We start from the raw sequence: 70,018 nt of genomic DNA, 5'->3' as shown, positions 1-70,018 counted from the left end.
TATTAATGCAAAATGTTGAGAAACACATTGACATAAGCGCTCGCGCGCTATTCGACACATAGAGCTGCAAGCTTTCTCCACAGCTACTTTCTGTAACGGACTTAGTTTAGTTCTTTGAGAGCTAATTTATGCCCAAACTGTAGTTCTCTACAAGCGTACAAGTATTATAAAGTACACTCAACGAAGGAGTAGAAAATTAGTATTTATTTACTGCAAACAATATAAAATATAATATAATATATTACATAAGGGTATCATGACACATCATAGCATTACCCCAAATATTCAGTACGCACACATAGCAAGAATAATAATATAACATCTCCTTACTCTAGGCATAAAAACCGAAAAACAATCACCAACACCCTACTCAGACAAGGTCAGCTTTCTGACTAGACGGACCACAGGAAACCTTATTGTCCCTTCCCCCCTCCCTTGAAAAACCCCGTGCTAAAAACAATATACAACTCAACTAATAAAATAAACAAACACACACACACAATTTCACTTTTTACACACCCCTCTCTTGACAATATACAATTGGGGCATTTAAATAGCCCCTCAAAGAACTAACCTAAGTCCGTTACACTTTCCTCTTGAATCGGTGTGACACCATGATTAAACGTTGACGGCATGTTTTTGCGCTCCTCTTTTCGGCTTTCGTGTTAAGGATGACTTAAGTAAACATGTTTCGTCTTGTCTAATTGTCACAGTCTTAGTTGACATTGCATGATCTAAAGTTCACGTCATGTTAAGAGTTTAAAAGACACGTGGAATTCCTGATGTAGAAAACAGGAAGTAGAAGGAATAAAGTTGACTTTGAGTTCAGTCAAGTCAGTAAGGTTTTGCTCCCGGTCCAGGAAGGTTGGACGTTGCTTCCTGGACTGGTGTATATATATGTATATAGGATGAAAGTCGATGGACTAATGATTGTTGATTAATAATATTTGAGAGTTGATTTCATTACGTGCTTATTGAATATTAAGGTATTATTCGTATTTCAATGGATATCTATAGTTGAAGCTCCAGTGTCACTAGTAGTAATTGTTCTTATTGTTACCCGCTGAGATGCGGACGTGATTGATACATTTGATACCGCTGCTATGCGGATAGGATTGTTTATTATTTCTTGACTCACAAATGTCAATCGACGTTCAGTCGCCTCTTTCCGTAGACGGCGAATGCCTGTGCTGGAAAATATTTCTCTATTGGTAGCATTATCTCGGTATGTTATTCAAATGATCCTTCTCAGCCGTCACTGCTCAGTCTTTTTTCAAGGTGGCGTTGGGACAATGATTGTTTTGAGTAGGTGGATTTCATCTCCAAGCTAATTGATTTGTTTGTTCAAATTGGCCGTGCTTTTTGAAAGATGGCTCCTGCTTTCCTATCCGTGATAACACTGCCTAAATTCGGGTGTAACAAATCAATAATTTAGCTTACAGTTTTATTGTTCAATTTTAAGAAACAAAAAAAAACCACAATAGTTGTTTGTTTTTAGGGAGAGATTTCGTTTTCCTTGGGTGACACCGACCCTAGTGACGCCACTGAATCTAGCCATGCATGTTAATCAATAATATAAACTTTAGCCTACTAAGTAGTTGGTTATCCTGGCTGATACCACACTCTAATTTTTAGTACCCATTAGAGTTTGGTGGACTTAGAGGTATCATAAATATTCTGAATCTCAAAGCCCTTGTCTTTACCAGGTTCAAAAGTCATGTGTTGTAACCTTCAGCCATTAAATCACCTAATTAAAGATGTAGTGAAAGAAGTGTATACTAAAAAAAAATGTATATGGGTTAAATACATTTTGTCGCATAATAACCTCAAAATGAATTTTTAAAATTTTTATTTTTTTTTCGACCACATTTTTCACCTGCGGTCACATCATTATTTTTCTTTTTTTATGAAAATTAAACATATTGAAAATTTTTGCAGCCTATTACCTATGATATACTATCAATAAACTACATGTGAAAAATTATTAGTCTAAATTATACAGAACTAAAGATTTTGAGATTCTTGTGGACAACATGCACCTAAAAATACATTTTGAGAAAAACGCATTTAAAGTTTTTAAAATGATATAAAATATTTATTGCAACCATAAAAATGAAAAAAAAAGGGAATATTTACATAATATAACATAATAGATAATAAAAAAAACTATTCATTAAAATGGCCTGATTGATAGATTGGACCTTCTAGAACCTCTGCCCGGTGCTCATGCTCAATTCTTTGCTTTTTCAATTTTTTTCTCCTGGACACTAATGTGATTGATCTTTTTCTAACAAGCTGTAGTTTGACATTTTGCTTTTTCTCACTAGAAGAAATGTTCTTTAGTGTCCAGGGAACGCCTAATATGTCAAAAACTGATTTAATGCCATTATTGAAGGCTAAAACAGCAAGGTATGTCGCCGTCCTTAGTTTTTAATGTTGCGAATTCTGTTTTGGGGCAATTTGCCAAATTAGGGAATGAAAAGATTCATTGGCGTTTTGTGTTCCCATTCTTGAACGTTTTTAACAGATCTGTGTCTGTTATAGGAAATAACAGTTTTCCTATTTCTGATGTGATGGTCTGATTATGTTTTTTGTATGGCTGTTTTAGTGCCTCTGATCTCTTAAAGTGTGACACCAAGATGTAGTGCCATCAGGACACAACCTGTGGTTATGATCTAGGTCTGAGCTCATCATATGAAAAAATGAGCCCATAACAGCCAGCTTCATTTTTTTGAATGTCAGGAGCATTTTGGCGCAGAACTTTGGAATAGTTATTTGTAATTTTTTCAATTTTTGGCTTTGTAAGCCTATAATTTAGTTCTTTTTTGTTAGACATTTTTAAATTGTTCAAAGTATTAAACATTCTTTTTGAGATGTGGTTAATGCAGTCCTCTTTTAAGATTTCTACATCATATCATGAGCTGGTAATGGCAGATGAATGTGATTTACTATCACCATCACACAGCATCATGCCATAAACAAGTTTTCTGATGCCACAGAGTGAGAACAAATTTTGGATGCTGCTGCGGCCTCCATTGCATTTGCTGAGCCACTGAAGTTTTTTTGACACATATGCTTAGAGGCATCAAAATTTAGTTCTGCAGAGTTTGACTCACAAACACAGCAATAATTTGATAGGACTTCGGTGTCGATGACGAGTCCAGTATCAAAATCAATAACTGCCAATTCCTGAATGAGATGAGTGGCCCCTTTTATGCCAAGTCCCATCAAAAGAAACTGTAATAACAGGACAGCCTGTTGAACTTATTCTATCATCTGTAGTCAGAGGTTGTGAAATGTTTCTTCCATGCACAACAGCAGATGCCCTAATCATACATTCTTCACCAGCTTCAATTATAGCAGTGTTGACTATGTTAGCTAGATTGTTATAAGTATTTCTGTGCATGCAGGGCATACTCATAAGTCCACAAAACCTATCAAATTTAGAATGCGAGATTCCAGATTCTTTTAATGCAGCGACAGCGCGGACATTAATATCCAGATGAACATTATTACTTTTTTTTGAGGTCCAGTCAGGCCACAAATATGTTTCACAATTTAGGCATTTGATTTTAATCAAATGAGCCATGCCTTTTGATTGTGTGATGCACATGGTTAATTTTTTGTCGAAGCAATGTGGACAGCACAACAAGGAGACCATTGTGGTCAATTCCATTGAATTCATCATGACGTATATGAAATCTTCAGGCAGCCTCTTATTGGTGTTATCAGCGTTAGTAATTGCAGTTAGAATTATTTTTCGTTCAGCTGCACTTGCAGGCTGCGTTGTTGCTGCTTCAGATCCAGCTGTATCCAAAACAGAGCTGCAAACAAATAAAAAAAAATTAGAGGTTCTTTAAAAAAAAATTCAATAGTATGAAAGTACACGTCACATCTATTTATGTACAACATAAAGATTATTTTAAAATTTATAATGCATTTTAGGAATCATATATTGTATTCATCAAAAGTAAAAAATGTAAAGTGACATGTTACATGTAGATCTATATATCATGGTTAATACAACTTTTGTGAAAATGAATTCCAGACATTTATGTTTTCCAGACTTACTAACAGTAAAAAGGATGGCTACCTGAGCATGCCATATGTGCTCTGGACTGCTGTATTCGTGATCTTGGGTTCAAACCCTGCCAATAACTAACCCCTGTCGTACTGTGGGAGGTTTGGACTAGGGTGTAATAATAATTTTCAATTATTAAGGAACATACGGTACAAGGGGGAAAAAAAGTCACTAATCTTGTAGCACTTGGGAAATTTAATAGGCCCTATATAGTTCAATAGGCCTAACTTAGTTGTAAAATCTTATTCTTAATCTCATAACTAGTCCAACAGTTTTATAATTTTTATATAGATATTTAGTGGCGTAAACATTAGACACTAGTTAAAAAGTAAAGACTTATTTAGACTAGCCTAGGTTAGAGGGCCTACCTCTAGTAGGCCTATAATTCTATTGGAGGAGATAATTTTAAATAAAGATCTAGAGATAGATTAACTGTATTGAACTTGAAATTTAATTTGTAGTAGTGGCTTACTTATGTCTAATTCACAATAGGCCTATGCCTATGTGAATACTGACTTGTTTTTTTTAACGGGGTAAAAATTGATAATATTGATCTAAATCTATTTCATAACCATACTAGATTATAATTATAGATCTATATGCTAAGTATGCTAGATCTAAATCTAGACTTAGATCAAGACTAAATCTAGTAGTAGATCTAGTATTCTAAGTCTTTTTAGTTTTTGAGTTTAGACTCAAGATCTATATTCTACATTGAATATATTTGGGGAAAAAAAAAAAGGGGGGGGTGGGGGGTAATCGTGCATAGATCGAGACTAAATCTAGTTGCAGACCTAGTAATCTAAGTCATTCTTGTGCTCTAGTCTTTTATCTTTTAGTTTAGACTAAGATCTAGATCTATATTCTATGTTGACTAGATATAATATAACTTGTTTTCTTTATTTAAATGGGGAGGGGGGGGGGAAATCGTGCATAGATCGAGACTAAATTAGGTACTAAATCTAGTAGTAGACCTAGATCTAGTAATCTAATTTGCGCATAGATGAAGACTAAATCTAATTCTAGACCTAGTAATGGAAGTCATTCTAAAGGCCTAGTCTTTTAGTTTAGACTCAAGTGCGCATAGACAGCTGCCAAATAATTAACCTAAAAAACTAGAGGCCTTCGATGGGAAGTTTTACCGATCTTATAGGCATATTCTATGTTGACTAGATATATTATAATATAATTTGTTTTCTTTATTTAATGTGGGGGGGGGGGGGGGAATCACACATAGATCGAGGCTAACATTAGGCTAGTAGAAAACCTTGATCTATTAAGAAGTGGCGCATAGATCAAGACTAAATCTAGTAATCTAGTCTAGTAGAATTTAGAATTTAGTAGATCTAGTAGACCTAGAACAGATATAGATCTAGTAATAAAAGTCGCGCATAGTCATAGATCGAGACTAAATCTAGTAGTAGACCTAGATCTAGTAAACTATCTAAGTCGCAAATAGATCGAGACTTTTAAATCTAGTAGTAGACCTAGATCTAGTAAGTCATTCTTGTTGCCAAATATTTTTGGTTTAGACTCAAGATCTAGATCTAGACTCTCTATATATTCTATATTGACGTCATTGACGAGATATATTTGTTTTCTTTATTTAAAAAAAGGGGGGGGGGGGAGTTTCGCCCATGCATAAATAAATCTAGGCCAAAAACTTCCCGACCTTTGGTAGCCTAACTGAAATTTGATCGACCATCTAGATAATATAGAATAACATCTTCTAATCATCTTTTTTGAAGTAACAACTGTATTATATAAGATAAGATAACAGCAGTCATAATAAACTAGTTACTAGTCTAGGACTAGATCTATTACTAAATCTGATTTAAGTCTACAGTACACCGTCTAGAAATTGGCTGGCATTTCACCGACATGCCGTGGATTGCGCATGCTTTCACAATAGTCAATAGATAGATCTAGTAGGCCTATTAATGGAAGCCTCTATGCCCAACTAGATCTAGCAGCCTAGCGTTTTACCGGTTACGGCGCCTGAGGGCTGAATGACATCGGATTATTTTTTTTTCAAATTCCAGACATTTAACAAAATTGCATCGAAAAGTAGCAATTTTCCAGACTTTTTTAAGACTGAAATCTGAATTTTGAAATTCCAGACCGCGTACGAACCTTGATATATGTATTAGATCTTAAAAAAAAAAAGACCAAGTTGAAGTCCTACAACTACATGATAATCTAGATTTAGAATCTATCTAGATTCTAGATCTAATCTAGATGTCTAGATCTAGTCAATCTAGAATATCTAGTCATTCTAGTTCTAATGTGATCTATGTCTCTAATCTATACTAGATCTAAAAAAGGATAGATCTCTATGTTTGCAATCACTTTCATGATATTTATTTAATGTCTAGATCTATATATAGATGTGATTCATTGATATGATAAACACGTTGCGTTTGTCGAATTCAAAGATTGATGAAGCAAAGTGATTATCATTATCTCATTATGATTATTTTATGTGTAAGCACACGCTGGTCTAGTAAATAAAAAACTCTAGATTTAGACTTATCTTTGTAATTATGCATTTGTCTTTGAAGCATGTCTTCCTCTGGGCTTACAGTAACGTTTTTTCTTTCCAAACATATAACCTTTTGTTGGCATTTCTGAGTTTGAATAATGAATCGAGGCTTTCAAATGTTTACAGAAGAAGGACCGGTTCACGTCATGTGCGCATGCGTGTAAATTTTGTTGTCATAGTTACCAATGTAGCTTTGATAGTGCGCATGCGTAAATATGGCTTAGTGAGTGTGTATATGAGGATATAGGGAAAAAAAAGAGGTAGTGACGTATTTTGAAAGTTTATATTTATAGAATGAGAAACCATGCACATAATCGGAACTAGAAAAGTAGACCTTTGTATCGATACCATCTGTTAGGGATAAGAGCGTACATTAGCTTATCAACTTTAGCTTACAAAATGTTGATTTTTAACCAAAACATCAAAATTTTGCTTATACATCTACTTTTAAAATACAAAATTGATGTATAAAGCGCAGTTTTTTTAGTATTCTGATAGGGAATTCGTTTTCTAGACATTTTAAACTATTAAAATCAATTAATTTTAAAATATCGATATTTTTGACCTAGATCGATGTTTTCTCACTGTGCATCCCCCTTAAATACGCAGAAGTCCGATTTTAAAGATCCATCCCCAAAAAAAAAGCACAAGCCGATTTCAAATAGCCACTACAAATAACAAACAGGTCGATTCAAAACAGAAACTACGAATAATGTTCATATATGAAAAATGCACAAGTCTATTCAATCAGCCACCCCCAAAAGAGTAGAAGTTGATTCTAAATAACCACAAAAAAAAAAAAAACCAACATAGGTCCGATTCAAAACAGTCATTACAAAAATGTCGATTCCGAAAAAGCAATCACAAAAAAAAAAAAAAATGGATTACAAACAACAATTAATTTAAGAAATTTCTTGATTCGAAGACAAGCCTTATTAAGTCCTTAATTAAGATCATTCGGGAAATACCAAAAATAAAATACAAAAGCTTTAAAGCAAGCCTGCAGATTATCACTATAGGTTGTTCCAAGATTTCGAATCTGTCAACAACTGTTCTTACTAAGCATCTAGGAGGTAAAAAGAACCTGTGCAAGAAATTTCTTTTTAATAGGTGCGACAATGTAAGAGATTTCTTGGTTTTCGAAGACAAGCTTTATAATTTCCTTATTAAGTTGATTGGGAAATATCAAAAATAAAATACATAGCTTTCATAGCAAGCCTACGGTTTTTCGCAAATGGTGGTCCTAACGTTTTGATTCTTTCGAAACCCGTTCTTAGTAAGCATCTAGGAGTTAAAAGAAACCTGTGTACGAAATTTCACGTAAATAGAAGCGACAGTTTAAGAGATATCTTGATTTTCGAAGACAAGTCTTATAATCCCCTAATATTTATTTATAGTTGATTTGGGAAATACCAATAATAAAATACAAAGCTTTGATAGCAAGCCTGTGGTTTTTCGCAAATTGTGGTCCCAACGTTTTTATTCTATCGAAACCCGTTCTTAGTAAGCATCTAGGAGGTAAAAGAAACCTGTGTAAGAAATTTCACGTAAATAGAAGCGACAGTTTAAGAGATATCTTGATTTTCAAAGACAAGTCTTATAATCTCCTAATATTTATTTATAGTTGATTTGGGAAATACCAATAATAAAATACAAAGCTTTGATAGCAAGCCTGTTGTTTTTCGCAAATTGTGGTCCCAACGTTTTTATTCTATCGAAACCCGTTCTTAATAAGCATCTAGGAGGTAAAAGGAACATGTGTACTAAATCTCACTTGAATAGAAGCGACAGTTTAAGAGATATCTTGATTTTCGGAGACAAGCCTTATAATTTCCTTATTAAGTTGTTTTGGAAATACCAATAATAAAATACAAAGCTTTGATAGCAAGCCTGTGGTTTTTCGCAAATTGTGGTCCCAACGTTTTTATTCTATCGAAACCCGTTCTTAGTAAGCATCTAGGAGGTAAAAGGAACCTGTGTACTAAATCTCACTTGAATAGAAGCGACAGTTTAAGAGATATCTTGATTTTCGTAGACAAGCCTTATAATTTCCTTATTAAGTTGTTTTGGAAATACCAATAATAAAATACAAAGCTTTGATAGCAAGCCTGTGGTTTTTCGCAAAATGTGGTCCCAACGTTTTTATTCTATCGAAACCCGTTCTTAGTAAGCATCTAGGAGGTAAAAGGAACCTGTGTACGAAATTTCAAATAAATAGAAGCGACAGTTTAAGAGATATCTTGATTTTCGGAGACAAGTCTTATAATCTCCTAATATTTATTTATTGTTGATTTGGGAAATACCAATAATAAAATACAAAGCTTTGATAGCAAGCCTGTGTTTTTTCGCAAATTGTGGTCCCAACGTTTTGATTCTATCGAAACCCGTTCTTAGTAAGCATCTAGGAGGTAAAAGAAACCTGTGTACGAAATTTCACGTAAATAGAAGCGACAGTTTAAGAGATATCTTGATTTTCGGAGACAAGCCTTATAATTTCCTTATTAAGTTGTTTTGGAAATACCAATAATAAAATACAAAGCTTTGATAGCAAGCCTGTGGTTTTTCGCAAATTGTGGTCCCAACGTTTTTATTCTATCGAAACCCGTTCTTAGTAAGCATCTAGGAGGTAAAAGAAACCTGTGTACGAAATTTCAAATAAATAGAAGCGACAGTTTAAGAGATATCTTGATTTTCAAAGACAAGTCTTATAATCTCCTAATATTTATTTATAGTTGATTTGGGAAATACCAATAATAAAATACAAAGCTTTGATAGCAAGCCTGTGGTTTTTCGCAAATTGTGGTCCCAACGTTTTTATTCTATCGAAACCCGTTCTTAGTAAGCATCTAGGAGGTAAAAGGAACCTGTGTACTAAATCTCACTTGAATAGAAGCGACAGTTTAAGAGATATCTTGATTTTCGGAGACAAGCCTTATAATTTCCTTATTAAGTTGATTTGGGAAATACCAATAATAAGATACAAAGCTTTGATAACAAGCCTGTGGTTTTTCGCAAATTGTGGTCCCAACGTTTTTATTCTATCAAAACCCGTTCTTAGTAAGCATCTAGGAGGTAAAAGAAACCTGTGTACTAAATTTCACTTGAATAGAAGCGACAGTTTAAGAGATATCTTGATTTTCGGAGACAAGCCTTATAATTTCCTTATTAAGTTGTTTTGGAAATACCAATAATAAAATACAAAGCTTTGATAGCAAGCCTGTGGTTTTTCGCAAATTGTGGTCCCAACGTTTTTATTCTATCGAAACCCGTTCTTAGTAAGCATCTAGGAGGTAAAAGGAACCTGTGTACTAGATTTCACTTGAATAGAAGCGACAGTTTAAGAGATATCTTGATTTTCAAAGACAAGTCTTATAATCTCCTAATATTTATTTATAGCTGATTTGGGAAATACCAATAATAAAATACAAAGCTTTGATAGCAAGCCTGTGTTTTTTCGCAAATTGTGGTCCCAACGTTTTGATTCTATCGAAACCCGTTCTTAGTAAGCATCTAGGAGGTAAAAGGAACCTGTGTACTAAATCTCACTTGAATAGAAGCGACAGTTTAAGAGATATCTTGATTTTCAGAGACAAGCCTTATAATTTCCTTATTAAGTTGATTTGGGAAATACCAATAATAAAATACAAAGCTTTGATAACAAGCCTGTGGTTTTTCGCAAATTGTGGTCCCAACGTTTTTATTCTATCAAAACCCGTTCTTAGTAAGCATCTAGGAGGTAAAAGAAACCTGTGTACTAAATTTCACTTGAATAGAAGCGACAGTTTAAGAGATATCTTGATTTTCGGAGACAAGCCTTATAATTTCCTTATTAAGTTGTTTTGGAAATACCAATAATAAAATACAAAGCTTTGATAGCAAGCCTGTGGTTTTTCGCAAATTGTGGTCCCAACGTTTTGATTCTATCGAAACCCGTTCTTAGTAAGCATCTAGGAGGTAAAAGGAACCTGTGTACTAGATTTCACTTGAATAGAAGCGACAGTTTAAGAGATATCTTGATTTTCGGAGACAAGCCTTATAATTTCCTTATTTTAAGTTGATTTGGGAAATACCAATAATAAAATACAAAGCTTTGATAGCAAGCCTGTTGTTTTTCGCAAATTGTGGTCCCAACGTTTTTATTCTATCGAAACCCGTTCTTAATAAGCATCTAGGAGGTAAAAAGGAACCTGTGTACTAGATTTCACTTGAATAGAAGCGACAGTTTAAGAGATATATTGATTTTCGGAGACAAGCCTTATAATTTCCTTATTAAGTTGATTTGGGAAATACCAATAATAAAATACAAAGCTTTGATAGCAAGCCTGTGTTTTTTCGCAAATTGTGGTCCCAACGTTTTGATTCTATCGAAACCCGTTCTTAGTAAGCATCTAGGAGGTAAAAGGAACCTGTGTACGAAATTTCACTTGAATAGAAGCGACAGTTTAAGAGAGATCTTGATTTTCGAAGACAAGTCTTATAATCTCCTAATATTTATTTATAGATCTAGTATCCTATTATTTCCGACATTTGGATATTTCCGGTATTTGGTTTCGCCCTTACCAATATAAACAACCATATTCATATTGGTTTACGTTCGATTGACGACTGCTGATAAAGTTTTCTGTACACTACGTGTGGACTTATTATTCAACTTCTAAATCTATATGTAGGCAAAAAACTTAAAAATAAATAGACCTTGTAGATTTGTAAATCTAGATCTAGAACTTATAAGACCAAGACTTAGCCGGCAAGCTAGGCTGAGAGTGAGAGAGGCCTTATTCCGGGCTATTAAATTAATGTGGCAATTCGATGATCAACTAAACAAATTATCATTTTTTTAGTCCTTGCCATAACTGATGTCTCTCAATCAAAACTTAGAAATAATTAGAAAAGTAAAGCCTATCAAAGCTTGCAATACACATGTGATCTAATTCTAGACTAGATCTATAGATTTATCTAGATTATCAACAGTTCGCTTTCAGTGGATCTGATTTCACTACTACTAGATCTATAAGTATAACTACTACAAGTTGTAGTACAAGATCTGATCTAGATCTATAGGAAAGGCCCATCAGCGAAATGGCATACAAAGCGAACACCTCCCGGTATTTTTTATCCATTCTTATTTATTTCAAAAGTAACTGCAGAACTAATAAAATGGTGTTACAAAGACATTTTTTTACATTTCCAACATATTCACTTTTGTTTTCCCTCAATAAAATAAAGCGTAGCTAAAGGTCAAAGTTGACATGTATGGAAATTTAATTCTCAAAACATTTCTAGATAAACGAGAATAGGTCCGAACTTAAGGCGATTTGCATATTATGCTTCTAAATTGACGAGGAAATAGTTAGCTAGAATAGCTAAGGCTATTCATTCCGTAGAAAAAAAAATATTATGGGGTGTTCGCTCAAAATGACCTTTTTAACTGAAAACCTATTCAGCGAAACCCCTATTATAAGCTTAAAAAGCCATTAATAATAATTTAGTTACTGATTTAATCTGTTTTTCTTTTTGTCTTATCTATTGTTATTGTTTGTAAACTGAAATATTAAAATAATAGGCCTATTTTTAACCTTAACCCAACGTCTTCGATTTCGAAGATTAAGGATGAGTGCATCACTACGTGTTTCACATGACTACGCCCAGTTGCGACCAGCATATTTTCCTGCATTTTCTTTCCGTCTAAAATGTTTGACTCGCAGCTCTCCAACAGTCTCTCAAAGGTCATATGCTGGCAGCTACTTTCCTCTATGCCAGTGAGGGTGAAATGACGCTTCAGTTGATCTTAACAGCGCTTATACTGGATACGGGGGGGGGGGGACCTCTGTTTTGCCCTCCTCCTTTTTTTTTTAACTGTCTGGTTAACCTCTTGTTACTAATTAATGAGATAATTATGTGTATAAATGTTTAAAAGAAGTGCAGAATTCATTTTCACAGGGTTACCCCACCATTCTGAGATTAGGTTTTCAGATCTCCAACAGTTTTCCAGGAGAAAATATTCGATTTCAGGATAGGAAAAAACGCGAACTATATATTTAGTAATAAATATAAGAGTTACCATATAATATACATTTATAAAATTACAAGATCTCTCCTGAGCCTTTCGTCTCCATGCCCGAAAACCAAGCTGTTGTAGATCTGTCTCCATACATCATCAATCCATCGCATTCAGGATCTGCCTTTGGGTCAATCAGCTTGTGTGTGTGGGGGGGATCGAGTTGATGGCGCTTAAGTGCACTGAACATAATTTCTTAAAAAAAAAATAGTTGAGTAACGAGAGTTTATGAAATGGAGAGTAGTACGACGTGGAGTAGCCTATAGGAAGGTGGCGTGATAGAATTTTGTAGTTTCTTTATTTCTTTTAAGAAAAAAAATTGATCGCAAGTTTCGTAGGCTATATAGACATCAGTTCCAAGCAGAGAAAGGAGATGTGGAGCACGAGAAAGTGAAAACAAATTTAGGCTTTATGCCACAAGGAGGACAATAGTTATAATGCTTCATGGAAGAAGTTAGATGATAGAACTAATTGAAGCATAATTTCCTATATTTTAACATGCTATTTCGCTATTTTTTACGGCCTTTCGCTCATTATGACTCCCGCGAAAATTGTGTTAGCTGATTATGTCCGACCCATACTGCAAGTTGACTTGAATTATAAATTTAATAGCTGATATGGAAAAAAGAGTCAAATTTAGTTTTATAGCCCAATAGCTGAGGAGTCCGCAGATGTTTTCATTATAAAATTCTAAACTAAAAACTGGCACAAAAGCGTTCGCTATTGGTCCTATCCCATAGATATGTATAGATCTAGATCTAATTTTCTTCTACAAGATGACTAGTCTAGATTCTAGGTCTAGATCTAATTACCACTTTGATATTCACTTTGTAAATAAGACATCAACTACTCAGGTCAAACATTTGTTATTGTTGAAATAGATCTATATAGATCTATAAATAAATGTTAGCACTATTGTAGAAAAAAACAAACATAGAGTCTGTATAGATTTAGATCTAAATCTAAGTGATTTTTTTATCTATTTTTTTTTAAGAAATTATGTTCAGTGCACAGTAGAACCATCAACTCGTTCCCCCCCACACAGGCTGGGCCTGTTCTAATTCTATATACAATAGATACTTAATCTCTGGATATATAATATAAATAAAAAATAAATCACATTTTATTTTTTGTATCGGCAGTCTAGAATATAGAGTTAGATCTAATTTTTGATTTCTAATAAAAATGATGGTAAAAGAAATTATTTCGATACGACTTGAGTCTATTGACATTGCATTTATAAAGCTAGAATTTTTCAGAATCTATAAATAGTAAAACTTTCATTTTCTAAGACTTAAACTCTGTCCAACACAACATTCATCACATTTTATTTTTTTCAGATGAAGATGCATAGCGGGCTTCATTATATTGCTTTTGGAACAGAGCCACATACAGATTAATAAAACCAGCTCTTTTGAGTAACAGGAATGACTTGAAAACTACATATTAAAACAACAAGCAGCAAAGAAGAAAATTTAAGGCAAGTTGTTTTTCTAAATATTTTGATTTATTATTTAAAATGAACTTCATTGTTTCTTTTGTTGTATGCATAATACAGAACAGGCAAATTATGAAAATAATCTTGACTAGAATCTTTCAATCTAGATTAGATTTAGATTTAACTTTTTAGAACCGATTTCCATAGGGGATGGGAATGGGCAGGGTTTAAACCCGGAACCATCGGTAAGTCTGAACAGTCCATCACACAAAATGCATGACCAGGCAGATATCTTGATTTGAATTACTAAGATACTTTATAAAAAACAACAACTAGTTCTTGGCGTCCATTGTTATTCAAACAGTTACATAGTTACAAAAATTGATCTTGAAATAAAATGTTTTTTTTTTTAAATAAACAAGTTAACTTTAAAGACCTTATGATCTATAAGGCAGATGATGTAAAGGTCACCTGTTTCTGTGGACCACGGTTAACGAGGATGTCTTGGCCAGCACAATGAACAACCACCTTACTTTTCCCCAACTAATGTCAAATACCAATTAAACCTGGTTGGACTCAGAGGTATCCCAAAATTCAAAATACCAGTCTTTAACGAGATTTGAACCTGGTACTGCAGGTTTCACTAAGGGCCTCTTTTGAATGAATAGATCTACAATTTTCATACTAATAGATAAGATAATAATAATTAATATACAAACAATACTTCAATTCATTTCTTTTATTTCCACAAATAAATGAATGCATATTATGATTTGAATAAATATATCTATATATTAAATTATATAAATATTTCTCATTGGATAGCTTGGATATAATACAGGTACAAAAAAAAATACACTGTCTCACATTTACACATATTTATATATAATTTAACTACTATAATTATGAATGTACACAAATTATTTTTTTTAACACACATTATTTCAAATATTCTAGGTAAACCAGCCTATTCTTCTTTTTTCTTCTTCATCGTTCTCATTGTTATGTTGGAGTGTTCATATGACTAGACCAATACATGAGATGAACTGCGCAGTGGTTTCCAAATCAGGGAGCTCTCCATATAGTTTTCTTTCTATTGGGGTGATTTGGGGCCAATGTCTTATACGGGCCTCTTGGTAGAGAGAGCAGTTTTGGAGAACGTGGTCGGCATTTTCTGGTGATACTCCACATGGGCAGATTTCACTGGTTCCAATTTTGAGCTTCCGGAACATGTGTTGTCGCATTCTGTTGTGTCCGGTCCTGAGTCGAAAGATTAGACGTTGGTCTTGTCGGGATAGCTTATAGTAAGCATCATCTTTCTTGTGATTTGGATGGGAGCTCGTCCATTTCTCATTTATTTTATCTACAATTAATTTCTTCATTTCTTCTGGATAGAGTGCAGAGTTTACTTGTGAGTTTGTTCTCCCACTCTTGGCGAGTGTGTCAGCCTTCTCATTTCCTGCTAGTTGTATGTGAGCTGGTATCCATTGAATAACATTTTTTTTGCTGTTGTGGTTGAGCTTTGTGAGTGCTGTTCAACCAGCCTATGTATTAGCTGATATGTTTAAAATTCATCCCACAACTGCATCTAAGACAGGGGTGGGCAAATGTGGCCCAGCGGAATGTTTTATGCGGCCTGCTGACACCTACAGCAGACATGCCTATAGTCCCGCATTATGCTGAAATGGCCCGCAAAATCATCAAAAAAAGCTCACATGTTCCGCCGTTCCGCATTCACGATTTTTTGTTCCACCAAGTCTGAATTCCGACACTAAAAAAAAATTGCCATTTTATTATTATTTATTAATAGTGCGAATTGAAAATACTGAGTGCAAAATAAAATATATATAGGTCTGTGTTTATTGTTTACATTTCATCTACTTCCGGACCCGGTGTGTCCTAAATTTACGAAGAAATGGTTGAAGACTAGATCTACATCTAGTTCTAGACATAGATCTCTAGATCTACTGATCTAGTAGTCTAGGTCTAGATATTAGAATTAGATCTATTCTTAGAATCTAGTAAGTGCTAATTAGCCAAATATTCCATTCAAATCCCTTTCTTTTCACGACAATGGCTCTACTACAGTACTCTAGGACTCTACTAGAATTTACTAGATCTAGATGATGGCTAGATCTATCTATCATCATCTAGACCTAGACAATCTAGGAATCTAGTCTTAGTCTAGACTAGGCTACTAGATAGGTCTAGGTCACTAGACTTCTAGATCTAGAATCTAGACTAGATTTAGATTAGAATGAATAGATTTCAATAGGTCTAGATCTAATCTAGTCTAGATAAAAAAACTAGATTGTTTTTTAGATTTTAGATGATTTGATAGATTATCATACTTTCATAGATCATGCTAAATAAGGCTATTAGATCTACTTTTCTTATTACATAGTCTAAATTAGTTTCTAGATCTAGAAGTAGGGCTAGCACTAGATAACTAGATCTAGAAGTAGGCTCTAGATCTATCTAGAAATAGACTTAGAAGGTGATAGATCTCTAGATTCTAGATTTCTATGTATCATTATGTAAATTTAGTTCTTAATAAGTCTATTATAGACTATAGATTTAGACATAAATATTTAGATCTCTAATATAATTATTATAATCTGTGTTCTTAGACATAGAGGACTTATTAGATATAGATCTAGACTAGTACTAGTAGACTCTTAAATTATTTTAGATCTAGAACTATATACAAGATCTAGTGTGACTAGAGTAGAGCCCTAGAATTAGAAAAGGATAGATAATCAAGTAGATCTATAATAATCTAGACTAGATTTCACTAGATCTAGTCAATAGATTTAAACCTAGTAGTAACAAATAAAAATTATTTGTTTTTTTAGTTTTTGTTCTTTAGGAGGGTTTTTGGGCCAAAGTCTTGTTCGGGTCTCTTGATTTAGAATGCACCATTGAAGGACATGGTCAGCATTCTCTGGTGATGGGCAAGTTTCTCTAGTCCCGACATTTAACTTCCAGAACATATATTGTCTCATTCAGTGAACAAGCCTTTTCCTTTGTGGAGACTAAACAAGCATTACTACTGGTCGATTTTGACTGACTGTAATTTGACAGCAGTCACAAGGATAGAAACTAGTAAGCTAGTTCCACAGTTCCGGAACATCATGCACGAGTGTAAAAAGTAAAATACTGCACATTAAGTACAACTGTATATTTGTCAGGATATTTTAATGTAAAATGACAACAGCAATTTGAAAAAAAAAATCGTAAAATTGGTTTAAATAATTGCTAACTCTTGTTGTAATTCCTTAACGTGAAGTGTGGGGAAAAAAAAGAAACGTGAATATAATACAGTGTAAATATGAATTAAAAGACATTCTACACAGTTAGCTTAGAGTGTCTCTATAAGTTGTATATAAATATGTGGCCCGCCATTCCCAATTTTTAAAATAATGCGGCCCTTGATACAAAAAGGTTGCCCACCCCTGATCTAAGATATTCATGTACTGTTTTGGATGTTATGTATGTCGACATACCCGATTTGATTTTCTGGCCCAATAAGGAGAGTCTCAGGCCCAAAAAATTTATTTGTACTTATGACAGGAAGATGACAGTAATAAATGACTGTTTTGAAATTTTCATTGAGAGACCTAGCAGCATTAAAGCACAGGCACAAACCTATTCTTCCTATTAGCACAACACAGTAAAATATCTGATTGGAACTCATTACTTTCAATAAATGAATTAAAAGTATTTATACTAAGCTTTATAGTTTCTTTGGATTTAATAGCCTTTAAATTTTTATTTTTAGAAGTGTTGTTCACAAGAGAATCAAATTTAACTTTTTGTTTTTTAATGAGGGGATATCAATCTCAGAAACCTTAGTTGGCAACACTTTTTTAAGCTCTGATGGATTTATCCAGTAAGATAACAAGCCTGTAACTGTCTTACTCTCTTTTAGCCTGGTGTTGGCTTCCAGCATAAATAAAGTGTCTGCCACATTTCTTCTTCTTCTTCATCGTTCTCATTGTTATGTTGGAGTGTTCATATGACTAGACCAGTACATGAGATGAACTGCGCAGTGGTTTCCAAATCAGGGAGCTCTCCATATAGTTTTCTTTCTATTGGGGTGATTTGGGGCCAATGTCTTATGCAGGCCTCTTGGTAGAGAGAGCAGTTTTGGAGGACGTGGTCGCCATTTTCTGGTGATACTCCACATGGGCAGATTTCACTGGTTCCAATTTTGAGCTTCCGGAACATGTGTTGTCGCATTCTGTTGTGTCCGGTCCTGAGTCAAAAGATTAGACGTTGGTCTTGTCGGGATAGCTTATAGTAAGCGTCATCTTTCTTGTGATTTGGATGGAAGTTCGTCCATTTCTCATTTATTTTATCTACAATTAATTTCTTCATTTCTTCTGGATAGAGTGCAGAGTTTACTTGTGAGTTTGTTCTTCCACTCTTGGCGAGTGTGTCAGCCTTCTCATTTCCTACTAGTTGTATGTGAGCTGGTATCCATTGGATAACAGTTTTTTTGCTGTTGTTGTTGAGCTTTGTAAGTGCTGTTCTGAGGTTTTTAATATGAAGGGAATCAGAGTTTTGCAAGCTTTGGAGGGTTGTTTTCACGTCTGTTAGAAAGACAATCTGACTGTGAGGGGAACTTGGATGATTTGCTAACATGGTAGCAGCTAGTGCTAGTGCTTCCCTTTCTGCTCTGTGACTGTCAGAGAACTCTCCAGTTGCAATGGATTTTTCTAGTTTTCCTCCATCTGGCCATTCGATAAGTATTCCAGCTCCTCCATTTGTGGTGGCTTTATGGGATGAGCCATCCGTGTAAACTCTGATCCACTGATTGCTAGGGTAATTGGTATGTAGAAAACAGTTCACTATTTCCTTGAGCTCTGTTGGTCTGTAATCAGATTTTCTTTTTATGTTTTCAATATGGTCCCTTGTAGTAGGAAGAGGGCTTTCGTCCCAGGGTAGAGATTCATTATAGTGTATTGAGGATTCCAGAGTAATTTTTTCAAGTTGGTGTTTCTTTTTTAGGTTTTGAGATTCCTGTATGAAATTGGTCCTTTTGAGACGTTTTTTTGTGCCAGTTTTGTGGATTTTTGTTCTGAGTGGGTGCCTCTCCAAGGTTTCCAATTTAGTGAATTGGGAAAGGATTTTTATTTCTCTTCTTTCATCCAGAGAGATCAGGGCAGCGGTTTCCTCCATAGCTCTTATGGGTGTTGTTTTTATTGCTCCTGTCATTATCCTTTGACCAATATTTTGAACCTTGTCTATTTTTCTTAGGTTGGTTTGGGCTGCTGAGCCCCATGCTTTGGCACCATATTCTAGTACAGGTCTTACATAACTGGTATAGGTCTTTTTCAGGATGTTGTGATTAGCTCCCCAATCTGTGCCAGCTAATTTTTTCAAGAGGGATAGTCTCTGGATGCCTTTTCTCTGTGTTTTATCTATTTGGTTTTTCCAGGTTAGTCTCGGGTTATAGGTGACTCCAAGATAAGTAGGGCTGTCATTTTTATCTAAAGCTTCCAAATCTAATGTTAATTTTATTGTTTGTTGTTTTGTTGACAGTGAGAATATGGTATATGTGGTCTTTTTTGTGTTGATGGACATGCCCCAGTCTTTGGACCAATTATTGAGTTTATCAAGAGCATCTTGTAATCGAAATTTCGATGTTCCTACATATTCTTCTGTGCTAATTATGGCAAGGTCATCTGCATACATGCTGCTTTTAACTTTTCTAGGTAGGGTTTGATTTAGATCGTTTATGAATATTAGGAAAAGTGTTGGGGATAGGACTCCTCCTTGGGGGACGCCATTTTTTATACCCACTGTGTGGCTTCTTTGTCCTTGCATGCAAACTAAGGCTTTTCTATTATTTAGGTATTCCTTTATCCAGTTGTACATTCTTTGGGATATGTGATGCTGGATTAGCTTGAGCAAGAGACCTTGTTCTCAGACTTTGTCAAATGCTTTTTCTAAGTCAACCCACACATTTGTTGTTGGTTTCTATTCTCGAAAGCCGTCTTCTATTTCTTGTGTGATGAAGGCAATTTGATCTTCTGTTGATCTGCCTTTTCTAAAGCCAGCCTGGGCTTCAGTGAGTAGGTTATTTGACAAGGAGCCATGTCTGCCACATGAGTGCAGGACTCACCAAGTCCAACTATACAAGAACAGTGGGCTGATAGAATAATACCATCTTCTTCTTATATAATACAGACGTTACTTCAAAAAAGAAGATGATTACGTCCTACGCGTCATGCATATTAACCAATGACTTAAATTCTGCCAAGTCCCTGGTTTTCCTGGCTAGCTCAGGTAACCCATTCCATGCTCTAATAGTACTAGGGAAGAAGGAGTATTTGTACAAATTTGTCCTAGCATATGGGACGAGGAATGTGCCTTTATCTTTGTGTCTTTCAGAGTATTTTATTAAATTTTGTTTTTGTATTTGAAGATTATGGTTCAGTGTTTTATGTATGATTGCTACTTTACTTTTGAGCCTTCTGTCCTGAAGGCTTTCTAAATTTAGTGATTTTACTAAAGGTGTTACTCTAGTGAATATTCGTTTGTTATGAATCTCACTGCTCTATTTTGTGTCTGTTCCAGTTTCTTAATGTTTTCTTGAGTTGAGGGGTCCCAAACGGAGGATGCATATTCTATTATTGGCCTAACCAAGGTTAAATAACATTTTAGTTTTATGTTCTTATTTGATTTATAGAAATTTCTTTTAATAAATCCTAATGCTTTGTTTGATTTTTTTGTAGTTTCATCAATATGTGGATTCCATGATAGTTTTTCATTTATTATAACACCTAGGTATTTTGCGTATTTAGCCTGTGTTACTGGTTTGCCATGAATAAGATAAGGGGAATTAATTTGTTTTAGTTTTTTTGTTACTCTTAACAACTGACATTTTTCTGGGTGGAAAGACATGCTCCAATTTGATTCCCATTTCTGTAATTCATCTAATTCTCTTTGTAAAATATCTGTGTCTTGTGTTGTTTTTATTGTTCTATATATTATGCAATCGTCTGCAAATAATCTGACTTTTGTTCCTGAAGTAATGCAATTTGGTAAATCATTTATGTAAATTAAAAATAGTAGTGGACCCAAGACTGTTCCTTGAGGTACACCTGAGTTTACTGTTATCGGTGTTGATTTAGAGCCATTTATTATTACAGTTTGTTCTCTCCCTATCAGAAAATCTTTAATCCACTGATGCAGTGGACCATTAATGCCGAAATATTTTAATTTTTTAAGCAAACTATGGTGGTGAACTTTGTCAAAAGCCTTAGAAAAATCTAGTAAGATAGCATCTATTTGTTCACTATTATCTTGACTTATTACTATCCAGGGCTGCAGTACATGCTAACCACTGAGAGTGAAGACCTATTAAAAAGAAAAAAAAATTATTTAAAATACCTGTACATATCAAGACATTGGTCTCATATACATGTAAATACCTTTGAATATCAAGATATTAACTATAATATAACAATATTTATTACTTACCTTTGCTAGTGGTTTAAAAGCCATAACATCTTGAACCCAACCATCTAGGAACTGGTTGTAAGCTGCTAAACTCTTGTAAGCCTGTAGACATTTTCAAAAGTAAAAATAGCAATAACATTTTAATAATAGATGTAGAACTCTTGTAATATAAAGAATTGGTTGGACTTCGAAGCATCCTAAAAATATAGAAATTCAAAACCCTAGTTTACACCAAAAATTCAATTGAGACTAGTGAAGTGCTTCAGCCGCAACAGCCAAAAGGTTTGGGCTAAGGTGTAATTAGCTTCAAATCTTAAAGAGCATTTGAAAGTTGTAAAAGAAACACAGATCTAGGACCATTAGATTTATCAACAAGTTACTAGTCTTGATGAACCTAGTCCTAAAAAAAACTTTAAAAAGTCTTCAGCCCTAGACTTAGATCTAAACTGGATAGTAAAGTTTTCTTTGGTTTAGATGCTAGATCTGATCTATATAATACTAGTATCTAATAATAAGTAACTATTATCTGTAACTATAGTCCAAATATATCTTGTGCAGAGATGTGTTTAATGAGCGCCTAAAGGCAGCACTGAAAACCTCCCAGATACCCCATCCCCTCCGGTCCACCAATGAGATTGGACCATAGCGCTCTGAGCATGCTATAACTATAAGCATGAAAGTAGTGCTACATAAAAGCTAAATTTATTTATCTTATCAAGTGACCTAGAAGTGAAGACTAGATCTAGCTATATCTATTAGATAAAAATTAAGTTTCATATGCTTAAAATATGCAGCAACAGAGAGATGTAGATTTTAGATGTTATCTAGATTTTCTAGATCTATTCTATAGAGTCTAGATGAGATCTAGAATGATCTACTAAGCCTAAGCATTATATAGGCTAGACTCTAGATCTAGTCACACTCTAATCTGAGACATCATCCAGATTTTGTATATAATATATCTATGATCTATGTAGCCATAGATCTACATCTAGAATACTAGACCTTGAAGGCTTGAGTAGAGAGTAGATCTCTATCACAATCTATGTAGGCCTACATTATATGTTACAACAATGTTGATCTAGCTCTAGACCAGTGTTTCTCAAACTTTTTTGTCTGCCAGCACAGTAAACAAACTACAAAAATTTCGCGGCACACCACAAAGAGCAACAGATGTTTTATAATAAAAAGGAAAAAAGATTTTGCCTGTTTTTAAGTATTATGTTTAATGTGAATGTTGTGCCTGTTTTTGAGAGCAAATGCGATCTAATCGAGGCTCCAAAGTCGACAAACAAACTCGCATTTCATCGTCTATTGTAAGAAGTCTCTCTCTTTTCATAGATTTGATTTCAGTCAGTGCTGAAAATCCAAACTCACAAAACCATAAAGATGTAAATGGAAGAATTATTTTGATTGCTTTTAAATTGATTACAGGATATAACTTGTTGATTGAAATCCAAAACACATCCAGGCTTTCTCTGAAAACTTGACTTAAGAATTGCATCGTTTTTTAAATCATTGAGCTGCTCTTCTTCTTTAGTTGTAAAATTTGTAGCTTCATTGTTTCCAAATGGAGAGCTGACCCATTTATATTCATTACTTCAAACTGTTGAGAAGTAATGCTGCAATGCTGACTGCAGGTGTTTCAAAGTGTCCAGAATTTCGGGGGTGATTTCTTTATTTGAAGCACATTCATTGTAAGTACGAAAGCAGTCCTTTCGTGATTTTACTTTGCCACAAAGACAATCAATTTTAACCAAATGATTTTAGTTTTGAGGATGCAATGATGATGGTTTCCGATGGTCCTTGAAGACTTCAATTCAATGAATTTAATTTGTCAAATAAATCAGAGAGAAATGTCACCTTAACCCACCAAATCTCGTCATGAATAGAAAATCCAAAGTCTTTTTTTTTTTTTTTTTCAGCCTCCAAGAATGAAATCAGCTCAGCCTTGAGAGCCAACAAACGTTGGTGTGATACAGGAGAAATTAGTAGTCTGAATCCATTGCTTCACAAAGCTCTGAGGAAAGTCAGAATGCAAGCGGTCGAGATTTGAGGAAGTTTACAACTTCAATCACTTGATCCAGAACAGACATCAAATATTTGAAGGCAAGAGCTTCTCTGTGGATCATGCAGTGAACAACTAATACATTTGGATTTTCTTGACGCACAAGAGTGAAGAATCCCTTTCTATTTCCCTGCATGGTAGGACAGCCATCGGTGCAAATGCTGACACAGTTTGTCTTCACTGTACTTTGAATAGCAAAATGTTTTCGTTCACCACTTAAAAATCTTCGCCTTTGGTCGTAGTTGGTAAGTCTTTTCAAAATAAGAATTTGTTGACACATTTTTCATCCTTTATGAACTGAATAAAAGCTAACAACTGGGCTTTGCACTAATGTCAGTGGATTCATCCACTTGAAGGGACCTGATGTTTTCGAAGTATTCCTTCGGTTGCGCTTTTACAGCTGGATGTTTTGTTTCTAAGTGTCTCTTCAATTTGCTTGGAACAAGCGCCTCATTCAACAGAGCTGAATTGCAGATCAGACAGAATGACAATGGAGAATCTTCAGGTCCTGAAGATATGAAACCATATCCGATGTAATCTTCTTTGTACCTTTGTTTGGTTCCATGCTTTTCATTGAACGCTTTCGCAGTTTCATTCTTACCAACGTATTTCTCCATGGATAACAATGACTAAGGCTTAGTAATAATTTGTTATTATTAGCATACACCTACAAAATTTACAAACACATCGCTTATTATAATCGTTACCAATTCAAGAACTGCTGAGCGTCTGCTAAGGCGGCCTACATTTGAGTCATTATAATAATATATGTACACAGTTTGAGAAACACTGCCCTCGACAATAATAAATATTGACTATTCAATCTGATTCTACATTTATGTCAAACAATATTATGAATATAGTAGTCTAGATATGCTAACTTAAATAGTTAGAATATAGATCTAGAATCTAGTCTAGATTAGTTATTAGTAGATCTAGATCTAATCTAGGTCTAACAATAAAATTGATTCGGAATACCTTGAACTCATCCTTTGTGATTGTGTAAGCACTTTCAGTAGAACAAGATTATAAGTGAAGAGATCTGGATAAGCACGCTGGACTGTCGTTCGGACTTATCGATGGTCAGGGGTTCAAACCCTGCCCGCTCCCATCCCCCGCCGTCCTGCGGGAGGTTTGGACTAGGAAGTAATTATCTTCAACTCTGAAGGAACATCCGAAATAAGTAAAACATTTTACAAAAAATTTTTTTTTTTTTTATCATGAGGCCCATACAAAATACTGGCCCCCCAACAGTCCTTTAGAATAAAGATTGTATGGAAAGCTGCCTGATCTGAAAAGAATGGAGTTCATCTTCGATAAATATATATATATCTGAACCCTACAATTTATAATGAGAACACAGAGAAAAAAAAAACGCAAACAGTATGTAATATTTAAGTTAAACTTTTGTCACACGTCTCATATTTGTTTATATTGACTTTAATATTCACATTTATTCAAGTAAAATAGCTGTATATTTTATACATTTATCCTTAAAATGTGGTGCACTATTGGCCACTAGTTCAAATGTTTGATGTGTTTAAGGCTATATAAGGTTATAACTATTCCTTTGGCTCACATTGAATTAAAATCATACATTGTAATAATTTGTGTGTCTACATCCTCTTATTGTTTATTTGTGTTTTCAGGTGGTGATTTTATTGTTTACCATGGAGTTGTCTACTTTTCAAATTTTACTGACCAAGTTTGTACAGTGACTGATCCATCTGCAGTTTCCGAACCAGTAACTGATATCTCAAAAAAATATTGCTATACTGATGGTGTCTGTCACCTCAGGTAATCTTTCTCTTTTTCTTTTAAATATGTAAAGAAAATTATATGTATGTATTTTTTTATTTAGAAATGGATACTTTTTTTCTTTTAAATATGTAAAGAAAATTATATGTATGTATTTTTTTATTTAGAAATGGATACTTTTTGTCTAAGGTGGATACTGTTTGTCTAAGGTTGATGTGTTTGACCATGGTGGATAAAACAGAGCATGATCTTTGCAGAAGATGTAGAACATTTTTCCACCATAGAATCCATACATTGAAATGAAAATGTTCAGATTTTATCCATGATCACCTGTCTGAAGATTAGGAACTAGATATAGGTCTTGAAGTATTACACTTAATGATCTATTTAAACAAATAAAAAGAACTCTACTGTTTAACCACAAATATTAATACAATTCGGAAAGACCTTCACATAATCCTTGTTAATTTTTTATTACCTTTTCAATATGTTTAATTTGTTGATTTTTTCTTGAAAAATGTGTAGTTTTGGATACTGGATAGACAACACTTATACCCACACTCTCATTATAAAGTAATTAGTTTCTACTTTTGGACATTATGACAAATAATATAATCCATTGGCTTTGTGGAGGTATCAAAATGCTCTATAAAAAGGAACTTGATTCAAGAAACACAAGGAAGGGAAAAGAGAAATCTATTATACATAAGTAAGAAGTAATGGGATGGAGTATGCACAGTGGATATTAATTTTTAAAAAAGTATTACAAAAAGTAAAGTTTACCTTTCAGACCTTGCGATCTATGGAGCAAATGATGTCAAGGGAATGTTTCTATGGCCAGTGGTTAATGAGCAGGTCCTCATGTGTCCAGCACAATAACTAACCACCTTAATTTTCCCCACCTAAAGTCAGTTACCCATTAGAGTTGGGGGACTGAGGGGCACCCTAAAAATTCAAAATCCCAATCTTCATTGAGGTTCAAACCCTGGACCCCATTGTTTTCCTATGAGGTACACAAATCATTTAGCCGACAAAAAATCAAAATATTGATATAGAAGCAAAATGAAAAATGACTGAGCTTTTGGCCCATGACTTGAAATGCTAATATCTATGTATACTTCTTTATGTTGGCAGAGGATCAACATGATTTGTTCATTGAAAGACACTTGAAGGTGTAAGTTGTAAAAGGTTTTGAAAGACTTGCCAAAGCAAGGCATTCTTGACAGGGATAAACATTGGGAGCAGCTCTAGCTGACTCAGCTCAGAGGATGACATCACAGATAATTGACATCTTTCTGTTAACAATGCATGGATTATCTTATCTTCTTCATTCTAGGGGAATTATGCATTGAGTGAAGACATCTTGCTGTAGAAGAGAAGAACAATTCAGATAGTTCACATGATTTACAATATGGCTTTGATTGTCTTATGTTAATGGCTGGTAAAGAACTGAAACATGTAGGCTGGAGATCACTTGATAGAAATCAAGGTAGGACTGCACTTTTGCACAGAGTAAAGTTGAAGCATGTAGTTACCAAGTGTAAAATAATATTCAAATTGCTATTAGCTAAACTAGTGAAACCTGTAATTTAACATACATTGACATTCTTTTCTTATTTGAAGTCTACTGTTAAATTTCAATTATAACATTAACCCTATCAAGTAATTTACAGGTCATGTTTCTGTCTATCAAGCTATTTACTTCTCATATTTCTATGTATTCTTCCATAAATTTCTATGAATGAATTCACCCTTGAGTGGTATATTTTTGTCTGTATTTGCAAATACATATTTGTGTTGCTTTTTGTATTTCTGACTTGCAACTTCTGAATTGAATCTCCTTTCTTTACACAGAAATCTCTGATCTACATTGTATGAGAAAATCATGAAGTGGTTGTTGTCATTGATCCAGAAACTAAGTTGCAATCTGTCTTGATAAATATATCATACAGATTTGATGGTGGCCTATTCAACCCGAGGCGGCTTAAAGCAAAAACAAAAACAAATGCAGCAGTAATCAGAGACTTGCTATTTGCTGACCACTGTGCCCTAAATGCCTGCTCTGAAAACAATCTGCAGATCATCGTCAGTGACTTCTCAAGAGCATGCTCAGACTTTGGCCTTACCATCAATACGAACAAGACTGAAGTCTTATATCTACCTGCTCCTGGGAAGGCCTACTCGGATCCAAGCATTACTATAAATGGACAGGATATAAATGCAGTGGACAAATTCACATATCTTGGCAGCACACTCTCCAGAAATGGAAAAATCGATAGTGAAATCGACCTGCGTATCGCCAAGGCCAGTGCATCCTACGGCAGACTGTCTACAAATGTCTGGAACAGACGTGGTATCACCACAAACACCAAGCTAGGGGTCTATAGAGCCGTCATCCTCCCTACATTGCTATATGCCTCAGAAACATGGACAGTGTACAGTAAACATGCAAAGAAACTAAACCACTTCCACATGACATGTCTGAGAAAAATACTAAATGTCAAATAGCAAGACAAAATACCAGATACAGAAGTCCTTCGAAGAGCGTGTCTGCAAAGCATCCACACAATCCTGATGCAGTCCCAGCTGCGATGGGCAGGTCACATCTACAGAATGGAAGACCACCGCATCCCTAAACGACTCCTGTATGGCCAACTAAGCGAAGGAAAGCGCTCGCAAGGTGGTCAAAGAAAGCACTTCAGGGACACCCTCAAAGCTTCTCTGAAGGCGTTCAGCATAGACCCAGGCACCTGGGAGACAGAGGCACATGACAGAGCATCATGGCGTCGCGCTGTGAAAACTGGCGCACAGGTTGCTGGGGAAAAAAGAACAACGCTGGCAGAAGAAAAACGCCAGAAAAGAAAAGCAAGGCCCACGACACTAGCTCCAGCTGGAATAACCTGCCCAGTGTGCGGCCGAACATTCCGGGCTCACATAGGTCTCACCAGCCACATGAGGAGGCATAAAACCCCAGTGCAAAGCCCTCAGCCCCCTGGATGACAAAGTGGTCATCATCGAACCACGATGGACGAACTATAAGTTGCAATCTGTCTTGGTAAGCAGTATTGAAGTTAGGGTGATAGCTTTCTTGGTCACAATAATTTAATTTGAAAATTAAAGTAATTTTTTTTGCTTTAGTAGACAGATTTATAATCGTTAAACATTGTTTTAAATGTCTAAAAGATTAATTAAAACTTGTAAAACTGTTGTGAAATTATTTTCACTGTTATCAGTATTTTTTATTCCTAGATTTATCACTGCTTTTAGTTTCCTATATAATCGTTGTGTTACTATTCAAATGTTGTGTAAACATAATTCTTATTACTATTATGCTTTACAAAAAAAGTGAATTATGTTCTTAAAGGCTCACTAAATAGTTTTATTCAACACTTCATACAGTTGGAGAATTTAGGGGAACACTTAGCTTATTTTTTTAGGATGGATTATTTCCTTTTATTTAAATTAAACTATAAAACTAATAAACCATATTCATATGTAATACTTATTTTCAAATATATATCTAGACCTTCATAAAATGCATACAAAAACATGTGAAAAAATTAGGTTGATTAACTTTGATGAAATTGTATACTTGATGATCATATTTTTGTCAATATCAGGAATGATATTGGTCAAATGAATTGTAAAATGTGTTGTGGACTCAAGCCTGTTTTTAGACTTCGACTTTGTTACAACATAATCAGAAAATTCTGCTGCACTTAAATAGACTGTGGGAAACTGAAGTAATGATAGCTCATTTAATGGATGATCTGTCAGAAACTAGATCAGTTCAAAGTCCATTGTGATGTTGTAAGGAAAGAATTTCCCTTATGGAGAAGGACTAATAAAATCAAATTGTTTTGTTTTCTGTTTTACTTAATAATTAATTCATGTACTAGTTAATTATTCCAGTAGTTTGTGAAACACCTAGTCAGGCTTTCTGTGGGAAAACAGTGTGGGAAACATTGACATACTATATGAAGCAGATAGTGACTCAAATTATCATATTGACAGCATTTTAACTTTATTTCTGTACAGTTGTAATAGAGTTTTAGAAAAGAACTTTGATACATGGCTCTAGCTTTAGCCATGCATTAATGAGTTTAAGTAGTTTTTTATTTTAGTTGTAGGCAGGGAGTTGATTGGTTGATGTCTCAATATACATGATCATGTATTATGGTCCGGCACTTACGCTGGGTAGGGCATGTATCCCATATGGAAGATGAACGTATGCCAAAGGCAGTCTTTTTTGGTGAGCTAAAAGGTGGTTGACGTAACAGAAGCGCCCCATAGAAACATTTCAAAGACCAACTTAGGCATCAGCTTTCCTTGGCTGACATAGATAGAAGAGAGCACCTGGTTGCATGTGGCCTCAGAAGGATACAGCTGGAGGTCAATCACGAAGGCAGCAGGATACTTATTTGAGACCAAAAAAAAAATCTGCTGCCGAGGACAAATGCAGACGGCGAAAAGAAAATCTGAATTAACCACCTGCGAACAATGGTTATGCTTGCCCTGGATGTGGCAAAATATGTAGGTCACTGCTGGGGCTGCGCAGCCATGGGAAATACTGCACTCCTCACTAATCTTTAGACTCCAAGACAAGCCTTATACAGGATCATTGTTAAGCTCACTATCAGTTCATTATTTAGAATTTTCTTTAAAAAAAAAGCATAAAAAAAAGTTCCCCTTTCAGACCTTATTGTCTATAATAATATAATATTAATAATACATGCTTTGTCCAATACAAGAAAAAATAAATATTAATTGTTTTTTATATTTTCTTTATTTACTGTCAGATGTTTAGTCACTTTGGGAGCAGTGATCTTGAGATTTCGATGCTAGATACTCTCAGATTTGAAAGCCGGTATCTTGGATATTTTCTTAGCTCCTCTAGATCAAGATGGCAAAGAACTTTATAAGGATAGGTCTCCCATCCATCACACAACATTCAAGCACCAATGGGTTTCTTTCAAGGAGTTGAAGATAAGGTTTGAATCAGATTTATCTTTTTACTACCTCTGGCATTTTTTTTATTCGTCTCATGCTAAAAAGTGATATTTTTTTTTGCAAATTAGAGGACAGAACATATCAACACTGGCACTGGTGTAGATGAGAGGAGCTGGCAACTGATGCTTTCTGAAAGAGACAATTAAGCTCTCAAGAAGGCAGTGGAACACACATTTAAGGCCAAAATAAAACCTGTTTTGAAAGACAGGTGAAAATTCAAAAGAAAACAATTGGATCCTTGAAGGACAACAGCTTTGTCTGCATCAGATGATGAAAAATATGCATGGAAAAAGAGGGTTTGCATAATATTGATGTGTAAAAACAAATGTCACAGATGACAATCTCAGCTCTGCATGGCCTATACAAATGTCTTCCACATATTAGGCTGATTGTTGACAAAGGGCAAAAGATTAGCAGCAAAATCTCAAGTGTGATAATTGAAAAATAGAGTTAGACTTGACTCAAAACATTTTGAAAGGACTTGTAATGACAATATCAATGCAATTTCTGATTAAAACAGAAGGAAAGGCTGGATGAAGACTTGGAGAAAAGTTCATTTTCTAAATAACTTTTTTATGTAAATTTCATTGACTTTCTAGAATTTGAGTTCAATCTATTTAACTGTGTTTATTTTGTGCATAGGTAGTTCCCCTTAACGAAGCTGAGATGAGGCAGTTAAAGCAAAAGGACTGCAATGTTTGTTTCTAGGTAATGTTTTATAGACATAACATTTACCATCCTTTTTATTTATGAAAGTAAAAAAGTTTTTTTCTTTTCTGGAGGAGGGGGGGGGGGGGGGGGGGTTTGTGTAAACTGTTTGTGGTAAAAAAAAAATAATAAAGTTGCCCTTTCCGATCTTGTTGTCTATAGGTCAGATGATGTAAAGGTTATCTGATTCTGTGGCCTACGGCTAACGAGGGTGTCATGTGGCCAACAAAATGACAAACCACTTTACTTTTTCCCTAACTAATGTCAGGTACCCAATAGAGCTGGGTCTTTACCAGGATTTGAGCCATGGACCCTGGTTCAGAAGCTAAGTGCCTTACTACTCAGCCACCGCATCTCCCTGTTTGTGGTAATCAGGGTTTGAGTTTTGAGATTAGGCACATGGGCACAATTTAGGCCATGTCGTTCCCAGGCTATTTGATCTTGATAGGCTATAAATATAAGTGTCAAATATTTTTAAATGTGTATAAGATGCATGTCCAGATAAAGGTGCTACAACTGACCAAATTAAAAAAAAATTTCATATGTAAAGATAAACTAAATCATGAATAGTGATGTGCCTTTAGAACTGTTTCATGGGAGAAAAACATCTAAAATCATTTTTTTTTCTGCAGGACCAGACACATGAGAATTCGACAACATATGTATCAGAAGATCAAAATCAGAAACTGAAATCTGCCCATTTGGAGTGTCACCAGAGAATGCTGACCATTTCCTCCAAAACTGCTCTCTTTACCAAGAGGCTGTACATGACACTGGCTTCAAAACACCCCAATAGAAAGAAAACTATATGGAGAGTTCCCTGATTTGGAAACCACTGCGAAAATAATCTCATATACTGGTCCAGTCATCTGAATGCTCCAATAAAAAAATGAGAAGGAAGAAGAAAGAAGATTGTATGTACCATTTTTGTTTGTTTGAGGATGGGGAGAAAAGTGTTCTTAGAATTCAAACACCAAAAGTATGTGTCTTTATGAATTCAATGTAATTGATACTAGGCTTTTTGGGCTGAAAATAAAATGCAGGAAATTTTATTGGAAGTGCAGAAAAAAAAAATAGTTTTTAGCCAAAATAAACACTGTATAGCCTGAGAACAAATCAGGCGGAAGAACCAAGGGTAATGCTAGTATACTATAGAAGTAGAATCTTTTTTTATGCTTGCAACTTCATTGATGCATAAGTGTCACAAACTGCTTGTTAATGTGATATGAAACATAATTTTTTTTTTTTTGGTACACATATAATCACTCTAAAAAAATTATTTCTAAGATAGATAACTGTCTCTAGTAACCTGCTAGTGGACCATGATGAACCTTTTTCTATCTTGCTTTGTATGATATAAACTTTCCTAGTTTTGAATTTAAATTGTCATTCTAGTCGTGTCAGTTATGCTTATAGGCTGTTAGACAAAAATAGTGAAAACAAGAGTACATAACATTTTCTAAAGAAATTTTAAATATTTTGCATTTTTAGGGAAGCAACATGGCTATCAAAAAGCAGAGACGATACAAACCTCATTAGATGGAGAGTTTTATTTTGTCGGTAAAGTCCTTGGTTTTGAGCCAGCAGAGAAACATAGAAAGGTAATTTGTCAACATTTCAGATTTATCACTAAGAGAAAAGCAGAAAAGCTTTGATGGGCAGCATCTTAGTTGACCCAGTGATCCATCAAACTTATGGAACAAGTGATGGTGAAGATGTTCATTACAGTGCTTATGTCTGGCAACACTGAATGACTTACATTTTTAGTTCATGCATTTCAAAATGTGGTGATGAAAGCTGAATTGAAGCCTTCATCTCTGGCCAATAGTCATGCTGTTTATTATAGCTGGTATTATTAATGCTTTTGATTAGCACAACTTCCATGCTCCTATAGCAAGCACAGTGCATTCTGGGTCAATATCTTTTGTTGACATATGGGGGGGGGGGGGGATATCGGTGAGCCCTTCCTTTAGGCTCTCAGCAAGCACAACGTGGAATCAAATCAAAAATACCTAGTCTACAATGTGATTTTATGATTTAAAGAAAGAAAATTAAGGATTTTAATTTTTCTTTTCGAAATATGTAAGGAATGTTAGAATATTGTTGGCAACATTGTTGGTGTAAAAATGTATTTTCACTTGGTAGCCAAGAATGCTTATAACTGATATATATAATTAATAATAACAATTAATAATAATAATTAACAATAATTTAAGACACAAAATGTCCAAAACCACACAATTTTATTAAAAATGTCTGATATTTATGTTGCCAACTTTTACCTAAATTTCAATTGCTTTATCGTTTCAGAGTTATAGACATTTGAACCTCAGCATTAGGGTCAAAAGGTCAATGCCCCACCAATATTTTTTTTGGATTTATTAAATGGCTTTGAACAGAAACTGTATTAATTGGAAGCATTAGCTTTCTAAAAAGTAAAATAAAGTCTATTGGCAGATGATGAAAAGGTCTGTTTCTGTGGCCCATGGTTAACAAGGTTGTCATGTCACCAGCACAATGACCAACCGCCTTTCCTTTTCCCTAACTTATATTAGGTACCCATTAGAGCTAGGTTGACTCCGAGGTACGCTAAAGATCCCGAAATTAAAATACCTGTTTTCAGAAGATTAAATGTTTAGTTTCTCTTTATGTTACTACAACTTTTTATTTGTTATAACTTTTTTTTTTTATTGAATATTAACATTTCATGAATTATTACATGACACTTATCATTTTGCAGGGCCGTACACATATATGTAAAATACATGCTAGATCTATGAGTGTAGAGAAAGATATTCGTTATGAGCTGCTGGCTAGATTATGCCCAAACAGTACAGGTATGTATTCACATTATTATGTTTATATTTATGGGGTAATGAACAATGTTAAAAGAGTGTGATGTTTAGCTGTTTTGGATAAAATCTCTTGGCTCCCTATCAATGGAGCTTGAGCTCAAATCTTAATTGAGCTTAGTTGTGTTTGCTGAGCCTCTAAATGCAGTACAGAAACCTTTTTACTCCAAGTTTCCACTATAAGAGATTAGACCATGAGCAAGTTATAAGCATGAAAGATGCGCTCTATAAAAAAATAATTAGAAAAATAAAGGAATAACTTGTAGTGAATGGAAAGAGCAAGGATATTTATTTGGTAAAAAATTAAATGACTCCAGATTAATACATTAAAATCCTAAATAAGAACCCTTAAAATGCAAAGTAGCGAAACTTTATTGAAAGCTTATAATCAGCCACTACATAAAACATTCACTAACTCTAACCATATGACAATCAATGACTACAAAACATTTATGGCTGCCTTTTAGCCTTTTAAGCCAACAATCAGTTGCCTGATTGCAACTTGCTTAGAACATAAGACTCCATAAAGTTATTAGAGCTATTGAAACTATTTTACCAAGCTGGGTTCAAAGAAGTACTCAAATTTAATGTTGAGATATTACAGTGAGACTTTCCTAATCCTATTTGATGTTGAGATGAGACTTTGCTAGTCATATTTGGTGTTGAGACATTACATTGAGATTTTCCTAGTCATACTTTGATGTTTAGACTTGACTACTTTCTCTTTCTTCCATTCAAGTTTATACTTTCACTCTGCAATCTAATACTTGATACTATTTCTATTATTGACAAATTCATGTATGATAGCAATTACTTCATTTTAATGTACATTAGCTTTAAAAACTGTGTATTCATCATAATGTAGTTACCACAATGATCGTTATTGTTTACAAATTTAATTCTCTCACAAACTATGTTCTTTCCTCTCAACAAACATTCTTAATGTTAATGTCTTCTCATCTACTCTTGATAATGGTATACAGAAGTAAACCTAGATTTCCATTTGAATCAACTTACATTAAAAGAGAAATTCTTCTTCTTCTTCTTCGTTCTCATTGTTATGTTGGAGTGTTCATATGACTAGTTCCAATTTTGAGCTTGCGTTATATGTGTTGTCGCATTCTGTTGTGTCCAGTCCTGAGTCAAAAGACGTTGGTCTTGTCGGGATAGCTTATAGTAAGCGTCATCTTTCTTGTGATTTGGATGAGAGCTCGTCCATTTCTCATTTATTTTATGTACAATTAATTTCTTCATTTCTTCTGGATAGAGTGCAGAGTTTATTTGTGAGTTGGTTCTCCCACTCTTGGCGAGTGTGTCAGCCTTCTCATTTTCTTCTAGTTGTATATGAGCTGGTATCCATTGATAACAGTTTTTTTGCTGTTGTTGTTGAGCTTTGTAAGTGCTGTTCTGAGGTGTTTAATATAAGAGGAATCAGAGTTTTGCAACCTTTGGAGGGTTGTTTTCGCATCGGTTAGAAAGACAATCTGACTTTGTGGGGAACTTTGATGATTTGCTAGCATGGTAGCAGCTAGTGCTAGTGCTTCCCTTTCTGCTCGGTGACAGTCCGAGAGCTCTCCAGTTGCAATGGATTTTTCTAGTTTTCCTCCATCTGGCCATTTGATAAGTATTCCAGCTCCTCCATTTGTGGTGGCTTTATGGGATGAGCCATCCGTGTAAAATCTGATCCACTGATTGCTAGGGTAATTGGTATGTAGAAAACAGTTCACTATTTCCTTGAGCTCTGTTAACAGATTTTCTTTTTATGTTTTCAATATGGTCCCTTATAGTAGGAAGAGGGCTTTCGTCCCAGGGTGGAGATTCATTATAGTTTATTGAGGATTCCAGAGTAATTTTTTCAAGTTGGTGTTTCTTTTTTAGGCTTAGAGATTCCTGTATGAAATTGGTCCTTTTGAGATGGTTTTTGTGCCAGTTTTGTGCAGCGGTTTTCTCCATAGCTCTTATGGGTGTTGTTTTCATTGCTCCTGTCATTATCCTTAGACCAATATTTTGAACCTTGTCTATTTTTCTTAGGTTGGTTTGGGCTGCTGAGCCCCCCCATGCTGTGGTTATAAGAGAAATAAATCTGAATAGTATTTATTGAGAATCTTGTCATACTGATTATTTTGATAGTGACTCCATATTGTCTGTGTTTTTATGCTTTTTTTCTAAGTTTTGAATTAATCATTTGTTTGTTAATGCATTGGTTAAAAAACAAGAGGTCTATTGTTGTTTTTTTTATTTTTACTTTTTTATTTGCTTTTATCAATAGGAGTGGAAATTCGTAGTGTTGGCACAGAAGCTGGAATGTTTGCTATCAGGGTTCATAGGAAGATGGCTACAGAGAAAGATTTTCTGGAAGCAGTAAATAAAGTCATCAAAGCCTACGCCAAATCTAGTGCAACTCCTTGCTACATGACTTACAATGAAATCAATTGTAGCTTGATAGAAATGTCTACTAGAGAATCAGTACAGAACTTGTGTTTACTCACTGATCTGACTTTAAACTTAAGTGAATCATTGTTTGTATTCATGATGTTTTATTTTAACTTATTAAATCATGGTATCTTTCTTATTAAATATGTTGTCAGTGTGGTTTTTACTTTTGTCAGTAATTTGTTCCATCTGGATGTTCCTTTGCAATTTAAGATTATTGCATCCCAAACCTCCTGCAGGATAGCTGGGAATGAGTATGGGCATTTCATCTAGTAGGGTAGCTAATAGAATCTGAACATGAATGAACTAGATCAGTGTGCTTGATACTCAGGGCATTAAAAAGCAATGCATGAACAGTACCCAGATGTGGCTTAATATCAATTGATAAAGACACTAGAAAGCATTATGAAAATAATTCTTCAAAAATCAAGTGTACAGAAATAATTTTTTGGGTAAATAGGTTGGCATGTCTTGAGCTTATTTAAAACATAAAAATATATTTTTAAAAATTTAGACAATTAGGTTCCAAACCAAATTGTTGTCATTCAAGTTTGTAAAATTAGGCTTCTAATTACTATTACTATTACAATATAAGTACTTGCTTAAATCAATAAGATTTGAGCATTTCTTGTGTAACTGTTAACAGTTAGTTGAAAATAAGATTTGAGCATTTCTTGTGTAACAGTTAACAGTTAGTTGAAAATGTAATAATGCTGAAAAACGTGCTGCAAATAGTAACAGAGGATCTAGACATTTAAATATTTATGCTAAATAAATTTTAACTTTGGGATGCTGTGGGTGAGAGGTTAAGTGCTTGTCTTCCAAAATGAGGGGATCTAAGGGTTCAAATGTTGCTGAAGAATGGGATATTTGATTCTTAAGATGCCTGAGCCCCTCCTGCCCAAAGCTTACTGGTTAAGGCGCCAGTTACTCGCCTTTGCCCCTTCTCCTGTTAGTGAGAACAGTTCCGCCGGACTCAATATCTGAGCCACACATGAAGGCCATGAGTTGGACTGGTTGTCAGAGGCTATTCGAGATGCATGCCATTTGGAAGAATTTTATAGGTAGTGGAGTGCTTTCATCCATTACCACTTCCGGCTATGACAACTTGCTGGCTACCCACCTAGGAGAAGGAAAACTCTGAATTCAAACCTCTGTTTCTTTGCAGCTATACCCAATCATGGAAAAGGCTTCGGGAGTCAACCCTGAGGAAAAATCAGGAGCTGGTGACCCTAAGGCAGTTTGCAGCACCCAGTGCTACACTCTGGCAGAACCTGCGATGCCGCTAACCCCAAACTGTATCGGCACTGCCGTTCCTTTGGATACATCAGCTGCATGGAGAGGGAGGAACTGATGTGTGGGCAACATCGTTCCAACCACAGCTAATGCCCAGACATTCATCTCACCGAGATGATCCATAGGAGGCCATAGAATGATGCCTGAGAGTCCAACCAAATCTATTGGGCACCAGACAGTAGTTGGGGAAAGTAACGCTAGTTGGTCATTGTGGTACTTAACTTCTTACAGGGTCATTATCTGTAGATAAAAGTTGCATTGTATAATACGATTTTTACAATAGAGTTGGGTGGCTAATATGATTAAACACAATTAAACTTCAACTATAATTCACAAAAGTGGACTAAACAAGAAGATGGAACATATTAAAACTCTTTTATTGTCTCCCCTACTTACTATTATTTTCTCTAACATTGAACTGGTACTCTTATGTTCAACATTCTAGGCCATTTAGAGTAGGGTCATAAATACAATTGACTGATGTTTCACAAAACCAATGTTTATGTAAGCATCCAATGTATACATCTCATGACAGTGACACATACATTATATAACAAATAGCAGTATTAACCTGGATTTTAATAGCCAAGATGTAGGTTTTGTTTCATTTAATTTTTTTATTTGAAAAATATTTTATTACAATATAATTATTCTACAATGCTGTCAGAAAGCAAACATCCCAGTCTACAACATAGTGCCCCCCCACCCCTGGGTCAAAACAATTAGGCTTCAAGGAAGTAAGAAAACAAGACTTCATTAGGAATGGAAAAGCATTGCTCAAGTCTTGGTTGGGAAGAGAGTCTTTATGACCATGTCAACAATCCCAACATTCTGTTTCACAAATGGAATGGGGATTGTTGAGTGTGGTAAAGAGCAGGAAGATGGCAGGAGTTCTTGGTGTGCTTAGCAGTCTGCCAATCTCTAGCCCCCGTGTCTGGAGCTTCTGAAGCATTGGAAATAGTAGTGTGATACAGACACCAAGTAGGATCTCTTCCAGACAGAACAATCATTTCAGTCAGGCTGGTGAGAGGAAGCTTTTGTTATTTTTTGCTGGCCTATTGTTTCACAAGCCTTCAGTTCAACTCTTCAGACAGTTTTGAAAAAAAGCTTCAATGAACTCAAAAACCTTAGACCATGTAAAATTTTATAAAAAGAAGAATTCCATCAAATCAAATCATAGCTATGTATACAAATTCAGCTTGTAAGTAAAATTAAAACTTAACAAAAATGTAAAATAAAAAATTAATAAAGTACAAATTTAATGAAACCTCTGTGGTTTTACACAAATACTTTTTAAAAAATCATGATAGAAACTAATGACTTATATATGTGACCAACACAAATCATCTCACAAAAAATTACATTATTAATTCAATAGATTGTGCACACACAAAATGAAAAAGCAAGAAGAAGAATCAATTCAAATGCATTTTAGCATCCAATACTTTACAGTTTATATTTTTAATAATAACAAAAAGCTTTACACAGTTTATAGTTTGTATGATTGTGAAATAGATTAATGTATGAACTTGGTTGTATATAAACTTTGTACATTGTCAATATCTATATGTTACAACATCTAATCACAGAAAAAATATACCAAGACCACATCATAGCATCATTATCAGAAAGACAACTACAGTGGTATTTAACATTGAAATCATGTAAAAATTAAAAAAAGGAAAATTCCAACCTTAACAGCTAATAATCAACCTTTGCATAATATACACACTATCCATATGGATATTTACAACAACAAAAACAATCAAAGCTAGCTTCCCCAGTTCAGTGATAGGATTCCAAGGTTGAGTAAATTACTATTTTAATATATATAGAGGAGATTTTTTTAAAAAATTTTGCTACAAAATTTCAAACATCTTTTTTACTAACATAAAATATACATTTTTAATGGTACAAAATAATAGACTGGTACAAAATAAAATAAAGTGAAAACAGAAACATTTTCCTAAAAGAGAAATATGATAATTAATGAAATGGTGGATACTTGAACATTCATCTGTCTAGTGGATACTTGAACATTCAACTGTCTGGCGGATACTTGAACATTCATCTATCTGGTGGATATGTGAACATTCATCTGTCTGGTGGATACTTGAACATTCATCAGTCAGGTGGATACTTGAACATTCAACTGTGTTATTGCTTTAAAAGTTAATAAATGAAAATTTTGCGCTGAAAAATAATATGATACAAATATGTAAGTTACTAGCTATTTGAATTGTATATAAGTATTAAATACATCTTGACACTATCATAATGATAACCATTCAATATGCCCATTTCTTCCCAGATTCAACAAATTAGAATCTTTCAAAGATAACAGAAAAAAATGAAAAGTTTTTACAGAAAACTGATTAGATACTTAAGATTAAAAAAAGGACTCCTTATGACAAGGCAATTATTAGTTGTTGAATATAAACTTAGCAAGTTGCAAAATACCATAAAATCTGTTTTTCTAGTTTTTGAGATCTAAACATGACAGTCAGATGGTCATACTACCACACAAAACTAATAGCAGCTCTTCCATTTTTGTAAGCCAGTAATAATAAGGCTTGTCTTAAGAGTCCGAAGATTAGCGAGGAATGCAGTATTTCCCGTGGCTACACAGCCCCAGCTGTGTCCTACATATTTTGCCACATCCAGGGCAAGATAGTAAAATATGTCTATAAACAACTTATATAAATGTTTATTCACAAACCTTCTATTTACTCAACTCTCCATGGCAACTTTGACTTTGTTAGGTCAACATATGAAGGGGCCTTAAAAAAAAACAATTTACAATTCATGTTAAAATGTCATTGCATAATTTTATACAAACACTTATATTAGAGCTATTGTTAACTTTACAAATATATTATAGTTACTGTTGATGTGTGTTTTATATAGGTTGCACCAATCGGTGTTTGGGAGTAACATCCTTTGTAACTGTTGTTGTCAACCAATATGGCGTTAGATTAAACAGCTGATTTCATAAACAGCTGATTTCATGTCTTATAAGTTATATCCAGAGTCTTGTTATTATTCGTTCATAATAATCAACATGGTGGCAGCGGTAACAAGAACTATATTTAGATTTATATCAGTGATATAAATCTAGTTAAATTAAAAAAAAAAAAATAGATCTAAAGTGTAGATCTAGAATCTAGTAGATTCCAGAGTCTCAGTCTAGAATATTATTAAATATATAGAGAGAGGCTCGGGGTTATTCAGTTACGGTAGATATAATATAGTGAAGTTTTCGTGGAAGATGGCAGAAGGTCTACTTAAACCACCAACAGAGTTAAAAGTGACTGAAGGTAATGTCAGTGAAAACTTTCGCCAATGGAGAAGACAAGTGGAACTGTTACTGTTAGCAATAGAAGCTGAAGAAAAACCTAAAATCAGACAAAAAGCAATAATATTACATTGTGCTGGACCTCAGGCCCAAGAGATTTGTGAGCAGTTGCAGCATGATGAGAATGAAGACGTAAATGACCCGCAAATATTACTAAAGAAATTACACGACTATTACAACCCCAGAAAAAATGAAGTTCTGGAAAGTTTCAGATTTTGGAACATAGAAAAGGTGTCATCTTGTGATGTGTTCATTACGCAGCTTAGAGCTCAGACTGAAAAATGTAATTTTAAAGAAAAGGATAGAATGATTAGAGAAAAGATTATATTCGCTGTGGAGAAAAGATTGCAGGAGAGATTACTGAATCACGATGATCTTACCTTGAAGAAGTGCATAGAGATATGCCAAACATACAAGCAAACTGCAAAAGGGGGATTGGCAGAGATAAATAAGGAAACTGTTGTGAAGAGAGATAAGATAGAACAGAAGAAAAATGACAACAGAAACAACCTAATAGATTGCTGGTTTTGTGGAGGCAGACATGCAGTGAACAGAACAGCATGCCCAGCTTGGGGAAAAAATTGCAATAAATGCAAAGGCAAAAATCATTTTGCAGTTAAGTGTAAGACTAAGAATAAAATACATATGCATAATGCAATGGATGAATTTGACCAAGAGGAACAATTAAACTCAATTAATGTGTTAAACATAAATAGGGACAGAATGACAGCACTATTCATAATAAATAGTCAATAAATAAGATTTCAACTGGACACAGGAGCAGATGTTAACATTATATATAAGAAATACGTTAAAAAGACACAAATTAAGAAGAGTGTTCAAACATTAACAATGTGAAATAATTCCAAATTAAAAACCGAGGGCACTGCTAACTTAATAATAACAAATCCTAAAAACAAAAAGAATTATTTGGTAACATTCACAGTTGTAGAAAACCACTATCAATGCTTATTAGGCCGTAAAACATGCCAAAGTTTAAGTCTGATCACATTAAATGAAGATAGATTCATATCACAAGTAAACACAATGGATTGTCATCTTGGAGATTTAGGTGAAACATCATTAACTATCAATGAGAACATAGCTCCGGTGGTATCACCTTGTCGTAATATACCATTTGCATTTCAAAAGAAAGTGGAAGCAGAAATAGAGACATTAGTAAAAAGGAAAATATTAATTCCTGTAAATGAACCTACAGATTGGGTCAGCCAGATGGCTGTGGTTCAAAAGCCAAATGGGGATTTAAGGATCTGCATTGAACCAAGACATCTAAACACTGCTTTAAAAAGAGAACATTTTAAGTTACCAACTATGGAAGCTGTAATGCCACAGTTCCTAAATGCTAAAATATTTTCTAAATTGGACGTAAAGGAGGCTTACTGGCATGTACATCTAGATGAAAAGTCTAGTCTACTAACAACCATGATCACACCATATGGATATGGGCAGTACAGATGGTCAAGACTTCCTTTTGGACTAAGTGTAAGTGGAGAAATATTCCAGAAGAAGTTAACAGAAGCATTGTTAGGATTAGAAGGATGCATTAATGTGGCTGATGATATCGTGATTGTGGGATGTGGTCAGTTCAAAGAAGAAGCAGAAAAAGATCACTCTGACAAACTGAAGAGATTAAGAGAGAAACACATTAAATCAAATGAAACGAAAACAGTATAGAAACAAGACCAGATAAGTTTCATGGGACACTGCATTAGTGCACAAGGCATAAAGCCTGACACAAAGAAGATCAAAGCTATTCTGGAAATGAAGAAACCAGAAAATAGCCAGGAAGCAAGAAAATTATGTGGAATGGTGCAGTATTTGTCAAAATTTTTGAACAATCTAGCCGAAGTGTCTCAACCATTAAGAGAACTAACAAAGAAAGATTGCAATTTTAGATGGACTGAAAAATGTGAAGAGGCATTCAACAAGATAAAAACAATGATTACCAATACTCCAGTTTTTATATTCTACAACCCTGAGAAGAAACTGGAAATACAAGTGGACAGTAGTCAACATGGACTTGGAGCTGTACTAATGCAAGAAGGACAACCAATAGAATTTGCCTCTAGAGCATTGACACCAACTGAAAAACGGTGGGCTCATTGAAAAAGAACTACTTGCCGTGGTTTTTGGGCTAGAAAGATTTAATCAATATACATTTGGAAGACATGTCATAATAATAAATGATCATAAGCCACTTGCAAACATCTTAAGGAAGCCTCTAAACCAGGCTCCAAGAAGATTACAAAACTTGATGTTAAGGAGCAATCGTTATGATTTCTCATTTCAGTGGGTAGAAGGAAACAGTTTACACATTGCTGACACATTATCACGACTGTGCAATCAAGAGGAGAAGCAAGATGAAGTTTTTAACATATGCCAAACACAAGTTGTAGACATACCGGATCCATTATTAGAAAGAATAAAACAAGAAACAGACTTAGATGACACATTAAATAAATTATCAAAGCAAATTATGAATGGATGGCCTCAAAGAAAACAAGATTTAGACAACATGATAAGAACATATTTTGATTTTGCTGATACTTTGGGACTTAGTAATGGAGTAATTTTGAAAGGAGAAAGAATAGTCATACCTTTCAGTATGCGTCAAGAAATGAAGAAAAACCTGCACACAGCACACATTGCATATGATGGAATGATGAGGAGGCCCCAACAGACGATATTCTGGCCAGGCATGGCTGATGAAATAAAGCAGATGGCAGACATGCACTGCTTGTCAAGAAAGAAAACCTATGAACCAGAGAGAAACACTTATACAACATGATGAAGGAAATGTTCCATGGGAAAAAGTTGGAGCTGACCTGATGGAAGTGGATGGAAGACGGTATCTAATTACTGTTGATTATTACTCTAATTTTACTGAGTATGATTATCTTTCAACAACAACATCACAAGATGTGATTAGAAAATTAAAAGGACAATTGTCGCTGCCTAGTTTTAGTTGTAGGCGTGACGACGTGAATGTGTCCGTGTGTTGTAGGTATTGTTCCTTAAGTAGATACTCTCTCATACGCACTATATTTGCAGGTGCGTGCGTATACTAGCGTACTGAACTCTTCAAGCACAAACGTTCCGAAACATTAATAAATGCTCTTGTAGCAGACGATAATTTTATTATACATAAAATATAATTCACAAAATATACTGGCGACTTAAGCCGTCACAAAATATAAACCAATAAATACTGGCTGCTCATGCCATGTAGAATAGGTAATCACATCAATGAAATGTTCACAATATAAGTCCGAAGAAATCTCTCAAGTTAACATAAGATCAAATTCATTAAGGTACATATTACAGACAGAGAAAATTGTACATCCACTCTCTGCTGGAGTTCTTCACTAACTAGTTAACATTGACCCTTATTTTAGAGTCCTTTAACTTATTCACGTGTTCTCAGCACGGAATATTACAATGGGTGACTGAGTGTCACATCATGTCACAGAGGTTCTAAAACTGGACTGTGACATATGCCCCACACTCCAAAAAGATTTTTGACCAAAAATCTTTGACAAGTATATTTTACATCAATATCACTGTACAAATATATATATGAGCTTAGTACCTTATTCCATGAAGTGCTGTAAGTTCACTTCAATTGCTCATATCATCTTATATAATCTTAGTAAATCATATAAATTACTGAGTCCAAAATGTATAATCATTTATATACTTAATTCACTGAGAGCAAAATCACTGAAATATCACACTAATTGTAATGAAAAGTACCTCCATCAAGTGTTAACAGCTTTATGCATACATTTGTACTGAAAAAATTTGTACATGCAATCACATGCTAATCAATATAAAAAAGGAAAAAAATATATAAGTTATACCACATCCAATGTTTTACTATAATTGTAGATGCACAACATTATCAATGTGTATCATTTGACACACTGAGTAAATTTAATCAAAATGATTACAGAAAAAAATTAATGTTTATTTACAATTGTGATGTGCTGTGTCAAAATATTATTCTAAGTTTTGCCATCATCAAGAAAAATATAAAAAATTAGAGACATGTCAATCCAGTTCAAGGTTGACCTTGCATAAGACTACTATAAATAGTCTGAGTGTAGTATTGAAGTACAATAGTAAACAAATTTCCATGTTTATAAACATTCATTGTAGTATTCAGGTATGTAAAAAATTTTAGACAATATTTACATCTTTGAGTTATGAAAAAAAATTTAGGTCAACAGTTCAAGTAGTTCACTGTTGTTTACATCTCATTGTTTACATTGCTGTGCATGATCAGTAATAAAGTACAATATATACACACAAAATAAACACATCTGGTATTTGTCATATTACAAGTTGACAATAAAATACAATGAGTAAATAGATGATCTGTTATTGATCATAAGCATAAATGTCATCATGACCCAAAAGAAAAGTGTAACAATAAAGTGTCATGACCTATATGAAAAATGTGTAGAATGTTAATTTGACTTAGTTGACTACTACTACTTGTTTCTAAGTGATTTGTACTGCTTATTTACTCTATCAGAATGTCCTGGCTGATGTGTTTAATGTCATTATTATCACTTGCTTCATTTTCATGTATTATGTATCTGGATAAAAAGTCAGCTATTACATTTTCATGTCCTGGAATGCTTTGTAAGTCAAATTTGTAATCTGAGAGAATGAGTGTCCATCTGTTTATCCTGTCATTTTTTAGCTCTTTTCTTTTTAGTGCCAGTAATGGTTTATGATCACACTTAATGCTGAAAAATCTTCCTAACAAGTAATTCTTGAGTTTTACAACTGACCATACAATGGCTAATAATTCTTTTTCAATCACTGAGTATTTTCTTTCTGTTTCAGATAGTGTTCTACTGATGTGTACTATTGGCTTAAAAAATGACTCTCTTTGCTGTAGTAAGCATGCCCCAATACCAGTGTTGGAGGCATCAGTGTATAGTGATATTGTTGATGTTGGGTCAATACTGGCTAATTCTAGTTTCTCATTAAATTTATCTTTTAAGTTGCTTAATGCTAGTCTACTTTTTTCATCCATACAAATTGTGTTTCCATGCTTCTTTTTAGTAAATTCAACAAGGGGTTCAATTATCTGTGCATAATTTGGAATGAACTTTCTATAAAAGTTGCAAAGTCCTAATAATGATCTCATGTCTTTCTTAGTCCTAGGTTCTTTTATGTTTTTAATCTTTGTTAGGTTTGTTTCAGTGGGTGTGATTTTGTCATTGGTAATGCAATATCCTAAGAATTGGATTTCAGGCTTGGCTAGGTTTAATTTCTTGGGGGCTAATGTCATGTTGTGTGTTCTTAGTCTTGAAAATATTTGCTCTAGTACATGAATGTGTTCCTGTTGTGAGTTAGTGAAAACACAAATGTCATCTACATAAGACAATACATTATTTATGCCTTCTAATAATTTTGACATGCATTTCTGAAATGTGGCTGTACTATTTATTAAGCCGAATGGCATGACATTCCAGACATAGATACCTTCTAGGCCTGGCATAGTGCATTTGAATGCAGTATATTCCTTAGAGTCAGGGTCCATTTTAATCTGCCAGAAGCCTCTGTTTAAGTCCATTGTTGTGAATAGGGATGATTTACTTAAAGTTGTAATTATACTGTCAGTGTCTGGTAGGGGTTCTGGGTCTATGATTGTGCATTTGTTTATTTCTCTAAAGTCACAGCAGATTCTTACTCCACTGTCTTTCTTTTTTACAATGACCATGGGTGATGCATATTTACATGTTTCTGATCTCTCTATCTTCCCATCTTTGATTAAGTTGGTCATTTCTGTTCTAACTAGGTCCTCGTATGCTTTGGGGATACTATAGGCTTTTGTCTTAGTTGGTAGTGCTTTGTTGAGTTTTATTGTGTGTTCTATCAGATTGGTACATCCTAGCTTTTGTGTAATTACATCACTATATTTAACTGTCAAATTCTGTAACATATCATTTTCAATATTTGGACTACTGTTGTGTGTGGTGTTTATGGTGCTTGCTATATGTTCTTGTATGTTGTGTTTGGTTTCTACATCAAGTTCAATTATATCTGTGTCAGCTATTTGTCTCTTATCCAATTTAACAAGTTTATCAATATTGAGTTTGCATTCTCTACCATCTTTATCAATGATGTACACTTTGTTATTAATTCTCTCTATAACTTTAAATGGTCCCTCATTCTTATCTTTACAGTGTTTGTTTTCTATCTTAACAAAAACTTGGTCACCTACATTTAGTGTTCTTAGTTTTCTATTTCTGTTTTTTATTTTCCTATGCCTTTCTAGATTTTTGTCCATGTTTATCTCTGCTAGTTTTATTCCTTGTCTAAGCTGTTGTTTGGTCTGAATTATCCAAGGATGGTACTGTTCTATGTTCTCTAAGTTTAACATGTTGTCGGCCCATAACTCTAACGGTCCTTTAGGTTTTCTGTTAAATACAAGCTCATAGGGGCTGAATTTGGTGGTTTCATGGATGCTAGTGTTGTAGGCAAATATAGCATAGCTAAGAGTCTGGTCCCAGGTACTCATTGAGTCTCTTTCTAGCTTATATACCATCTGTTTTACAGTTCTGTTCCATTTCTCTGTGGTGAGTAGATAGTGCTATGGACTAGGCGGATGTTAGTCATTTCTGCAAATGCCTGGTTAAGGTGGGACTTAAAGTTTGATGCATTGTCTGACAGTAACTTAGGGAATCCAAATTTAAGAAAAAGTGTTTTTAAACAATTACATATGTCAATAGCCTTTATATCTTTTAGAGAAAATGCCTCTGCCCATCTAGTGGACATGTCAATGATACCCAAAATATATTTATTCCCTTTACTGCTGGTGGTTAGGGGTCCCATTATGTCCATGGCAATTTTGTCCCAAAAATAGTGAGATTTATCTGATTTTTCTAATGGGGCTCTAGTCACTGTTTTTTGTTTGGCACATTTTGTGCAACTGTTTACATAGTTCTTAATGTCCTTTCCCATCTTTGGCCAGAAGAATTTGTTGGCTATCTTAGCATATACTTTTTTTTTTTCCTAAGTGTCCTGCTGTGGGGTCATCATGTGCCATATTTAATATTTTAGCTCTTAAAGTTTTAGGGATCAGGATTTGAAGTCTAGTACAGTTTTCTTTCCTGTTGTATCTAATGGCTAAGTTGTTAATTTCTATATGGTGGTTATTTAAATTTATCTTGTTATAATCTTTGCTTAAGAGGTCTTGTATTGTGGTGTCATTTTTCTGCATAGCTATTAGTTCCTCCCTAGTTATGCCTATTTCATTAAGTAATACAGTGGGGCATTCTATTTCTGGTGTTATTTTTTTGTGTGATCTGGTTTCAACTAATAATGCCTCATGTTTGAATAGGGAATACTTTTGTCTATCTTCCGCCCATTGCATAACTTCTTCTAGTGTTGGATCTTTTACACCTTCTACATTGCCTATTATTAGATCTTGTGCTGGGGTGTCCATGACTATGGCTTCTAGTTCTCCTGTAATCCAGGGTGATTCTATTAGGACTTTAGCGGTCTTGCAAATATCAAATTTTTTTATGTTTGCATAGGTCACTTTTACTGTATCTTCCAGATACTGTCCTGGTTCAACTAAAGAGGCTTTAACTATTATTGCTGTGGCTCCACTGTCACGAATTGATCCTACTTCTTTAGAATTGACATAGGATGGAAAGACTTTTATTTTGGACTTATTTGATTGCATATAGGCTACATTTTCCTCTCTATGGTTGTTGGTGTTATTGCCATTGTTGTTTCTATTTCCGCTATTGTAGTTGTTTGGGTGGTTGTTTGTGTGGTAGTTAAATTGGTCCCTTCTAGATTGTCTGTTGTTTCTATTATAGTTATTGTGTTGGTAACTGTTTGTAAAATTTCTTCTTTCATTGGGACTTGCACTCTGGTGTGGTCTATATGGTCTATTATTGTAATTATTATTGTGCTTATAGCTGTTTGGGTTGTAGAAATTAGTGTAGCTTCTGTACCTATAATTGTTATTGTAGTTTATGGGAGCTTTGCATTGGTTTTTCACGTGACCTCTTTTTCCACAATTGAAACAAGTCTTGGTGTTAGACCATTTGTATTTATCATTGTTGTTGTTGTTGGATGTTGTTGCTGTGGCTGCAAGTTGGTATAGGTCTCTTTTGTCAATGGTGTGTCCAGGGTGACTGTCTTTAAATAAATTTAGATTCGTTATCAGTTCAGTCTCTGTCTTGATCTTTTTTTCTTTAAGGAAAGTAAATACCAAGTATGTCACGTTGTTGAGGACATTGTCAATAAGTAGCATGTCTAGGATTTGTGTCGGGTCCTTGATGTCACATTTTGCTAGCTCTAACCATTTTATCATATCAGTCCTCATGTCGAATATTATTCTATTAAAGTCCCCATCTTTTTTCAATTTAGTGTCCCTGAACAGCTTACGATAGAAGTCTGAATTTTTCCCGAAGTGCTCTAGTAATCTAGTCTTTACTGCCGCATAGTCTTTCTTTTGGTCTACAGTTAAAGTGGAAATGATGTTGAGGGGTTCTCCCGACAAATTTGCTAGTAGGTGTTTGGCTATGTCCTCATTGTTAAGATTATAAGTTGAGGCAATATGCTCAAATTGGACTAAATAGTTTTCAAGTGTTTCATCTTTTGAATTGTATTTATGGAATTTAGAGATGAATGGCTTTGTTGTAGACTGTTGGGTTATAATGTTGGGATTTGTTTTGGCAGCTTCTAGTTTGGCTAACTCTACTTTGTCCTGGCTTTCTCTTTGTTTAGTTTCTAGTTCTTTTAATTCTTTTTGATGAGCTCTTTCAGCAGCTCTTTCTTCCCTATCTTTATCCTTTTCTATTCTATCTTTTTCTTTATCAGCCCTATCTCTTTCCTCCCTTTCTCTCTTTTCAGCCTTTTCTAATTCTTTTTTGATAAATTCCTTTTTCTCATCCCCTTCTAGTTCCATGACTTTCACTAGTTCTAAAATTTTGTCATAGGAAGACATGTTTAATGCTTTGTGTGCTTAAAATAATTAGTTAATTAAGTGAGGAAGAATGTACTGTGTTATGCTTATTAATACAGTGTGTGTCAATTATTTTACATGTGTGTATTATACAATAATAAAAAATTTCAATCAATGGTTATAATGTAATGACAGAATGTAATGAGAATTGTCAAACAAATGTATCGATCTAGATCAAAATTTACTCATTAGTTACTCAATTATAAACTATTCAAATTCAATAGTCATAAATATCAACATATGTTATACATGTGTGCTGTCGTGCCAAAGTAAAATAGTAAAAAATGTAAATTAGTAAAAGAAAGAAATATATGTACAGTATAAGTAAAAGGACAAACACAGAAACAATATAGAGAACAACACAGTCTGCTTTTAAGGAAACTAATAAAAAGTAGAAATGTGACAGGAGAAATACAGATATATGGATACAGGACTTTTAAACAAACAACAATATAGATACAGATTAAGTACACTGACAGAAATACAAACAAGACTCAACAGCTAAATAAATATTTTCCCACTATATTCTATGACCTCCGTACCAACAAGGAGAGCCTCAAACGCATTGGGCCTTATAGAGGTTAAAGAACAAATAGGATAGACCCTAATAGATCCTATTGTTATGATAGTTCATAAAATAGTCCCTCTCCAGCCACCCTCAAAAAAACACGTAGAGAAATGAAATCAAAATATGGCTCCAAGAATGCCAAGAGTTATCAATTACTAACTCTACTAACAATCAAGTTTAATTACTGCTATATCAAAGCAAAATCCATGTACTTTATAATCATATGCATGTATTTAATTAGTTAATAATGACTTACAGACTCTTTTCTTGTTGACTAGTGTAGTTTAATCCTCTTCTCTCTTGTAGCTTGTCAAATGCAATTACAGCTTGAATGGTTCAATAATCCATGTATAAGTAATCCAATTTAAGAATACACGTCACTATGAGCATTAAAGTGGTAGTAGAAAAATAATCTAGTTCAATGCCATAAGATGGCTCAAATGCTCAAATTTACAATTAATACAAGTTCTGTCAAGTACTCCAAAATAATAATCCACAGTGGTTAGGAAGTTCACAACTAGGTAATCCAAGATAATTACTTACTAGGGGCTTCTGTTAGTTCAAATTAATATAATCCAGTTCTTGGAAAGATAGAACTTGTACAGTTACTTGTATATTAGGCTATGTATTACTCCTAAGTAGCCCAAATAAATAACATCAAATCAGGATATCCATCAGTATGCTGAAAAAAAAATATTGACCATAAGTAAGAGAATGTCTCAGCTGAGAGCTATTTCTCTACAAGACCTGAATGGTACGACCATGTCAAGGTGCGAGTGTGCCAATGATGAATAGTGGCGAGCACTAGTGATGAAGCGGTGTATCTGTCATCAAACGATGTCTTGAATGGTATAGCTCTTTCTTTCAGACGACACCTGTAGCTCTAGTTAGGAATAGAGTCGTCTTCTGCTTTCGGTTTCACACAGGTGTCACAGGTAGATCTAGGAACAGAGTTGATTAAGTTGAATGGATCTCAGCATGCAGATGTAGAATAGCTTTGGCAAAGCTATTTAGGTTACTTGAATGATTCGGTCTGCATGTAATGGCGTGACTGGTGTTGATGTCTAACTAGTTTATGTAGTCAGTATATCAGGTGGAACAGATGAAGACATTAAACGCCGTATAAATCTAGCACGTCAGACATTTACACAGCTAAAACCAACCTGGAAATCTCCTTACATCTCAAACAAGACTAAACTAAGAATCTTTAATTCTAATGTCAAGGCTGTCCTACTGTATGGTTCTGAAACATGGAGAACAACTGAAGCCACAACAAAAAATACAGACCTTCATCAACAGATGCCTGAGAAATATCCTAAAAATACACTGGTATGACAAAGTAGAAAACACCAAACTGTGGGAGATGAGTGGACAGAAAAATATAGAAGTGCAGATCTTAGAGAGGAAGTGGAGATGGATTGGTCACACCCTTAGAAAAGATACCAGCAACAGAGCTAGGCAGGCCATAGAGTGGAACCCCCAGGGAACAAGACGCAGAGGAAGACCAAAAAGAACATGGCGACGCAGTGTACTTGAAGAAGCAGAGAAGACCGGGAAGAGCTGGGATACCATCAAAAAGCTAGCAAGAGACCGTGGAGAGTGGCGTGTTTATGTCGAGGCCCTATGTTCCATGAGGAACTCAAAGGAATGATGATGATGATGACATATTACAGACAGAGAAAATCGTACATCCACTCTCTGCTGGAGTTCTTCACTAACTAGTTAACATTGACCCTTATTTTAGAGTCCTTTAACTTATTCACGTGTTCTCAGCACGGAATATTACAATGGGTGACTGAGTGTCACATCATGTCACAGAGGTTCTAAAACTGGACTGTGACAACAATTTGCTCGTTTTGGTGCTCCAAAAATGTTAATAACAGATGGAGGTCCACAATTTAGTTCAAATGAGTTTTTGAGATTCACAAGGCGATGGAACATCAATCACATCAGATCAGATCCTGGTTATCCGAGAACAAATGGGAAGGCAGAAGCTGCTGTAAAGATAATGAAGAATTTAATACTGAAAACTAAACATAATGGTGATGATCCATATGAAGCTTTACTGGAACTCAGAAATACACCTCGGAAATGTACTGGATTTAGCCCAGCTGAAATGTGCCTCAAAAGAAGTCCTCAGACATTGATTCCCAGCACGTCAAAGTGTTTAAGTGAACATGTTGTAGCTGAGAAGAAAGAGAATTACAAACGACAAGTAAAAAGACAATATGATAAGCAAGCTCGGGATTTACCAAAACTCCATCTAGGGCAAACTATTTATTACCAAAATTCAGGTCAAACTGGATGGTATCCTGGAATGATCAGGGAACATCCATCTCCAAGATCTTATAAGATCAAGGGAGATAATGGAGGACTCTACATACGCAACAGATTTCATATTAGGCCAAGTAAAACTATTTTGAAAGACACTGACACAGATGTCTATGATGGGAATGTCTTGGATGATGATGATGATAATGAAAAGACAGATTTCTCTGATAACTGTTCTCAACATGCATCACAGTCTGAAGTAGTTTCTCATGTACCAGACAATAATTGTGATAGAAATATGCCAACAAGAACTAGCACTCGAGAAACAAATAGACATGTGTGGCATAGGGATTATGATATGTACTAAGAATTTTTATGACAATATTAATATGCATGTTGAAATATTTATTCTATATGTGTCACACTCTCAATTGAAATTTATTTTTATTTTTTTAGTTGTTATAATATTTATAAAATAAGATGAGTTATTAATGTTTGTTATTTTAATTGCAAATATTTCTGATATGTATTTTGTTAGCTATAGAAAGGGAAGGATGTTGATGTGTGTTTTATATAGGTTGCACCAATCAGTGTTTGGGAGTAACATCCCTTGTAACTGTTGTTGTCAACCAATATGGCGTTAGATTAAACAGCTGATTTCATGTCTTATAAGTTATATCCAGTCTTTTATTATTCGTTCATAATAATCAACAGTTACTAGATCCTATCACAAACTTTTACCTGGTAATTTGGAGTACTCTTGGGAGTTCAGAGCAGACTGTGTGGCAGTTTCTGTCTTCTTCAAAACAAAAAAAAAACCATTTGAACTGTCTTATCCTCACTAAATATTTGTTTACATATTGAAAAAAAACAACAACAACCATTTTTAGCATACATTACATGATATAGTAGAGAAGAAAGGTTTGCTGATCAATTAACTTAGGAACTTAAAATGTCAAGCTTAAACTTGGTTCTGACACATAATGATACCTAGACATAGACTCCCAAATAGCTAAGACAGAATGACCAAAAGTGTCTGGCACAGAGAAGCCATCACCATACAAACTAAACTAGAGGTCAGTCTGACTGTTTTCCTCTCAACAATTCTTTATGCTTTGAATCATGGACAGTGTATAGAAGGCATGCCATGAAGCTTAGCTCTAAATAATAGAGCAATTGGACACCACACTATGAGAATAGGAGCACAAACTGCAAAGGATAAAAAAAAAATCAGCCTTGAAAGAAGAAAAATAGAAATCCACACAGCCTTACATTTACCCAGTATGCAGCCAAACATTCCAAGCTCATCAGAAAGGCACAAAAAAATGGAATGTGCCACCTAGAGGACAGATGTGTCCTGTGAATTATAATGAACGAACTATACATTAAATATGATGTGAGCTGTTAATAGATGTTTTATTTTAGATGATTCAGACAAGAAAGATTGATGCCTATTATAAGCTATCCCGACAAGATCAATGCCTAATCTTTCGACTCAGGACTGGACACAACAGAATGAGACAACATATGTACCAGAAGCTCAAAATTGGAACCAGTGAAATCTGCCTATGTGGAGTGTCACCAGAGAATGTCCTTCAAAACTGTTCTCTTTACCATGAGGCCTGTACAAGAAACTGACTTCAATACACCCCAATAGAAAGAAAACTATATGGAGAGATCCCTGATTAAAACCACTGCGCAGTTGATATAAAAATATTGGTTAAGTCATCTGAATGCTCCAGCATAAAAATAAGAATGAGGAAGAAGAAGATGATTCAGATGATCCTTCAAAAAGCCAAGGAAGGTTTTGAAAGATTTTTTAGCTTTTAAAAAAAAACAACTACTGATCAAATACTTTTACATTAAGGTAGTAAAGTAAAACTAACAAGAAAAATGAGCCTTACCTGAGCTATGTAAAATGATGCCAAAAGATCAGAAAGTCTTACTGTGCTTATAAACTGAAAATCAAACAAATATTTTAAGATAATCTTAAATGTAGCAATTGACTTGATATAAGTATGGGTTGAAGTGACACTAGAGATGTGGGACAGGTTTCATTCAGAAAGCTAGGCTCTATCATTTTCAATTATTCTAAAAATATTTTTTTTTCCTTTTTCAAAACTCATCATGAATTGGACAGGTAAACATCATGGCTCTGTTGAAGCACATTATAAAAGAAACTTATCTGAAATAGGGAGGCTTTGTGCTTAGTTGAAATGCACCTGTACCAGAACAAATAATTTTTAAAACCAATTAAAACATAAATATTTTTTTTAGTACTTTCATAAATATAATCTTTTTTTTAATTTTTAAACATAGTTGGGTTCTTTGGGTAGATTAATTCAAATTGTGGGAGATGTACTATTACTTCAGTTTCTTCTTCTTCTTCTAGCCAGCTTTATTGCTGCTGAGCTGTGAGGTCTTTTGCAGACTGTGCCAAGGAAAAAAAGTGTGCTGTTTTCTTCAGTTGTTCAGCACTGCCGTAGAGGGTGTTGGTTATGTTGGGCTGTAGTGGAAGTAGGGTCTGCCTAAGGTGGATTAGGGAGGGGCATTCAAAGAGGATATGGTTTACGGTTTCAAAGGGGTGGGCGCAGTGTCTGCAAAGGGGTAGTTGTGTGGAGTTTATTTTGTTCAGGTGGTAATTTAATAGTGGTGTGTGTCCTGTTCTTAGTTGGAAGATTGTAGATTGTTCTTTGCGGGGAGGAAGTTAATACTGTCCAGTTTGTTAGGCTTAGTCATTTCTCTGTACATGTCTCTGTCTGTGTCTCCTGATGCCCATTGGTTGAGCCACTCCTCTTTGTGATTGTTGACTAACATTGACGTTAGGGTGAGGTAGTTAACAGGTCTATCTGGTTGTTCCATAGATGAACCTGCCTTTGATAGCTTATCTGCCTTTTCATTTCCCATGATGCCAATGTGTCCAGGGATCCACTGTAGTGTGATATTGATATTTAATTTTGATATCATCTGGTGGATTATCACAATGAGTGTTGTCAACTCTCTTGGGCTGTTTGAGGTGCTGCTATTAAGTGCTTGCAGAGTAGATTGGGAGTCTGTAAAGACAACAATATCTGATGGTGGTTGCACTCCTTCATATAATTTGTTTTCCACTGTCTGAAGTGCTATGGTAATTGTCTCAATTTCGGCTTGGAAGTTTGAGCAGTAATCGCCACAGGGTGCACTTATCTCAAAATGTTTATTTTTAGGGAAGACCAGGAAGGCACCAAGACCAGCATTGATGGTAGCTTTGAAAGCCGATCCGTCTGTATAAATATGGATAGCTGTGATTTTTATACCTTTCGATTGTTTCAAGCGTGCCTACTTTGAGCTCCAGTGGATTTGATTCTTTTGTTAAGGTGTTATTTAGTAAATGTGTTTTGATGGTTGGTTGTTTGTAGTTTAGTCCGGGTGTAATGTTTTCTTCTTCTTCTTCTTCATCGTTCTCATTGTTATGTTGGAGTGTTCATATGACTAGACCAATACATGAGATGAACTGCGCAGTGGTTTCCAAATCAGGGAGCTCTCCATATAGTTTTCTTTCTATTGGGGTGATTTGGGGCCAATGTCTTATACGGGCCTCTTGGTAGAGAGAGCAGTTTTGGAGGACGTGGTCGGCATTTTCTGGTGATACTCCACATGGGCAGATTTCACTGGTTCCAATTTTGAGCTTCCGGAACATGTGTTGTCGCATTCTGTTGTGTCCGGTCCTGAGTCGAAAGATTAGACGTTGGTCTTGTTGGGATAGCTTATAGTAAGCATCATCTTTCTTGTGATTTGGATGGGAGCTCGTCCATTTCTCATTTATTTTATCTACAATTAATTTCTTCATTTCTTCTGGATAGAGAGCAGAGTTTACTTGTGAGTTTGTTCTCCCACTCTTGGCGAGTGTGTCAGCCTTCTCATTTCCTGCTAGTTGTATGTGAGCTGGTATCCATTGAATGACAGTTTTTTTGCTGTTGTGGTTGAGCTTTGTGAGTGCTGTTCTGAGGTTTTTAATATAAGGGGAATCAGAGTTTTGCAGGCTTTGGAGGGTTGTTTTTGCGTCTGTTAGAAAGACAATCTGACTGTGAGGGGAACTTGGATGATTTGCTAGCATGGTAGCAGCTAGTGCTAGTGCTTCCCTTTCTGCTCTGTGACTGTCAGAGAGCTCTCCAGTTGCAAAGGATTTTTCTAGTTTTCCTCCATCTGGCCATTCGATAAGTATTCCAGCTCCTCCATTTGTGGTGGCTTTATGGGATGAGCCATCCGTGTAAACTCTGATCCACTGATTGCTAGGGTAATTGGTATGTAGAAAACAGTTCACTATTTCCTTGAGCTCTGTTGGTCTGTAATCAGATTTTCTTTTTAGGTGTAATGTTTGAAAACCTGGTAATTTTTTCTCTGTTATTGGGTAGGTGGTGTTTTAGGGCTAGTTCGTCAGTAAGTTGGATCAGAGTCCTTTGCTTTTTTTGGTTGTTTTTCCTATTTCTCTGTGTTAGTAATTTATTTGGATGATCGTCCTCCAACCTTCTGTATCTCTCAATAGCTTCTAATGCTGCTCTGTTGCGCCTTAACTTAAGAGGTTCAATATTGGAGTCTATTTCACAGGCTGCTGTGGGAGTAGTTCTCATACCTCCACTAATAAGCTGCAAGGCTTGGTTTTGGATTGTATCTAATGATGATTGATAGGTTTGGTTGGCAGCTACTTGTATAGAGAGACAGTTATCCAGACATATCCAGTGTATAACTGTCTTAGGGTTTTCTTTTCAGCTCCCCAGGATGTTCCTGCTAGGTGTTTTATTATGTTTAATCTTTGTGATGCCTTTTCTTTTAAATCTGCCATAAAGTGTTTTAGAGACAGTCTTTGGTCTAGTTTTACACCAAGATATGTTGGATTGTGATAGTAAGTGTATGTGTTTTGCGTGGCTGGTAGTGCAGTGTGTGTGCCTGTGTATGAAATGACCAGTGGACCTTGAGTGTACATGCTTGAGTGAACAGCAGTGTGTCAGGGACTGTGTGTAAAAGGAAGTCAGAGTATAGAGAACAAGTGGCTGGAGTAAAGAGCATAAATAAGGGCGAATAAAATCATTGTTTATTGAAGCTCGTGTTGTTTTAGTCTATTACATGGTGTCAGATGGACTGACTCCACCCGCCACAACCGCTGGAATTAAATGGCAACGTAGCAGAAAATTGGAAAAGGTTCAAACAATCCTTTCAGATATATTCGATAGCAAGTGGACTGGATACCAAAAGCAGAGAAGTACAGTCTATGACATTACTGCATGTGATCGGCTAGGAAGCAGTGCAAGTCTATAACACTTTCCAATGGACGGACAATGAATGTAATGAATGTGAGATTAGCAAGTCCTTCCATACACTTCACTGCATTCTTAATAAGTTTGAGAAGTACTGTCTATCAAGAAAAAATGTTACCATTGAAAGACGTGTTTTTTTCCAGCGTTCTCAACATGAAGGAGAGTCATTTGACAACTTTGTCACTGACATCAAACTCAAGGCAAAGACATGTGAGTTTGATTTGCTTAAAGATTCCCTAATAAAGGATAGGATAGTTGGTGGCATAAGGAATGAGAACACCTGAGCAAGACTTTTGAGAGAACCAGATCTAGACCTTAACAAGGCAGAAAATATATGTCGGGCAGCTGAGGAAACTGAATGGCAGCTTAAGCTCATGAATGAAGAAAGTGGGGTACACGTTGTGAATTCAGCTACCAATAGCTTTAAAAGAACAAAAAGAAATGTGAGTTGTAGCTATTGTGGCAAGGAACACAGACCACGTCAGTGCCCAGCTTATGGGGAAACATGTCACAAATGTCATAAAAAAGGTCATTTTTCGTCAGTGTGCAGATCAAAGCCTGTAAGTATAGTGAAGTCAGAAGGTCGAGATGACTCCATTGAGGAAACATTTTTCATCGGCAGTATTGGCTCCCATAGTCTAAGCAACGAATGGAACTCACTCATTACTGCTGAAAACAAACAAGTCACATTCACGTTGGATACTGGAGCACAAGTCAATATTCTCCCATACAGAATCTTCAAGCAATTAAAAAGAAAGAAACTTCTCGAAACAACATCCAAACTTACTACTTACAGTGGAGAAAGATTGAAGGTTGTTGGCAAAGCACACATTAAATGTACTGTTAAAAGTAAGACAGCCATAATAGAATTTCAAATTGTGGAGACATATTCAAAGCCAATTATGGGTCTACCAGGCTGCCAACAAATGAATTTAATCAGAAGAGTTGACTTTATAAAGGACGATACACTCTCAGGCTACGCAGATGTATTTACTGGCTTAGGCTGCATGGAAGAGGAATATAATATACTATAAAGGTCAATTCCAACATTAAACCTGTTGTACACGCAGCAAGGAAAGTCCCAGCGGCACTACGTGAGGAATTACAAAATGAATTGAGAAGAATGGAAGATGAGGGTGTCATTGAAAAAGTAGATCATCCCACTGCATGGGTCAACTCACTTGTTATTGTTGAAAAGAAAGGAGGCAGATTAAGGATATGTCTAGACCCTAGAGACCTCAACAAAGCCATTCAAAGAGAACACTATCAATTACCTACTATAGAAGAAATAGCTAGTCGACTAAGTGGCGGTCAAGTGTTCACGGTATTAGATGCCAACTCTGCCTTTTGGCAAATTAAATTAGACAAGAGCTGTACAGATCTAACAACTTTTAACACACCTTTTGGTCTCTACAAGTTCCTTCGTCTACCATTTGGGCTAAACTCTTCTGCAGAAGTATTTGCAAAACGTTTCCACCAAGCTTTCGACGTTATACAAGGGCTTGAGACATACATGGACGAAATACTGATAGCAGGTAGAACAATAGAAGAGCATGATGATAGACTTAGGCAAGTTCTTGACATAGCAAGAAGGAAAGGAATCAAACTGAAGCCATCTAAATGTAGCCTAAGAGTACGACAAGTCAAGTTTGTAGGACATATCATTACAGATAGTGGTATAAAGCCTGATGACTCAAAGATTGAAGCAATACAATCCATGCCATACCCTACAGATCGCAAGGAACTAGAAAGATTTTTGGGTATGATTAATTATCTTGGTTAATTCTTACAGAACTTGTCAGAAATAACTGCCCCATTAAGAGAGTTACTTAAACAAGACAACGAGTGGATATGGTTGGAACAACATCAGAAGGCTGTTGATTATTTAAAGAGTTTGATCACAACCGCCCCAGTTTTAGCCTTTTATGATGTTTCACAGCCAGTCAAGTTGTCTGTGGATGCTTCACAGGAGGGACTTGGAGCAGTATTAATGCAGAATGAAAGGCCAGTGGCTTACGCCTCAAGATCTCTTACAGACTGTGAAAAACGATATGCACAAATAGAAAAAGAAATGCTTGCCATTGTCTTTGGAGTTGAACATTTCCATTACTATGTGTATGGACGTCCAATAAAGGTTGAAACAGATCACAAACCTTTGGAAGCGATTATCAAAAAGCCTTTGGCATCTACACCACCTAGGCTTCAGCGGATGCTTCTTCGACTAATGAAATATGAAATACTGCTGGAATACAAGCCAGGCAAAGAAATGTCTATTCCAGACACACTGTCAAGAGCATCGCTACCAATCAAATATCCCTCAAGTGATGACTGGCAAGTTCATCTGATCGTCAATAGTTTACCCATGTCAGATGAATATATGAACATTTTTCAGCAGGCCACTGCAGATGATGCTGTTTTAAGGCTGTTAAAGAATAATATTATGATAGGCTGGCCAAACAAGAGAGCTGAAATTTTGAGCATATTCAGGATTTAAAGAAGAACTTAGTGAAAGCAATGGTTTACTTTTTAAAGGAGAAAGATTAATAGTACCAAAAGTATTGCAAAAAAAAATGCTTCAAAGACTGCACCAAGGTCATCTTGGGCGAGATAGATGTCTTGTTACAGCTAAGGAGGTGTTCTTCTGGCCTGGAATGTCTAAGCAGATTATAGACATGGTATCAACATGTGCAGTGTGTAACGAACACCAGAAGTCCCAGCAAAAGGAGCCATTGTTACCACATGATACTCCTGTACTTCCTTAAGAAAAAATTGGAGCTGATAATTTTGAGTATCTCTGTAAAAACTATTTGCTACTTGTAGATTACTATAGTAATTTTTTTTAGATAAATCTTATCCCAACACTAAAGGCTTCAGATGTGATCATGCATATGAAATCACAATTTGCTCGACATGGTATTCTAAGGGAAGTAATTAGTGACAATGGACCCTCATTTGCTTGTCAAGAATTTCTGAAATTTTCTAAAAGCTGGGGATTTAAGCACATTACGTCTAGCCCCAGATTTCCACAATCTAATGGTATGGCAGAACGGGCCATACAAACAGTGAAACAGCTTCTAAATAAAGCTAGAACTTCGGGTCAAGACCCATACATGGCCCTCTTGCAATTTTGAAATGCTCCATGCCCTGATGGACCTTCACCTGCACGGCTGCTCATGGGCCGCCGTCTGAGGACAAATTTTCCGACAACGGAGGCCTATATCAGACCTCAAATCCCAGACAAAAAAGAAAATGCTTGGAAAACAAGAAAAAGTAATCAAGCAAAATATTACAACAAAACAGCGAGGCGCACCGACCGACCACACATTCAGCCTGAGAGCAAAGTGTGGATGCAAAAGAAGCCTGGCGATTTATGGGAACCAGCAGTGGTCATCTCAGAAGCGGAGACCCCGAGATCATACTGGGTAAAAACACAGAATGGGATAACTTACAGAAGAAATAGAAGGATGTTAAGAGACACATGTACAAAATCAAGGGTCATGCCTGATATTTTTGAAATGGACACCCCAGAGACAGTCATTAATGGTCAAACCACACAGCCAGAGAACGTGAGCGATACAAATGTGCTACAGGAACAGACTAACACTACCAATCCGCTGCCTGTAATAACTCAATATGGTAGGCAAGTTCGGCCACCAGTACGTTACCCTGACGCAGATAATTAGATACATGTATATCTTTTTATTATTATGCAATTTGTATATAATTAATGTCTATTTGTAAACCTAGACTGTTGTTGTTTTTTTTACTACACATTTTATAATTTATATTGTTACTATTGATAATATTAACAATTGAACATTCTGTTGTGTTAAACATGTATTCAGTTTACTCATTTGTTTATAGTGAGACAGAAATCATTTGTATAGTCAATTGATATCTCAAAGCTTTTAAGGAGGGAGATGTGATAGTAAGTGTATGTGTTTTGCGTGGCTGGTAGTGCAGTGTGTGTGCCTGTGTATGAAATGACCAGTGGACCTTGAGTGTACATGCTTGAGTGTGTAAAAGGAAGTCAGAGTATAGAGAACAAGTGGCTGGAGTAAAGAGCATAAATAAGGACGAATAAAATCATTGTGTTTATTGAAGCTCGTGTTGTTTTAGTCTATTACAGGATTTTCTTCTTATTTATTGGCTAAGAGTCTATTTTTAGGATGTAGTTTCTTTTTGCTGTTTTGTTGCTGTGGCTAAAGATTGAATAAACTGACTTTTCTTTGTTTACTTCAGTTAAAAAAACAGTACTGAGAAACTTGAAACAAAAATGTACAAACTTAAAACAGTGTGTAAATGTAAAGTAAGAACTATTTTTTTAAACAATTTTTTTAAACTCATACCTTTATTTCAGCAGGGCGGTAATACTTTCTATTTTTGTCCTCTATAGCTGTTTTGTACCTATCTCTAGGAAAATGTTTGATACCAAAGTTGCCTTTTAACTTGCGAAGGACCTTCTCAATTGTTTTCATTCTAACATCATCTTCATTTATGGCTAATGCAGGCCAACTTACACTCAATAGAAGAGAGGCATCAGTGTTCTGCGATACAAAAAAAAAAAGTCATTTCGAAAAGTTCAAGGATACAAGAGTATGCAAATATCAAGATCCAGGATTCTTGTCTATTTAAAGTTCACAAGATTAGGTTTTGAGGAATATACATGGCAGCAGAGTAGTCAAGTGCTTGGTTTCCTGATGAAACTGACCAGATCTCACATTATGCCATAAAAGTGCTTTATTTTCAACTAGTCCTGCTACATCTGTAGATTCATTTATTTGCAATGCATATGTACTGCATATTTCTTATTTTCAAAGCAAGTAACAATTTTTTTTATGGCTCATTAAATGATATGATTTAATAATTGGTATAAGTAATTACCTCCCCCCCCCCCCCAATAAATGAAAACAACCTAACATAAACATAAAATTGAAATACATGATGCAAAATAGAGCCATGAGATTTATAACAAACGAATATTCACATTTGAGTAACACCATTGGTAAAGTCACTAAATTTAGAAATTTCTGAACTAAAGACTAAAAAGTACAGTAATAAAACATTAAACACTGAACAATAATTTGCAAATACAAAACACACCTAATAATATACTAAGAAAGATACAAAGATAAAAGCACTTTTCTTTTTCCATATGCTAGGACAAGTTTGTCCAAGTATTCCTTCCCCGGTGTCATTAGAGCATTGAACAGTTTGTCTGAATTAGCGAGGTTAATCATGCAAAATGAAAACCATGTAGTGGACTGTGCAGAAACCTAATAATGGGATATTCAAAATAAATGTCAGTTCCTATTAATCAAACATGAATACAAACTGAATAGAGTAAGATTTGCTGTGGTTGAGAATTGGAGATGTAAGACTAATAGCAGTTGTAGACTGAGTGATCTACAAAAATGAAGTTTCTCTGCTAGGCTGCCTAGTACCTAGTACATACATTCTTTTTTCTTTGGCCTCATATTACAATGGTAAAATGGTTATAAAGAGGTGAATAAAATATGGTTAAATATAGATAAGCTCTGAAGAGGATACAAACAGATCTCCAAACTGGCCACAGCACCAGAGCCCATGTACTATGCTAATATCTTTGACCATCAAGTCCCCAAAAAGAACCTTTCAAGTTGGTTAGGTTATTAGGACTCATAGTTTTGCACTTTGCCAAGAGTCTGCCCACATACTTTTTTTTTTACTTTTGTTATCTTTCCATGGGCATTTTTTTTACAAAGAGGCTTTGTTCTTTGCTTACCTCAGAGTTTGATTCCCAGGGTAAGATTGTTCTGTTCCTGTGGTGGGCATCAATATTAACAAAAATCCCAGACCAGGTGGCTCCATGCTGACCAAATAAGTTACATTCATTGACTGCCTTAATGCTGCTCTAGCAATGCCAACTGAAATGATGACAAATACAATAATATATTTCTTAAAACATCTTGCATTTCTTGCTTATGATAAGATAAGATTATGTGTTCTATTTCATTAAATTAGATGTCAATGAATAAAAATTAGATATCCAATATTATATTTATTTGTTTGGGGGATATCTGTTTCCATTGTTATGTTTTTTTACCACTGTTATATCTAGTAAGCATGCATCTCTATTCTTCCATTGTTTAAGTTACCAGCATGTATCTCCATTGTTATAATTATCAGGCTCTCTGTCCTTATTATTATATTTACCTGGCATGAATCTCTTTGCTTTTATTGTTATATTTACCTGGCATGAATCTCTGTGCTTCCATTGTTATATTTCCTCTTTCCCACATCCTAGAGTCAGGTGTTCTATAAGCTCATAGTCAGGTGTTCTATAAGCTCTCACCACATAAAAAACTAGATTCTGTATGAAGTTGACTTCATCTGTTGAATGAATCCCCTGAAATAAAAGTAGGAAAAAATTCATTTTAAGCATCATTTCTGCAATCATCAAATACAAATTCAACTTATAAATATGATAAGATGTGTCTTTTTTTAAATCAATGTTGCCTTGCATGATACTGTACCATTGTTAAATGGGAGAACGGAAAAAAAAATCCTTTTCAATAAATACCATGAATAACAATAAAAAGAAAGATTTTGTTATTGGTTATTTAAATAACAATATGAGTACAAGCAACAAGTACAGGTAATAGTGAAAGTGCCATGATGTAGAAGATACTGTGTCTGGCAGAGAAGGGGCAAAGTTGAACAACTGGCAACTAAGCCAGGTAATCTTCAGGTAGGAAAGGCTCATTAGCCTTAGCTTGCCATCCACCTAGAAGGAAAAAATAGAATCCAAACTCTGCTGCCTTGTGGCTGTACCCAACATGGGAATAGCTTTGGTAGTCAAACCTGAGGAAAAAATCAGGAACTTGTGACCTTTGGGCAGCTTGCAGCACAAATGCTACATCCTGGCAGAACCTGTGAAGTCATTAATACCAAGCAGTATCAGCACCTGTGTTCCCTAGGAAAAAAAAAACTTTTTTTGGAGCAAGGGGAACTGTTATGTGGACAACATTGTTCTGACCATAGGTAATGTCCAGGCCATCCTCTAATTTCCGTGAGATGATCCCTAGTTGCAGGTGACTGATAAGGTCATTGTTATTGTGGGAGAAAAAAAAAGGTTATAGTTCTTTTTCCCTCATTCTTTGACATATTTATAATTGTATAATTAGTAATGGAGGTGCAATGGATGAGCAGTAAGCCCGTGGCTTCTGAGCTGGGTGTCCCGGGTTTGAATCCCGGTAAAGGCTGCAATTTTTAAATTCAGGATCTTTGGGGGCCTTTGAGTCCATCCAGCTCTAATGGGTACCTGACATTAGTAAAGGCGGTTGGTCATTGTGCTGGCCTCATGACACCCTTGTTAACTGTGGGCCACAGAAAAAGATTACCTTTTCATCATCTGTCCTATAGACTGCAAGGTCTGAAAGGTGAACTTTACTTTTTTTTTTTTTTACTATAATTAGAAATGAAAATATTACTTGTTGAAACAGTATTTCTATTTACTGGTAATCCAATACAATAGAAATATCATTTTTTTATTCTTGTAAGACATACAAAGGTTCAGCAAGTTCAAGTTCCTATAAAATGTTGTATATCTTGAGCTATGCTAGGTAAGTATATTTGTTACATCTAAAGTGTGCTATATGAAATAACATCTAAAAATATTAAGAATATTAAGAAACAGTTTCAGGTGAACAAGAAATACAATTTTCAAGCGAAATCCTTTAAAACTTTTTCCCATGCTTTAAATAACTTATAACTTTTTCACAACTTCAAGACATTTGTACTGGTGACTGATCATTTCATCCCTGGTTACATCATCCCCAATCAATTCATCCTTGGTCACTTCGTCCCCATTTAAATATTTTTTTCTAGTTGTGTAACTGTGCTGTTAAGACTTCGCCTTTAAGCCCTTGTTTATCTAATATATAAATATGTTTATTTAGAACACTTTTTGATATTTTGACAGTTATTATAGTGTTAATAGTGTTCCTTCCACTCTTCATAATTTTTGAGAAGTGAAATAATAGATGTAAATAAGTAGATATATTGTAATGCAGGGTTTGTATTTAGTTCTATTGTTTCTGTTTGCTATAGGGATGCCAATATTATCCTGCACATTGTGTGTTAATGTAATGAACAAATGCCAAGGTGAGGTGGAAGTAAGGGAAATCTCTTGAGAGATACAAGTACAATAAGAATAATTATGATCATGCCGATCTAGGCTGATTACTTATGAAAAAGGTAAATGTGTGGTGAAAGTGATGAATATCTTTTGAGAGATGAAAACGATTAAAATACTTATGATCATGCTGCTGATAACTTTTCTCCTGACGGCCATCTTTTTTTATTTTATCTTTAATTGTCAATCATTCTTTCTTGAATATGAGCATGCAATTTCAAACCGATATAACATTTTATTTTTTCTAATTTCTAATAAATGCTGACAGCAAGAAATACGTAACACTGGCTAAGAAATTAAGAATGATGTACAGCAGGGGTGGGCAAATTACGGCCCGCGGGCCACATGCGGCCCGCCGGAGTGTTGTATGCGGCCCGCCGACACTTACAGAAATCAGGTGTGCCCACAGTATATACAAATAAAAATGCAAATATATTAAAAATATATCTTTATAAATTATTGAAACTGTCTCATTATAAAAAGTTTCAAGTAAACGAAGATTACGCTTATTGGCTATACATCAATACACTAAATGCAAGACACTATCTCTGATCAGTATTTATTCAATGCTATAAAGAACTGTGTTGAGTGTTGGGTAGGCTTGGAACACGATGGCAAGTACAACAACTGATGCAGCTCGATCTTTGACTGAGATAAACTCTAAACAGGAAAGTTTGCGCAAAGCTGCATAAAATTTCATTACTCGGATGGGGTTAAACTTTCTAGAGCTAGGGCTGTTAACCACAGGTATCACCGATTAAATAACACAACAGCCCAATGAATTCGCTAGCTTAGCATGGACTTAGTTACCAATATTTCTAATGAAAAGTGGAAGACAGATTTGGTGATTTTGTTTTAGGTGCTATTACAATTGGTTGTTTGCATATGAAATGTTAATGCATGTTAAATCTTTTCAAACAAAGCTTTCCCATTTCTACAAACAAGAAAAAGAAAACAGGTTTTGTCATTTTCCTTTGCTGAAAGGTGGAACTATTTATAGTGAAATGATGAAAAGTACAACACTTATTTAGATTCCTTAATTGTGCAATTTATAAAAGCAAATTTTAAATGTCAAAAACCATTTTGCAATACCATCAGCTCACTAGAAACTGATTCAGCTCCAGAGGACATAACTCCAAGCAAAGAGAAGTCCCAGTCAGTACTTCCACGGGAGTCTTATGGGTGCCTGAAGCTGTATTTCCACACGTAAAAAAAAACCTTGCTGCTGTTCACACTATTTAGGTACACATACATCTGTTCCTCTTCTTCGTCGTCCTCATTTTACATGTATATTTTGAGATGACATTTCTTCGAATAGACTCTGTTATATAGGACGGTTTTGGGGTCAGAGTCTTGTTCGGGTCACTTGATTTAGTATGCACCATTGAAGGACATGGTCAGCACTCTCAGGTGATGCTCCACAAGGGCAGGTATCCCTTGTCCCGACTTTTAACTTCCCAAACATATATTGTCTCTTTTTTTGTATGTGTGGGAACTAAACAAGTATTATCACTGGTCGATGTTGACTGACTGTAATTTGACATCAGTCACAAGGGTAACAACTAGTAAGCTAGTTCCATAGTTCCGGAACATAATGTACGAGTGTAAAAAGTAAAATACTGCACATTAAGTACAACTGTATATTTGTGGGGATAATATAATATTAAAAGACAACAGCAATGTTTTTAAAAAATTGTAAAATTGGTTTTTAAAAGTTGCTAGCTGTTGTTGTAATTCCTCAACGTGGAGTGTGAAAAAAACAAACAACGTGAATAAAATACAGTGTAAATATGAGTTAAAAGACATTCTGCACAGTTAGCTAGCGTATCTTTTCTAAGTTGTATATATATATTCCCAATTTTTTTTTTTAATGCGGCCCTCGATACAAAAAGGTTGCCCACCCCTGATGTACAGCAATACGAACCAATGGATTGTCTTCTGTACCAACTATCAATAGCCTATCTTATCTTTCAATTAACATGCAAAAACAATTTAGCTCTATAAACGTTAGTTCTATATCTATAAATGATTTCAATTAACATGCAAAATAATCTTTACATTAGCTCTATATCTATAAATGTTAAATTTTTATATTTTTAATGACATTATATTCTGTTCTTAGTTAATGTGTCACACTTTTTGTCTTGTAAATGAAATAAAATGAAATACTGTTAATTTCAACCTTTTTACAATTATTATTTGGTGGATAAGAGGATGAAATGACTAGCAGATGAAATAACCAGGGGATGAAATGAACAGGAGATGAAATGACCAGGGGATGAAGTGACCAAAGATGAATCGACTGCGATGAAGTGACTGTGAATGAAATGACCGGGAACCATTTGTATCAGTCTCTTGCTGTTCTTAGTGATCCTTAGTTCCTAAAGCTAATTATATTTATTTTCTAAATCTGTGTCATGCATAGTGTATGAAATATTTAGATATGTAAACAAAGAAATAATCTTGAGACTCACATCCATATTTGTGAATCAGCTGAAAGTGTCAAGGCTCTACATTCACAAAACAATGATTTGACTAATGACTGCATAAGTATAGAGTGGGGGTTAGCGTGATATTGTTATTGTTCAACCATTCCAGTAGATTCCCACCCCTTGTCAACCTGAAATAACTATGAAAAGAAGGTTTTCCATCTGTCATGATCTTTCCCAGGTGAAAAGAAAGGTCATATTGTCTCTCACAACAGTTTTAATCTAGTCAACTAGACTCTCTGAAGTGTCTATCAGAGTTGCACTAATATTATAGAAGAGCAATGTTAATTTCATTTCACAGTTCTTTAGTATGGGACAATCTTTCACAAATTAATCACAAGCTAAAGATTTGTTTTGTATTATTCTTACACTGTAAAACACTAAACTTATTATTTTTTTTGTTGTAGATTTAAGATTTTGGTTGATAATTTTAACATTTAAAGCTATAAGCTTTTCTTTATCTTATCTTCTTATCTTATACTATACAGACCTTACTTCAAAAATGTTATAAATAGGGATTGTTAGAGGGAAGCACTGATCATGTTGATGACACTTAAAGTATATAAATAATGTTTGCATCAGTCAAACACACCAGAAGACTTTTTAAAAATGATATTGAATTGCTCATGTTAATTAGTCAATTAATGACTTAAGAAAATTGAAGACTATTTCCTCTCATCCCAAACCTCATGGAGGATGGGAGAGGATTGTGGCAGACAGATTTTAAACCCAGAGCCATCAGTCCAAAGCAGGTGTACAGTTAGCATAATTGTACTATGAAATTGGCTAACTTTGGCAGACTCATTTCCTGATTGAAAAAGATTAATTGAGAATTTAAAGAACTAGAAATCATTTATTTGTCTCTCTGAGCATTCTATCAAGTTTTGTTTTTTAATTGTTAATCTACTGTTTAGTTTATGTACTTTTGTTGCAATGCTAAATGTCTTTTGATCCTGAAGTCTCTAAACCTAGTGTTTCACTGACCTAGTTGGCCTCACTGCTGTTTTTTTAAGACTGTTCTAGTATTGGTATGTTTCCTTCAGTTGAGGAATCCAAATCAAAGGTGTTCATTTATTATCTGAAATATAGGTTAAATAGCATTTCTATTTTTGTTCTTATTAAATTGGAA

General features: G+C 34.9%; 3 protein-coding genes and 1 long non-coding RNA gene across 6 annotated transcripts; 3 read left to right on the top strand and 1 right to left on the bottom strand.

Moving 5' to 3' along the window:
- Window positions 1–2,066: 2,066 nt before the first annotated feature.
- Window positions 2,067–7,701, bottom strand: LOC129922389 (uncharacterized). The gene is made up of 2 exons (XR_008774413.1): window positions 4,094–7,701; window positions 2,067–3,824 (listed from the first exon to the last, which is right to left on the bottom strand). It is a non-coding gene; the product is annotated as an uncharacterized LOC129922389 (long non-coding RNA).
- Window positions 7,702–15,930: 8,229 nt separating this feature from the next.
- Window positions 15,931–36,954, top strand: LOC129922384 (uncharacterized). Of its 3 annotated transcripts, none has more exons than XR_008774388.1 (10): window positions 24,451–24,840; window positions 25,307–25,454; window positions 26,752–26,904; window positions 27,270–28,470; window positions 30,215–30,406; window positions 31,068–31,133; window positions 31,766–32,047; window positions 32,625–32,734; window positions 33,874–33,970; window positions 36,255–36,562. XR_008774388.1 is itself a non-coding variant. In XM_056008295.1 (9 exons), the coding sequence occupies exons 6-9, from the start codon at window positions 32,023–32,025 to the stop codon at window positions 36,689–36,691; spliced, it is 669 nt and encodes a 222-aa protein (XP_055864270.1). In that variant the 5' UTR covers window positions 15,931–16,140; window positions 23,515–23,902; window positions 25,307–25,454; window positions 30,215–30,406; window positions 31,068–31,133; window positions 31,766–32,022; the 3' UTR covers window positions 36,692–36,954. The 3 variants fall into 3 exon arrangements, 1 of the variants encoding a protein (XP_055864270.1); XR_008774389.1 differs by lacking the exon at window positions 24,451–24,840 and adding an exon at window positions 24,869–25,040; XM_056008295.1 differs by lacking the exons at window positions 24,451–24,840; window positions 26,752–26,904; window positions 27,270–28,470 and adding exons at window positions 15,931–16,140; window positions 23,515–23,902 and having other exon boundaries at window positions 36,255–36,954.
- A 15,575-nt stretch (window positions 36,955–52,529) lies between these two features.
- On the top strand, window positions 52,530–53,297 carry LOC129922373 (uncharacterized). The gene has a single exon (XM_056008252.1). It carries the CDS (start codon window positions 52,530–52,532, stop codon window positions 53,295–53,297), a length of 768 nt encoding a protein of 255 aa, XP_055864227.1.
- Window positions 53,298–58,598: 5,301 nt separating this feature from the next.
- Window positions 58,599–59,258, top strand: LOC129922372 (uncharacterized protein K02A2.6-like). The gene has a single exon (XM_056008251.1). The coding sequence runs from the start codon at window positions 58,599–58,601 to the stop codon at window positions 59,256–59,258; it is 660 nt and encodes a 219-aa protein (XP_055864226.1).
- The last annotated feature ends 10,760 nt before the right edge of the window (window positions 59,259–70,018 follow it).

Source organism: Biomphalaria glabrata, chromosome 13 (genome assembly GCF_947242115.1).
Source record: "Biomphalaria glabrata chromosome 13, xgBioGlab47.1, whole genome shotgun sequence".
Lineage (NCBI taxonomy): Eukaryota > Metazoa > Mollusca > Gastropoda > Planorbidae > Biomphalaria > Biomphalaria glabrata.
Note: the sequence above shows the minus strand (reverse complement) of the source record. Positions and strands in the feature narration are given on the sequence as shown.

Coding starts and splice junctions, on each gene's coding strand:
- LOC129922384 (XM_056008295.1), top strand. CDS start 32,023: ATGAGAAGGAAGAAGAAAGAAGATT. Junction 32,048..32,624: donor AAGGAAGAAGAAAGAAGATT/GTATGTACCATT, acceptor TTGCATTTTTAG/GGAAGCAACATGGCTATCAA. Junction 32,735..33,873: donor CAGCAGAGAAACATAGAAAG/GTAATTTGTCAA, acceptor ATCATTTTGCAG/GGCCGTACACATATATGTAA.
- LOC129922373 (XM_056008252.1), top strand. CDS start 52,530: ATGTTAATAACAGATGGAGGTCCACAATTTAGTTCAAATGAGTTTTTG.
- LOC129922372 (XM_056008251.1), top strand. CDS start 58,599: ATGAATGAAGAAAGTGGGGTACACGTTGTGAATTCAGCTACCAATAGC.